The sequence below is a fragment of the Amblyomma mixtum genome, chromosome 2, assembly GCF_055824585.1.
Source record: "Amblyomma mixtum isolate Tamu chromosome 2, ASM5582458v1, whole genome shotgun sequence".
NCBI classification, from domain to species: Eukaryota; Metazoa; Arthropoda; class Arachnida; order Ixodida; family Ixodidae; genus Amblyomma; species Amblyomma mixtum.
Window position 1 is genome coordinate 184636574 of NC_143013.1, and position 62146 is coordinate 184698719.

Here is a 62146-nt window from a genome sequence, read left to right on the forward strand (position 1 = left end):
CATCAGTGATGGGGGAGACTGCGGATAAAAGCCTCCCTACAAAGCAGGCAGCGATAGAACAACAAAAAAAAAACGCAGAAAGCACAATATTCAAAATTAATGCACGCACAAAGGCTCTACTATGCGTGCTTAAAAGAAAGTATCCACCCTGAATAAAATCGTCAACGACGGCTTTTTCTTTATAGTCCTCAGTACATATACTAAAGCGTGAAAACAGTGAAATTTGAAAAAATGACTGCTGCGTTGGAAGTTTCAACCCACGGTACTTTAAATAGATAGTTTCAACCATAGATAGTTTCAACCCACGGTACAATTCTACTCAAATTCGAACACTGGCAAAGAGATTTACGATCCAAATATAACTCCGCATGTGGTACAGTTACCAGGCTGCCCTTGCAATGAGTAGGATTTCAATCATGCACACGACGTAAACGATAGCAATAGCACATGTTCACTTCAGATAGATTATCCCAGCGGCTGGCCAAAAATACCGACCTCCGCATCGTTGCCTCGCCGCAAGCCGGCTCTCGTCCCGACCATGAAAGCGTGGTCACTTTTGACAACGATGATACGTGTGTAGAGAATAAGACAGGCATGCGCGCGAGCCGCATGGTCATCGCCTAGTTCACGCTCCTGGCTGGACTGGCTGATCTCGGACTGCTGTTCGCCCTGCTCTCGTTCCGAAGCTTCTCCAAATAGACCCAACCTTACATTTTTGGAGGTGCTGGTTTAATTATTCTCGCCTTGTAAGGTGGGGTTTAGTTGGAGAAACTTCAAAAAGGGAGCAGGGCCAACACAAGTCCGGGATCAGCCAGTTCAGCCAGGAGCGTGCACTAGGCGATGACCATGCGGCTCGCGCGTATGCCCGTTTCTACAGTGGCCCCCCAAGCAAAAGAGGAACCATCCTGGGGTCTTGAGGGGCAGACGAGACAGCGCGGTCATTGTCAGTATTGAGGCGTTGGGCATGTACAGCCACGCGGCCCCAGCGTCGGAAATCGGGAGACGACGTGAGCGGCTCAACAATATAGCTTACAAGAGGTGTTTGATTCTAGATGTGATAAGGGTCTTGACACTTAGCGAGAAGTTTCCGGGAGATGGCCGGAGTATGGGAAGATATCCACAGCCAGAACAGAGAGCCGGGTGGGAAATGCTTGGCAGTATTTTTCGCGGCGAGTTTTTTGTAGGCATTGGGTGGCTGTCGTGAGCGACCGTGCGATCTGACAGCAATCTTTGGCGTTCCTTTTCGCTTGAGAAAGAGTTGTGCACTGAGATGTGTCAGGGTGTAGGGAAGAACTGCAGCGATGGGAACGGAGGGATGTCGGCCATAAAGAAGGAAGGAAGGAAGGAAGAAAGAAAGAAAGAAAGAAAGAAAGAAAGAAAGGAAGAAAGAAAGAAAGAAAGAAAGAAAGAAAGAAAGAAGGAAGGGAAGAAAGAAAGGAAGAAAAAAAGAGAGAAGGAAAGAAAGAAAGAAGGAAAAAGAAGGAAAGAAAGAAAGAAAGAAAGAAAGGAAGAAAGACAGAAAGAAAGAAAGAAGAAAAGAAAGAAGGAAAGAAAGGAAGGAAGAAAGAAAGGAAGTAAGAAAGAAGGAAAGAAAGAAAGAAAGGAAGGAAGAAGGAAAGGAAGAAAGAAAGAAAGAAAGAAAGAGAGAAGGAAAGAAAGAAAGAAAGAAAGAAAGAAGGAAAGAAAGGGAGAAAGAAAGAAAGAAAGAGAGAAAGAAAGAAAGAAAGGAAGGAAGAAAGAAAGGAAAGAAAGAAAGAAGGAAAGAAAGAAAGAAAGAAAGGAAGAAAGAAAGAAAGGAAGAAAGAAAGAAGAAAGAAAGAAAGGAAGAAAGAAAGAAAGAAAGACAGAAAGAAAGGAAGACAGAAAGACAGAAAGAAAGAAAGGAAGGAAGAAAGAAAGAAAGAAAGAAAGCAAGAAAGAAAGGAAGAAAGACAGAAAGGAAGAAAGAAAGAAAGAAAGAAAGAAAGAAGAAAGAAAGAAAGAAAGAAAGAAAGAAAGAAGAAAGAAAGAAAGAAAGAAAGAAAGAAAGAAAGAAAGAAAGGAAGAAAGAAAGAAAGAAAGAAAGAAAGAAGGAAAAAAGGAAAGAAGGAAAAACGAAAGATGTGTAGCATGTGACAAGGAGTCCCCGCAATATTCCCAAGCATTGTCTTTAGGAGTCTAGCGCGTGATATTATTTATTTAACCTAACGCCTGCAGCGCCCGAATGGGCATAAACTGTAGGGGTGTAAACCGAAAATATATAACAGGCAGCATAGTGCGACACGAAATCGCATCTTTAAGAGTAAAAATATTCAGGCATTCAACAATGTATTCACAAAAATGTGCATATCAACAATATATCGGAAGGAAGGAAGGAAGGAAGGAAGGAAGGAAGGAAGGAAGGAAGGAAGGAAGGAAGGAGGGAAGGAAGGAAGGAAGGAAGGAAGGAAGGAAGGAAGGAAGGAAGGAAGGAAGGGAGGAAGGAAGGAAGGAAGGAAGGAAGGAAGGAAGGAAAAACCTTGTTGCAGACTGCGTAGCGGTATTGTGTGCGAACGTAATATAGAGGAGAATAAACACACGCTCAGTGTGTACGTGTGTTTCTGTCTCTGTCCTTGTTTTCTTCGCGCAGTTTAACCATGAACGAAAAGCACCAACTAGCCCGCCAGAAGACTATTCTTGAATAAGGCCCTAGTCTGTGTGGTTCGAACCAATGTACATAGGCAGCATGTCACCTAGAGTGCGGTTAAAGCGTGCAGCGAGGCTGTTTTTCTGAGAGTGGTAAGCAGTGCATGTCCGATGGAGGATGTTGCACTCGTGGAGCAATGCTCTGATCAGGTCAGATAGGAAGGCGCGTCCTCAGTGACTGAGCAGTTCACGAGGAGCACCGTGTCGAAGGATGAACTGCCGCAGAAGAATGCATGACACATCCTGGGCTGTCGCAGCAGGGGACCCGGCGGCTTCAGCATACCTCAGGAGGTAATCAACGGCAACAATAACCCAACGTTTGCCAGAAGCAGTATACGCGAGGGGCCGTATAAATTAATGCCAACGTGGTCGAAAGGGCGAGGCGGACAAGATAGCGGCTGCAACTCGCCAGCCGTATGGTTAGTGGGTGTCTTGAGGCGTTGGAAGTCAAGGCAGGAGCGTACTTACTTCAAAGCGATGTTGTATATGCCATGGCAGTAGTACCGGAGGCGGAGGCTCGTGTGAGTCTTGAACAGCCCTGCGTGACCGCATTGTAAGTCAGCGTGACAACATGAGCAGATGTAGGACAGCAGGTGTTGATGATTGACGAGGAGCCTTTTTTCCCATCAGAATGATCATTACAACGGTAAAGCAGGTTGTCTCTAACGTTAAAATGTGATGTTCGACGCAGCAGGGCGCGCGATGGTGTAGCCGCCGATGGGTAGGAAAAAATGTCGAGAAAAGCCCCAATCTAGGGATCCTTGATCTTTTCAAACTGCTCTTCACTGATGACGGAGACGGCGCAGAGGCCTCGATTTCGGAGAGGCTGACAACTTAGGCGGGTAGCGGAGAGCAAGCCAACGCACTGGCATCCTTAATCTTGCGGCCCGACCTGTGGACGACGCGGCAATCATACTCTTGGAGACGCAGCGCCCATAGCGCTGGATGACCGGAAGGATATTTTAGCGAAGAAAATCAATAAAAAGCGTGATGATCCCTAACGCCCTGGAAAGCACGGACGTACAAGTAAGGAAGAAATTTGCCTAGGGCCCACAAAATGGTCCGGCACTCCTTTTTAGTCACAGAGCAGATGGACTCAGCCGTGGTAAATGTGCGGCTGCCATATGGAACTACATATTAGTCAAATCCATATTTGCGCTGAGCGAACACCGCACCGAGTCCAACACCCCTAGCTTGCGTGCGAGCTTCAGTCGGAACCGCCGAGTTGAATTTGCGCAAGATGGTTAGTGCTGTGAGGAGAGGACGCAAGGTGTTGTAGGCGTAGTCGCATGCTGGTGACGAAGCCGAAAAATTGACACTGCTGCCGAGCAGATGAGTTAAGGGGCAGCAATTTATGCAAAGTTGCTAATAAGACACCTAAAATAACAGCAGAGCACTAGGGAGCTGCCGGGTTCCTGAGTGGAGGAAGGTTTAAGAAAAGCAGTCACTGCGCGATGTTTGGCGGAGTCATGGCGTACATCGTCTTACGACGTAGCGGGCGCTAAAATTGTCATTATATCGTGTCACAGACACGTCTCCCACTTGAGGACAAGATAAACTGTAACCATCATTCACTCAAAAGTAGCGGGAACGTTACATAGGCCGAAAGGCATGACGGTGAACTCGTAGAGGCCGTTAGGGGTCACAAACGCGGTGGCATAATCTGCAGCTGCCGTTTGGGTCTGCCAAAAACCAGAAAACCAATCAAGCGAAGAGCTGCGCGCCTTGTATACAGTCCAGAGCGTCATCAGTGCGGAGCATGGAATAGACGTCTTTGCGCGTCGTTATAATGCGGCAGTAATTTACACAAAATACGAGGTCTGTTAGAAAAGTAGCCGACCTTTGGCCGAAGAAAAAAAAAGGCATAACTGGAGCGTTGGAAAGCTAATTACCTTCAAAGTAGTCTCCTTGAGACTCAACACATTTCTCCCAGATTTGCTGCCACTGTTGGAAGTATTCTGAAAAGGCCTTTTTCGGAATGGAGTTTAGCTCAGCTGTCGTTGCAGTCATAATCTCCTCTCTTGTCTGAAATCGCGCTCCTTTCAATGGCCTCTTGATTTTGGGAAACAGCTAGAAGTCGCAGGGACCATATCAGGAAAGTAAGGAGTCTGTTGAACTGCTGGAGTCTGGTTTTTCGCCAAAAAATCTGATTCAAATGCGAGGAATGTGCAGGAGCATTTTCATGATGGATGCGCCAATTTCCTGATGACCTCAACTCCGGTCTCTTGAGCCGCACAGCATCGCGTAGGCGACGGAGAACACCCCTGTAGTACACTTTGGTCATTGTTTGACCCTGGGGCGTGCGTACTCGTGGTGTGCCACACAGCGAGAGTCCAAGAAAGCATTCAGCATCACCTTAACGTTGCTGAGCATTTGGCAGGCCTTCTTTGGTCTTGGGGACGTGGAATGCTTCTACTGTGACGACTGGGATTTGGTTTCCGGGTCGTACCCGTACACCCAAGACTCGTCACCAGTGATTATGGTGTTGATGAAGTCGGGGTCACTGTTTGTGGAATCCAGCGTGTCCTGTGAGACTTCAACACGAAGCTGCTTTCGCTCCACCGTGAGCAGCTTCGGCGCGAATTTCGCCGCAACTCTCTTCATGGCCAAATCTTCGGTGATAATGGAATGTGCAGAAAAACTGCTGATGTTCACCTCTTCCGCAATTTCTCGGATAGTCACACGACGGTCCCGCATCACCAGAGCGTTCACTTCGGTAATGACCTGGCCATTTCGGCATGTTGATGGCCGACTGGAGCGTGGCTCGCTCTCCACCGATGTGCGGCCATCTTTAAACCAGTTGTACTATTGCTTAATTTGTGTGCTGCTCTAAGCATCATCACCGAAAACCGTCTGAATATTCCGAATGGTTTCCACTTGGCTGTCGCCCCGTTTCTGGCCAAAATGTGATGCATTATCGCTGCTCCTGTCGCACCGCCATTTTGCTTGCACTAAAAAACCGACGAGAGCACTGCGCACTACCTCACTCAAACGCTGCCTCCCAGCGACTGACGCTATCGGAAGGCAGGAAAATATTCGTGCATGCGCACGACGGCTCAAGGTCTGCTGGTGCAAGCGCGCGTGTTTCATATCCATCAGGTGTTCGCAAAAAAAAATAAGGTCGGATACTTTTCTAACAGACCTCGTATAACGGAGCCATCCTTCTTCACGAGACAACTGGGGAAGCCCTTGGGTTGTTTGTGGCTTGTATAACTCCTTTCTTAAGGAGCATGGTGCCCGCCTGTTTTTCAATAACTTGTCGTTTAGTGGCGAAAACACGGTATTGGCGCTGTCGCAGAAGGGCATGGGCACCATTGTCAATGTGGTGCTCGACAGTAAACGTGCGCCCCAAAACTGGTTGGTGGCAATCGGAGGAGCGAAATTCCTCAAGAAGCGCTAGGAGCTGGATTGGCTAAGTTGGAGAAAGAGTAGCGCCATTAGAATAAAGGAACAGGTCGGTCTACAATGGAGGGGGTGCAGGAGTAGAGAATCTGGGGAAACCGTGTCAACCGGCGGTGATTGTGCGGTGGCGTCGTTCTTGAGAACAGTATCGAAGAGCTGCTGCGCGCCGACGCATTTGCCGCGGCGCAATCTGAAGGGGCTTCAAAACTGTTTAAAGACTCATTGTGCAGTGGAGCCGGCAGTATAGTGAGGAGGGCAAAGGCAGCGACAGATAGTGGCGGCGCGGAAAAGTACAGGATGGCGTGAAGATGGGACATCACGAACAGTCAAGCGAGAGAAGCAAAATCACAGAAGAGCATGCAGCAACATTGGTACTGTCGGCGACAAACGGTTCGGCAGAAACAGAGGGATTCGGCAGCAAGAGAGCGCCGCTTCAGCCTGAGCACAGTCGATGACCGCGACGTGGTCTGACAGGAAGTCCAAGCCGAAGATGATCGAATGCGAGCAAGACGGCAGAACGATGAAATCGACCACATGTAAAATTCCTTTTATGGTTACTCGAGCAGTACACGGTGCTAACGGCTCATTGAGGTGCGCGCTTGTAGTTCGTACCGGCAGGCCACAAAAGGGCGTGTTCACTTTTGTTCAAAGAGTGGCAAAGCGCTGTATCTCGCAGCTGTGACGTCGGCAAATGTCGTAACAGATAAGCCCTCTACAAAAACTTCAAGTAAGTCAGCGCCAGACAAACGAGGCCTTTCAAATTTTGATTACTGCTCAGTTTTCGCCTCAGGAACTACGGCACCTGGTCGTCTTGAGTTTTTCCAGCTACGCCGTAGCATGAGAGTTGGAGCGCCGATTTGGAGAAAGCGAACAGGCATCCGAAGAAGGCACTGCACTCAGGAGACAGAACAACTTAGGGACGCGTCAGCAGCATTTGAGTACTGACGCTGGTGTCAGTAGGTGTAAACGTCAGTTCGTGGCCGCGAGATGTCCATGCGTCCATGGCAAAGCCACGCCACGAGACCTGGAAAGCCGCAGAAGTAGCAGATCGGGCGGCTATCAGGCGTGTGCCAGGAGTTTCCCAGTTGAGCAACAGGGGAATAAAAGTTGCCGGATCTCGAAAGGGACCAGGAGGAGGAGCTTAGCTAAGTGGTGGAGATCCCGCTAGAACATCTGGATATGTCAGCGGGGTCACGAGAGGTGTGGGCTGAAGGGCTTTCGGAAGAGCCTCGGCGATCTGTTCTTGGTTAATGGGGCGGAGATTCGGAACCAGGCGTGTTTATGGCTCTTGGTGGCGTGAAATTACTGAGAGCTGCCGCGTAACTCCATCACGAGTAACATCCTCACGAGCAAGATCACTCTTGATGTGCGGCAGGAGCAATGACTGGACGCCTGCATCAGTCAGGCCTGCAAACGAACTGACTGACGTGGCGTGTTCTTAACTCAGAGCCCTCTGCTTGGGTAGTTCGTCGATGCTCTGACATAGGCCGACGTCTTCTACGACGATGCAACTTCTCGCGTTAACAACATCTCAAATGCGCCGTCACTGATGGCCTTGAGAATGTGCCTGACCTTATCGGCTTCGGAGATGTTTGCGTTCACTCCCTTGCACTGGTCGACAATATCCTCGATGTAAATCATAAGTTCTCGCCGGCCTGCTCCCATTATTTCCCAGAAGGAAGCAGTAACAGTGTGTCAGCAAGTCTTCATTGGCGTTAGTTGATAAAGAGGTATCATTTTTAGATAATTCATGATTTTTTCTCTTCAGTTTTCAAGGAGGAGGGGGGAGAGGTAAGGAGTAAGCCTTTGATCGTACTTCGTCACCTGGCGGATTAGCTGCGATGGTTGTTCATCTTTATTTTACTGGACCAATGCTCTTTGCTCTGTATTTTCACGTGATTATTGTGTACATATGTTTGCTGCTTTCATTAAAAAATTCACTTTCGAGTCAGCGCTCGTCTGTGTATTCTTCTTGCTTCGTCCTTCGTCTTGTTCTCGCTGTACCCCCACGATGAATTATTACAAACTCGCCCAGCTATCCATCCTTCTTTTATGCAATTGTATACAAGGCATTTATGTAGGAGATGCACTGCGCCAAGAAAACATGGCTAGTCGACTGCCTGCGCAGGAGCACGATAGAAAGGTTGTTTTGCAATCCTGTCCATTGAGTTTTCGCCGTCAAAATCATTCAAACGTACCGTTTCTGATATTGTAAAATTTTCAGCGTAACAGGAAAGCACCAAGCTGTCAACCGCTACAACCGGCTCGGAGCCTCAAGCCTGGTCAAGCGCACGAAGTTACAGCTCAAAACCTCATGTCAGGGGCGATTCCATAAAGCAAGCGCAGAGAATCGCAAAGTCCTTTCGGGGCTGCATCATCTGCATAGAAATCCCCCGAACCGCACAGCGGTGACACTTGTCTTGCAATTTTCCTCAATTGCGACAGCTGCCGCAGTGCTCACTACGCTTCACTGAAACGCTGCCCCCGCCTAAACAAGGAATGAGCTGTACTGAAGCAAATGGTGTGCGACCATCCAATGCGCAGAGAGGCCGCTTCTAGGGTGCTTCGACGACGTTTTGCTCAGCGAAGATCCTTAAAAAAGCAGTTAAATTTTTAGGGAGGCCACAAGTGTTCCTATAGTGTTTCTTCCTCCCCACCTACACCACCAAATCAAGGCAACTCAGCGTCTCTTGAAGCCGGACAGGATGCTTTACATGCTACCTGGCCGTCACTAATAAAGACAAGCACGCCCACTTTAAGATCGTGGAAAGTTCATTAGTCCTCAAGGTGCACGGTACGACGTCTCTAGCATCATGTACCCTGGGGGCTCACGAACTAACCGGCGAACAGTGACAAAAACACTCGTCGTTTTCACAGGACGCTGGGCTTATGAGACAGTGATCAACACGCAATCATCATCATCAGCCTTACTGCACCCATTGCAGTACATTCCTTTAAATAAGTGCCTTAGGCGGGACAATTGCACGGCTAATCCTACCTGCGCATGAACATCACCGCCTATACCACCACGCACTGGGTAACAGAAATTGATGCGCTCCCAATGTTCTACGCCTACTACCAACCCCGCCCATGAATTATCTATGGAAGATCCATACCATGGTATGATCTGCAAGTAATTGATATGCTGCGGCCATGATAAATTCGGCTTATGCTCTGCTGTCCAGAATGCGCTCATCTGCAGCATGGAATGAGCTGCAAGTGCTGGACGCGCTAAAGGTACTCTTTGCAGCTGTACTTGGCAGGCACAATGGCTTCCTCAGCATTAATATTCGAAAATGGATGTCAGAAAATACCCTATCTTTTTTTGAAATACACAAGGACTCCATTTATCGATTTCAAGCAATCGCAGTATAGAGTGACCTGGGAGAGGCCTTTGCCCTGCAGTGGGCGTAGGCAGGCTGATAATGATGATGATGATCATGATGTTTCCCATCTTAGTCAAACGTCAGCAGAATTTACAAAAGTTATTAGGAGCGCCAGGTAATGCGGCGTTGGCATCTCCCACGCAGCGAGGAAACCGTAAAGCTATTATTATCAACAATATGCGTTAACTTACATATATGCTCCATCCGCTTCCCCTATCAACAACCAGTACGTTTGCTTAAGAGTAAAGAGAGGCATCCTCATGTTTACAGCTGTGCGTGCATGTGGCTAGCAAGCCACGCCGACCCCAAGATATTGAGTTACTTGCTACTGGTTGCACCTGCCTCTTCGATGACGATAGGCGTCTTTGATGTTCATTACACAAAGTGTCGAGGCGTCAGAATGAAACATAGGGATAGAATGGTCGTGCTCATCGTTTCTTAATAGCACCCCGACATATACTCGAGGGTTGACTGATACCAGCTCTCTACACTTTCTGCTTACGTGTGAGCAGTTTTTTCATGCGTTATGCGCAGGTCTGAAAGAGAAAATTAAGGAGTCCATCAACAACACGACGTGCTCCTGCAGCCTTTTTGTAAAGCACATTAAGCACCGCCGAGATGCAAGTTCAAGCAGAAGGAAATGAAATGCAGACGTCGCTCTATTAAACGCTTAATCCGCGGAATTCATGCAGGTGGATGAGCGTTGGTGCCCTTCGAATGTCCACCGACATTTACACCCTTTAAGTCTGTCTCGCTCGAACAAAGTCGTGGAGAGATCAAGCCAGCTGAAGAATTCACTGCTAGGGTAACAGGCCCACGAGCATCATCCGTAACGCTCCATTGCAGCAATGTTCCTGCTTCTCTATATTCTAAGATAGGCTTCTCTTATGCATGAATTACCTTAACGCTGCACTGGCTTGTTGCCAGCAGTCATATCAGTGTATGTCCCTCAAGGCCTACAAAGAAATGTTTCAATAGCTGAGAGCATCGTGCTTTTGTGACGGATTGTGACTTGAAGCAGCATATCTTTACTTGATGTCCTTGCTCCTCAACCCTCACACATTTCCCTCTGTGTAGGGTAACCAACCGGTGAAAGCCTTCTGGTTAGCCTTTCTTCCCTCTTCCTTCTCTCTCTCTCTCGCAGTTTTAGGAGATAACCTTAGCAACGCCAACGCTACACTGCGGTGGCCCGATAAAAACCGAAAATGCCGTATGGAAGCAGTACCCCTCCATCCTCCTGGATGGTGACTGTTTATTATCAACGGTGTACGATGTGGTCATAGTACGTCCGGCATGCATCTCAATAAATACTCCCTCCTCAGGTGCAAAATAGTGCAAACGCAGCGTAGAGGCATCAGGACCGCCTTGTTCTGGGCGGATTCCTGAGCAGCACGGACTGGCGGCGTAGCTCGGCCGCACCATCCACGTATAACGTTGTCTCAATGCGGCTGTTTGTGCGCAAGGACGACCGGTTGACCTCGAACAGCTCGCGGTCGGCGATGTCACGCAACTGTAGATATCGCCGGCTGAGCGCCACCACCAAGTCCTAGGAGCAAAGAAGGCGCCATGAAGTTTAAAAGCCTGCCAACACAGGCAGTGATAAAATATTGACTTGTTGTAGTACGTGGTCCTCCTTGACTTTTTAATCAACGAAAACATCGGGTCTTGTTGCTGGATAATACCATTTGTGACCGAAGATGACGAAACGCTTACTGCTTTCACACTCTTTTTGTGTGCTACAAAAGTGCGTTAAACTTTTCAGTAGATAATTTAAGAACATAAATGAGATATAAGCGCTGTAGCTGTCAAGCTCAATGTACAGCAAAAATGCATACCTGACCTTTAATACATTACATATGTAGAACAAATGCATGCAAGATATGATAATGACCAACTGAAGACCTACTTGATACGAAAGATGGCGACCTCGGCCGCACGTGTCATCGAAGTCCCAGTCTTGAAGGCAGGACGAACTCTGCAGGGAACCGGTGCTATTATCTACAGTTCTTCAAACAACTTTAATGAAACTTCAAACATGATGGCAAAAATAGTGAGTTGGTGAAACATTTGAAAGTACCAGCGCGACGGACGTACAAGGAGCGGGGGAACACAAGGCAAGCGTTATTTTCATGTTTTTACAAGAAAAGAGTAGACAAGGTAACAGTGACGAACACGAACACAGGGCAAGCGCAATCCCCGCAGTTCCTTCTCCCCTCGCGTGTTCCTTCGCTCCGTGTGCATCTTCTTCACTTGTTATTTAGAGTTCAGCACACTAAAATATGGGTTTCATGGGCCAGCAAACTATTCTTGGCCTGAAGTCGAAGTGACTCAAAGATTTGCCAGCTGTTCAAAAATGTTAACGCAGCCGCACCAACTCGCCTAAAACATCCAGACATCCAGGCAGTGTTATTGACCTGCTCTGCTCTAAAGGGATCTTTTTTTTTTGCACAGTCCGCATCCGCTGCGGTTTAGACTGTCACAAAAAGCAGACATCTGTTTGCAATATTACGTTTGCGCAAAAACCAGTTGTCGTTATTTTACTATATCGAAAACCGTTGCCTATGCTACCCATGATGTCTACGTATAAAAATGGGCGCTGGTTGTTTTCAACGAGAGGTGCTTCAATTTTTTTATTTACGTTTTGGAACTTTATTGGAAGTGCGTTCAACATCCCCCCACTTATTCGGTTTTCGGCATTGCTGCTTTTCCCTTCGCCGTTCGTGGCTTACAGAGACATTAAAAGCTATGCCTTACCCTGCTTCTGGAGGTGGGTATCCCTTTGCGCCCGCTCTTCTTTGCGAAGTACATTCTGTAGCAGAGGCGCAGACACCTGGCGGTCGGGAACAAATTTAGAGGGGGCGGAGCGCCAGCGTTGATGTCCAGGTAAGAAATCCATTGGGATGACCGGGCGAAGATCCACTCTGTGTACGCGTTGCGCTGAAAATATGCGACCATGTGCACTTATGTATTCATGTTTCACTTAAATCAGACCAGCAAACTCTGCCCTAGAATTAAAGTGACTTGTTCACGCGCTGAAATAGTGACATAAGGCAGAGATCTAAAGATACAGCTTTCCTGACATTTTTCTCATCATTTTCAGGCTTTTGAGCATATAACGCCAAGCAGCGCTCTGTATGAATGCGCATTTAAGGGAGAGACATGATATTCTCGATGCTGTAACTTCCGCCAAATGTTCATTTGCTTCTGATGAGTTTTTGCGCAACAATGCCATATTTCACTTATCAGCAGGCCTCTTAGCATTCTGCCTAAGTCAGGTTTCTAAACGATTCTTCGTTCATACCTTATTAAAATTGCGAATGTTTTTTCGTCAACTCTCACAGAGAAAAACATAGAAACAGTGTATTTTTTATTACGCGCAAAAATACACCTACAAAAACCAGCTCCACAATAAAAGAGTGCATTACGTTTTTACAATGCTTGCTGCCCAAACAGATCCTGTATAATTTAATAGGATTATGGTTATTACATCTCCTAATCATCCATCTCTAAATGTCTTGCGCCTACGAGACAGGAACCAGGCAGATGCAGCAAAAATGATGCGTTCAAAGTAGATTTCCATAGGGGACTATTAGCGCATAGTGAGGGAGTAATGATTCCTACTTCATACTATCTTTTTCTTCTTCTCCTTCCGCCGTTCAGTAATGACTGAAGTGGAAGATGCATTTGAGCTTTCCCCGCATAGCGCAACCTCCACAGCGAGCATCACTTAAGGCACACAGGAGTGCACAGCTTCCATTTCAACGCGATAAAAACGAACAGGTAGTTGTCATTTTTGCATTTTAATGACTTAGTTTCCTGAATCCTCGCATTCACGAAACCGCATAGTCCTTAAAAGACAGCTCTTATGCGTGGTTAACTAAAGCGCAAGGGTACTGGCTTTTTTTCAAATTTCCACTACTCTGTGGAATTCTAGTGAGCTTGCATGCGTCTTCCACAACTGGCTGCTGTGTGTGCTATTCGGGAATTTTCCTGCTTTCTCTTTGTGTGTTCCAACTGCAAATGCCATTCTTTGTTTATTACGAGACCCATTCACATTCACTAGGGCGCATTGAGCTGATGCCACAATAACTTCTATAAATAGCAGCCAGTAGCGTTGTACTCGCCTGTCGCGATTGTCATCTTTTCTTCCTAAAGTGAGATGTATGGTTTTCGGCTATTACCCTGGTTTCAAGCGGATTGCTTTGGTACTGTCCTCTGAACAGCAGGTACATCCTCTGAACAGCAAGGAAAATCCTGAAGTTTCTTTAACTGCTTTATATTTTTTGACTATATTATTAGGCTTTTTATCTAGCACGTTTGATATTGCCGTTGATGCGTTGCGTATAGATAAGTTTGAGGAAAGTTTTCTGTGTGCCTTATTTTAACGATATGCAAGAAGTGTTTAAATCAAAACATTGCTTCATCCTCATTTTGACAACACATAAAATCTATCTGAAGCATACATAACACATACGATGAACAAAATGCATGAAGCCGCATTACCGCATACAGGCCTCGTATAACTTACGCAAATCGCGAATTACAACAACGAAACAGCTCTATGTATTCAATCTACACATTTCCTCCTCGTGACATGCACGTGATTTATTATTTGAATAAGTGATGGTATTTGATATCACCTAATGCCAGTAAGTAGGGGACGAATCGCAAAGCATTATTAATGACTCACATGCAAATCAGAGCGGTTCATTTAAAAATTATTACTCAGAAAACTAAAGTACAGCTCAGCTGTCTCGGATGAGAACAGCAGTTTACAAGAGGTAGCGAGTCGCTGGAAGTGGTAAAGTAGTAACTAGGGCAAGTATTGATCGCAGCTCCGGACCCCAAGAGTGAAATAGCTAAATGAAAAGAATTGGGCGGAGCGCATGTCGCAGGTTCTCTCAGGCCTTGAATGGCAGTTTACTAATATCCTTTAAGTTAAAAGTATATAACAGCTGGAAAAGTGGTTTGGTTTATGGTTTATGAGGTTTAACGTCCCAAAGCGACTAAGGCTATGAGAGACGCCGTAGTGGAGGGCTCCGGAAATTTCGACCACCTGGGGTTCTTTAACGTGCACTGACATCGCACAGTACACGGGCCTCGAATTTCTCCTCCAAAGAAATTCAACCGCCGCGGCCGGGATCGAACCCGCGTCTTTCGGGACAGCAGCCGAGCACCATAGCCACTGAGCCACCGCGGCGGCTCAGCTGGAAAAGTATATAACCGGTTCTTAGCTATGGGGGAAAAACATGGAGGCTAACGAAAAGGGTTCAACTGAAATTTAGGCGAACGGAGCAAGCTGCGAAAAGGAAAATGATAGGATTCGTTAAATGACAGGCAGACAGCACGGTGCGTAAGGGAACAAAACAATTCAATAAATACAATAGCCAAAATCTAAAAGAAGAAAAGGTCTTCGGCAGTGCATCTACATTAACGCAAAATAACTGACCGTCTGAAAGGGTAGCGAACTGGATTCTAAGAGATGGCAAGCATAGAAAGGGGATTAGCAGGAAGTTAGGTGCGCGGATAACAATCATAGGTTTGCACGGATGAGGTGGATGCAGCTGGCATAGGAGCGGATTAATTTGAGGGATATGGAACAGGCCATTGTTCTTCAGTGGCATTGTAAGGATGATGATGAACGCCACAACTTTTCAATAAATCACGAAAAAACACGATTGTACAATTGACGACAAATTTTCTTAAATAATCGCCTTTGTTGTGCTGCACTGCTAGTGCTGCTAGAAAAGCAGAGAATATACTTCATTTCTGTGACAGAACTTCAATGAATTCTCTTATGTCCACTCTGAAAGTAAAAACACTTAAGGTCTTGTAAAGGGACAGTCACTTTAGCGTTAATAAAATAGCGATTCTACCATAAGCCGCACATTGATATATTGGCAGAGAAATACGCTAATATGATTTGTTTTCTAATTGGTCATGCATGCCATCGCCCCACTAGAAAGTTTAGAACTTACATCAGGGTTTTGGTTTGGTTTATGGGGATTCAAGATCCCAAAACGACTCGGGCTATGAGGGACGCCGTAGTGAAAGGCTTCGCAAGTTTTCACCACCTGGGGTTCCTTAACGTGCACTGACATCGCAAATTACGTGGGTCTCTAGAATTTAGTCTCCATCGAAATTCGACCGCCGCGGCAAGGATCGAAGTCGTGTCTTTCGGTTCAGCAGCCGAGCGCCATAACCACTACGCCACCGCAAGGCTTTTATATGACGGTTGCTTTATTACGCACTGGCCATCACGCCCACTTTCTTTGCAAACAACGCCAGTGGTAGTATTGTTGCTAAATCTACGAACGTGTATCTTTTATGCGAAGCATACTACTTTAGCTACCACTTCAGCCCTTCACCGCGGTTATGCGCCTCCAAATCACGTGATACATGACGTCACACCACGTGACACGATGACGTCACGACAGTAGAGAAACGGGGGCCCACCTCGCGCCGTCGCTGTGGTTGTGCGCCTCCAAATCACGTGATACATGACGTCACACCACGTGACACGATGACGTCGCGACAGTGGAGAAACGGGGGCCCACCTCGCGCCGTCGCTGTGGTTGTGCGCCTCCAAATCACGTGATACATGACGTCACACCACGTGACACGATGACGTCACGACAGTGGAGAAACGGGGGCCCACCTCGCGCCGTCGCTGTGGTTGTGCGCCTCCAAATTTCGCGACACGATGATGCTCCGCATTCTTCAGGCTTAACCAAGTTAAGCCTCAGCCATTTTTTTTCCCTGCACTCAGTGTCTTTTCACGCGCTCATTAGACACCACATCCCGGACTGGTGTCTAGCAATAAACGTTTATTCTCTCAAAAAAAGAAACTTCTACTGCCAGTGTATTTTGTGCTAAGCGCAACACGCAAGCATTGCCAACAAGCATCAGCAGTAAAAAAAGCATTTCTTCCACAACATAAATTATCTGTTATGTGCGTTCCGGAATCATGCAGAGTATACGGAGACTGTTTTCGGAATCGTGTAGACTATATCGTTGCGAAAGCAACGCTACGCTAGTCGCCGGGCCATTTCGCGGAGCTCTGCAAAAGCCAAGCTGCGAATGCGCGAGGAACGGATGACGTCAAACGGCGCACAGCTGGAGCGCCAGGACCGCGTGAGCTCGCAACATATTAAACGCACTATGCTAAATGTACCATTATGTGAGCCCCCCGAAGCTACACTGCGGGCAGCTGGCGCAGATTCAAACTCACTTGGACTCTCTGGAAGCTGTCAGTCATCATGGCAATGAGCACATTCAGCAGCACGATCACGGACACGATGTGGTAGATTCCCCACAGAGCGTATCCGACGAACTCGGTGAAGTTGTGCGTCACGATCTTGCCTCCCGGTCGAGTAGCGTCTCCGGACACAACTATATCGGCGATCTCTGCCGTGCCCAGCTCGTACAGCGCCCAGAAGAGATACTTGAGCGCTCTGCCAAGGCTGCGAGGTGTTTGGTATGGCGAGATGAGTCCTTTTGGGGCAACAGCAAGCAGCTTAAGTCTAGTCTAGCTCTGTAAACTGTTCTACGACTATACGACCAGACACGCTTTGCAGTTTATCCTTCCTTCACATTGATTCCATGTGTTTTCACGAGCTAGCTTTCCATAACCTGGACCTCACGCTTTCGCGCATTCGTCCGCTTGTCTCTCTCACGCACAGACACGGCACTGGTTCACTTCTCGTCAAGTGACCACTCGAGCACTCAATCCGCGCTTTGTGCTAGCGCCGGTGTCACTGGGAAGAGTGCGCAGTGCCAACTAGATGCCGCTAAACTCTGCAAATTACCTCTAGGCGTTTTCCCTTCCGAAAAAGGGCAGTTCGGTTTCGTATAGGCGTCTATCGGTTGCTTATCTGAACAATTTTCGTTTAACCAAAATGATCGAGTGCCATATCAAGTGCATGAAGTAGATGAGCTTAAGCATAAGAACACACGGTGGTTATAGATTATCTAGAGTGACAGGCTACATCTCTCACCACTTCTCAGGCTTTTCAAGAACGACGTTTAATCAATTGGATTCTCACGCCGTGCCCAACAATGCCGTACACTGCTCTCGGCCACTGCACACAACAAAGGAACCTTCGCGCTCATAACTTTACCGCAGTGACATAATACCTCCTAAAACTTCGTTCCTGTTGCAGCACCAGAGTTCGGCACCCCCATTTCTTCACTCAGCAACCATAGAAACTGCTCCATACCTGGTGAAATTTGGCGGCTGGTACTCCGTGGTTCCATTAGCGAGAGTGGCCTGATTCCCGGCATAATTCTTGTAGATGGAGCTGATTCCCACAGCAAAGCCAAAGTACACGATTCCGAGCAGCAGCATGAATCGAACCACATCTCGAAGCATGTAGAGTATCGACACCGTCAGTGGCCCGAACGTCTGCAGGACCTGGCACCACAGCAGCAGTCGGCAGAAGGCGAGCACGGTGGCTATCGCGTACAGAGACTCGCCTGCATAGGGTGGTAATTTGGTTGGACTGTCTTCACAATTATTTTGCTGCTAACTAAATTTACTAGGACACCGCACATATTGATCATATGTAGAGCAAGCGCAGGGTGGGGCGGTTTTAGTGCTGGAAAGAGCCCTTTCCGTTTTCTAAACACTCTGCATGACCCGCTCATATCTTGTTCCCACTTGGGCGTTTGGTGGCGAGTGCGAGTGGCATCGGCTGCCATGGAAGAGGTTCCGCCTAAATACACACTGCATGGCCCGATCGGTCAAGAAGCGATTTCAGCCATCGTAAAAAATTTCACCGATTTCCACAGGTCAGTAGGACCGCGAGGAGGTAGTCAGAAGCGAGGTGTCCGAAGGAGAACGTCTCACTTCGGACTGAATTCGTCGTTGTTACTGCCTTTTTCAGTACATGAACTCACCATAAATGGGGCACGTGTATTTCGTTTCATCTCATCTTGCTTATACGCAAACGTAGCAGCAATAAGTGTGGTTTATTCTTCTTTACAGTGACGATTCTGCAACTTCTAAGCATACAAAGAAGCTCGGTTTGTTGACAAAAATGGCTCCCGTTCAAACAACCAGATGTCGCTGCTAGGCTGGGCTTGCCGCTTCGTCTTTATTTGCAGGCGCTTTACTAAATGTGCGAATGTGACAAATGCTGCAACGTCCCATGAAATTACTACGTTTAGCGTACGTAAGCGCACATACACTTATGGTACGTAGACAGCGTGTATTTCTCTTAATCTTATCTGTGTACGTCGGGGGCAGATATACGCAGACGAGAGGGGAAGAATACGTTTAACCCGAGACCTCGCAGTCAAAGTGGCGTCGTGGTGACTGGGAAGTGGGAACGGGGGACCATTTCGGAGATTGCGAATTTCACTCGCTCTTGCCGCCAGATGCCCAAGTTTGAACAAGCGATTAGTCACTGTCTGCAGGACGGCGTTTATAGCACATACGTTTTACCTTTTCTGTGCTCCACTCTATTAATCCCTCGAAAAATTAAATTCACCATGGCAAAATAAAGGACATCCGACAAATAACACGCGCGCAAACAGGCGCCCATAAGCGAAAGGGAAGAGTGAAGAATGGCATTGTCTTTGCACTTTGCACTGAACAAATTACACCTGGTTTTATTTTGCAACGTTAATTTGGGACGTTATGCCGAATCCGGCTGTGGAGGTCTCACGAACGATGTCCTTTCCGTGGAGTTATTAAACGCACGCCGATATCCCCTAAACGAATGCATTTGCTCTTCTCCTTTAAAGAAATGAGGCAGCGAATGAGGTAGTAGAGGGTTCGATGTTTGACTCGCCGCCTAAATTCTGAGCACAAAAACAACACCATCTGATTGCTTCTGATGGTGATGATGACAATGAATATTTATGGCGCAAGGGAAGCTCTGGCTGAAGAGCGCCATGGCACAGCGTAATTATAATTGCAGAAGGTAGAGTCAAACACCCATCTCCCAAGCATTTCCCCCTAAACAAAGGGAACACCAGGCAGGAGAAAGCTTGTATCCATAATATCACCGATGGGTACCCAGTGGCCCTGGGGATCGATCCCGCAACCTCCCGCATGCGAGGCGAATGCTGAAACAACTAGGCCATCGCTGCGGTCATCATATCGCTTCTGATTTTTGGCATCTTGTGGCTTTTTTTTTGTTGTTGGAGCTTGAATGTATTCTTGACGCGGGCAGTCAGTTTTGAGACAAAACAACAGATTCGAGCACATACCATAGTTATTGCTCCAATTTTCTTCTCAACTTGCATATTTTTCAGAGTCGAACAAAAGTCACCCAACACCGGGACTAAGTGACGTTCGGCGGTTACGCTCAATGTCGCGAGATCGATTCCCGACCAAGGGAAGCGCATATGGAAGCAGGCAGAAAAAAACGCATATGTGCTCTGCGATGTTATTGCACATAAAGGAACCCACAGGTGGTCGAATCTCACCCGGAGTCCTTCTCTACGTACTTTCGCAGGTCACGTGAATGCTAAGCCCCACCCTTCGAAACAGTAACTCCAGCCACAATATGATGCCGAACTGCTTAAAGCCTCAGGAAATGTTTCCTCTAAACCGTTCTAATGAGGTGTGTGTTGAGTTTTTATAATTTCATACCATAATTGCAAGCACATACACGACAGAAGTATGGGACGATCTCCCACTTCAGAGACACCCTTAGATAAAGGGCAATTATAATAAGTTAGCAATATTCCGGCTTTGTTAATTTTGCTCAAAGTGACTGATGCACTAAAGCTTTAGTGGCACTGCACAGCAATTGGCTATGGTCTTTTCAGTATGGTGTCATTAGGGAGCCAATATTCGCTCCTGCGTGGCATGTTGCATACTCTCGCGATTTTTTTTTGTTAAGAAATCGAGCGTTACTAAAGCTGTACACGTTCATTATATGAGTATATGCCGCACTCTACTAGACAATACTGAATGCAGCGAAGTATGTAGCATTTCAATTACATCCACGAATTTGACACGAAGCCGGCTGAGACGGCAATCCTCAGAACATATTGCTATATGAAATAAAAATGCACTAATATGTAACTAGGCATCGCTTGCATCAAAAGTAACAACCAAAACACATCGAAGAGCATGTAATAAGAACTCTTGCCACATTAAATAAAAACAAATAAAGACATTTAAAACTCAGCCATCCGGAATTATCGGTAAATTTGAAGCTCATTTAATTTGATGAGCAGAATTTTGGCCCTGAGAGGTCGCCGTCCTTCCACTCCTACAAAATTTCTTATGAAGGCATAATCGAAGACCGAAAGTGCCAAAAGCGGCAAGATGGAAATATGGGACGCTAAAGCAGTTCAATTACTTTGGCAAGAATAATTCATGAGGGCATTTCTGCGTTTGCTTTCCGCTGTAATTAACCGCCCATTTGTATCCGTTTTCGTTCTTCTTGTGATCAGAATGAAATATAATTTTTTTCTTATTTTCTTAAGGGCACACTGTTTTCAACCGACGTAATTACACGCACACGTAGTCGTTCTAACGCACTGTCATAAGGGATCAGTCTGTCGCAAAGGTGAAAATAATATTTAGAGCACATAGTCGATAAGACTTGTCTATATCGCTCGAGCGGTGCGCTGGGCAGCAAATGAAGTTAAATCTCATCGCAGCTGCTTTGCTGGGGGTAAGGCGCTGGTGCATCTGTGTGGTGCACATGGCCATTAGGCTTCTCCCCAGCGCAAGTATTATCAGTGACAGTCAATGACTACTTTAGAATTTAACTTTATTTCTACCGGTCGGTACCGCTCGAGCGCTCTAAACAAGTGTGATCGACTCAGTACAGAACAAATATCTCAACACACACATGTGCGCTACTCCGACTGTTCTTTATGGTGCCATTCCTATATATTTTCTCTTTCATGCCTATGCCAATCGTCCGCACTAGATGACTTAACGATTAGTTTATTGCCGAAGGTAGGCTTCTTTGTAGCATGTTTGACCTGTTTCGATTGTCAATAGCGCTTCATAAACTCATTCCACTTACTGTTAGCAGCGCTGAAGTTGGTTGCCAAATATCGTGTACGAAATCATAATGCCAAAGGCTGTAATAACTGTGGTTCATGAAAAACAGCACTATCCGCTCTTTCCTTCCTGTTCGTAGGACAGAGGTTTCAGAGAATGGCAAGCCGATGTCCCCCCTGGAGCAAACTAACATGGGCTAATGTAACCAGCCGTATGACGTGCAAAACCGATCGTCAAGTGCAGTCTTCGGGGTACTAGACTTTCATTTTCCACACGAGTACGCTTAAATCTACATTTGCCTTTCTTCACAAATTCGCTTAAATTGTTGTGACGTAAAACTCCTTTGCGTTTTTTTTATGGCGTTCTTGAACAAAGAAAGAGCAGCGTGGTTATTTTAAGCGGCTGCCAGGGCTTCTTTGCAAGGCTGTAGCTCTTCACTGTCTGACACGTCCAAAATTGCCGCGCTAAGTGATCACCTGTGCCCGTGTACACTTACCTATTAGGTATGGATGGTACCACGGCCACTGGGAGCGGTCGATACTTTCCTGCAGCGTCCTGGCCGTGACGAACACAATAAACCATAGTATCTCGGCCACCAGGAACAGGCCGAACATGCATACATCATACACGGCCCACCAGGAGCTCAGGAACACTCGTGGCCCGATCGCCCAAGCGCTGACAGCGAGCTCCCACACGTATCCGACGATCCAAACGCCAACGAGAATTTCGGACCAGAGCACGCGCAACTTGAGGCTGTCCCGCCGACCGTAGAAGAGTGAGATGGTGAGCAGGACGAGGAAGATCGCGTAAGATGTGCAACTGTGGACGAAGCGATTCAACGGCACACGCAGAGGCTTGAGTAGTCGCATGGGCTCCGGAGTGAATATGTAGGTGACGCCAAGGATGGGAGTTGCCAGGGCTTGGCAGGCGACGTGGGCGGCCTTGCGGGTGGGGGACCAGGCTGGCCAACCGGGCAGGCCCTTGTACCACAGGGAACGGATAACCTGCTGGCAGTTTGGGTGAGCTACAAACTGCGCAGAAAAGGAGTGAACAGGGAAAGCGCTAGAGCGTTGCGCAATCATGCACATCACCATGTAGTCCGGATGCGGACGTGTACTGGTAAGCGTAATTTGTCCACAAAAGTTATGAGATGTTTAAAAATGTTTCAGAAACACATTAAGTTCTAAAGCTGTTTACAATGGCAAGCGGACTTCGATTTAAGCTTCAACGGCTATAGGCGAACAAACCAACAGGAAAAAGGTTCTTCAAAAAGATGGTCGATGCTCGTGGCTTACATTGATGAATTGGCGCGCTGCAGTACCGTCTATCACAACGTTTATATAAATCACGCCTGTAGCACCGTTAACAAAACGTTGCCTGGAAACAAATATCTGACCGTGATTAGCTAATTATGCAGTAACTTCGTGCATAGTAGAGGGCGCAGTGATGATCCCCGACTGTGAAAGTAACATGTCAGCAATAGTACTAACTATAAAATCGCTCAGTCCACCTCCCGTACACGCAGCGAGCGCGCCGCAAGTGCATGGATTTCTCTGCAAACGCATGTTGAAGCGAAAAAAGCTTCGCTACGGGACCTCGGGATTTCTTCGCGGCGCTTGCGGTCTTCACCTTCAAATGACCTTGAGCTTCGCAAGCAAACTAAAGGCGCATAACTGGCCCCTTGGGACCGTGGACACCTCAGTCGCGCTTAAAGCTACGAAACGAATGGAGCGAGAGCTTGGAAAGCAAAGCAGAGGCGCTTAGAACAGTGGACACCTCAGTCGTGTTTGAAGCTACGTGTCGGTAGTGACAGCTGTGGCTGCGTGCGTTGGCATTCACAACGTTCTGCCAGAAACGCGGGACTGAAGCCATAGGCCGTCGGCTCTCATTGTGTTCATTGGCGTTGGCGTTGACAACGTTTCACATTTCGATGATTTCACGTAGAGGAAGTACGCATAACTCGCTTCCTGGATCAGTGGACGCCTGAACCGAGTTTATAGGTACATGGGGTGATGAGAGAGCGATGTGGGCTGCATGCGTTAGCGCTGACAGCGTTGTGGCAGACACGCGGCACTGGAACAATAGGCCGCAGAGTTCATTGGGTGAGAAAACTCTCGTGAGCAACCATCAACTGCCACCTGCCAGGGTGGCAGGGTGGATGCGCAGCCTATCAAGTGTACACAACGCACTCAACGTTAAAGACGCTAAGCAGGTTGTAGTTGTCCGATACTCCGTAGCTTTCACTCTCTAACCAGGTTGAGCAGTAGTTCAACCGCAACTAATTTTTTTCTCTTCCATATGCTCAACTCTGATAGCTTGAGGTCATCTGTTTTAGCAAAACGCACACTCAAGGCTCACCGCCACCATCAAGGAGTGCCAAGCTCTCATCATATTTGCAGTGCCTCTACAATTCGGCTATTCGTAATAACAGTAATTTCCTTCGTCTATCCTCGATGAACACATAGTGACGTTGGCTTATTTCAGTGTTTGGCTGCCCAATGTATATGGAAACTTCCACTTTCAATGGTAAGAAAGAAAAAGAAGGGCGGCGCCTTAAAGAAAGAGCCCAGATTTTTGTCAGCTTTCGTAAAAAAGAAAGGAGATGGGGGGGGGGGGGTAGGGAGTGAAGGTATTGGCAAGGAACGTTGACTGCAGAAGAGATGCAAGAAATTCTAATTACAGGAGATGTGTAGGGAATGCCGGGCAGCCATGATATTAAATTAATACATTTATGGATTCTGTTGAAGATAAAGTCCAGTGGCTTGCATATGTGGAAGCAATAAGTTGAATAAGTGACAGAGAAAGCTTCATAATATGGTCAAAGCGACAACGGCACAAAATAGGGTATAAAAGGAACACCCACGGACTTGAATAAGACGAACTAGTAATAAAGATAACTGCCTCGTCCGACTACGTTTAGGTAGCGCAACTCAGTGCAATTTGCAGATTTGAGGTATCACAGGCTGTGGATCGGGGTCTATTGTGCTGATGCCAGATAGCCCTACAACTTATTCCAAAAAGATAACCCCTAGGGACAAAAATAAGGAAGAAAATGCGACCTTTACTGAAGAATGCGAACCAAGTGTGAAATATGGTGTGTGGGCATTTTTGTCTGTGTACGGATTATCTTAGGGTATATATACATGTATATATAAAACATATCATGGTTCCTTCATTACGGAGTATGAAGTGGGAGCGTGTGCCTTGAGTCATCGCCACAACTTACGCCCTTCTGATCCAGCAGTATTGCCAGAGAGAGACGAGGGAACCGGAAAGGCTTGTTCGTCGGGAACCCCTCAGTCTGCGAGAGCACTGTCTCCACTTCTTCCGTGTTCTTGCAGGCCCCCAGCACAGCGGCCGCGAATTGAGAGCACTGCTCTGCCATCTCCTCGTACTCATTCTGCGATTCAAAGAGCAATAAAAACCGCTGACATGGGACACTATAGAACAACGCGCTACGCTCTTTGCCTTCTACTCTGCGGGTCTAGCACGTGTTAGTGCAGCTTCAGAGCCTGAGAAATAAAAGCATCCTTCTCTTCATGCCGGAAAAAAAAACTAGGCACGCTATTCCCTTAGCGCTCCCTCAAGCTATGGCCCAGACATCTAACGTAGCATGCTTCAGGCGTACCTTCGATTTCCGAGCGGTACGCCACGTGATTGTCATTTCTCGAATCAACATGGATTGAGACGTTTCTTGTAGTCTAAGATATAATGCACTCTTTGAAATATGAAAGCTCTGCTTTCAGAGGCGAGCTTTTCCCTTTACAGACCACAAGGGAGTATGAGCCATACATTCCAAATGACCGCATTGTGGAACCTTGGGTTAGATAGTTACCTTGTTAAAAGCCATGACTATCAGTGCATATGGCTGCATTAGTTCTCATTAGCATTAGAACAATCCATTGGAAACCAAGGCTTGAACTGTTGTTGAATTAATAGATAAAGCTAATATGGTACACCCATTTTCTAGCGTGAGCGACAAGGCAAGAAGAACTAAAAATTTAAATAAAGCAACGTGTGCTCATTTGCATCTTAGGCACATTTTTTCCCAAATGTGCACACACTTTGGTGGGCCTGCTATGGAAAATTATGTGGCTGCCCATTTTCGCGATATGGAAATGTTAATACTCGCGCCTCGTTATGGAGTCTAGCTGGCAGGTTAAAAATCTCTGTGTTTTTAAACTCACGTGGAACCACGAGAAAAAAAAAATCGATGATAAAAAGTCGCTGTCTGATGTCACTTGTTTATTTTTGTCTTAGCTGTTTTCTCCAATTTTCTGTATTGTGAAAGCAATGCTCTCAAAGTGTGAACCCTCTGAGTTGTTTTGCCCTATCCTAACTTATTCGCAGCCGTTGATTTCCACATTTGTGAATTTACTCTATTCGCTCCGCAATTCGACCAACGGCGCACCCTTTCCTTGTTTCCTTGAGCTAATCGTGCCACATGTACTTAACGAGAAACAGAGTCACTCAGATGTGGAATCTGGCAGTTGTGAAGAACCGGTAGTTAACTGCAATATCACTTCCCACGCCACTACATCACGAGAAAGCGGAGAAACACAGTGGTTGAACCGTAATCTACCGTCATGCTATTTGAGACTGAATTCAAGAGGATATTTTAATAAAAATTCCTGACCATGTTAAGCAAGGTTACGGTGCGCTGAAAAAAGTTAATGGTAAAAAATGGAGGGCGTGACCTACTGATTGAAACATGCACTTCGCATACCGCATGTGCTGGGTGCTATCCCCAGATCCACCTAGTACATAACGGTTTTCTAATAGGTACAAGTATTTCCCCGGCCTAGTGAACGGCTTTATATGGAGAGTGGGTGGATGTACCCCCCGCCAGCAACCAGAGAGTGCTCAAGACCTTAAGCACAATGAGCATCTTCCTGCTTCCGGCAGTGAATGCATTTACCGGAGCCCTTCTACCCTACTTTCCTCTACCTTCGACAGATTTTCATTTTGTTCGCCCGCGTTTTTTCTTTAATGTAGAAATAATTTCGTAAAGAATATCTGAGCCAACCCACAAACAAAAAACACAAATATTACACACACCGGCGATTGAAGACAACACATCCCGTGTGACCCACAATTAGCGTATCAGGTGAGGACTGGCTTCTAGGTCTCTGTACAGCATGAAATGCAAGAATTGTACAATTTTTAAAAATAGGTTTTTTTAGTTAGAAGAGTGCTTTTTTATGCACAGCATTCTCAGTGGTGTTGTGCAAAAGAATAAAGCCAAGACGCGCTAACTCTAAGGCTGGTTCAGTAGTATTGAGTAGTCAACTCTTTAATTATTACTGTTAGGCTTGTTAATTATTACGAGACGTGTAACCCATTGACCCTTTGTAAGTAATATACATACCTGTTCTTAGAATTTTGAAAGCGCGGTTACCCTGGCCACTGTGGCCAAACCATTAATTATGACTATTTCGACGAGTTATTTGCACTAGAGAGTTTACTTTTCCTGCAAGCTTCTAGACAGCGCACGTATTTTGGCGCGATGTAGCCAAAATTTGTTGGGCCAGAGGGCCGAGGGTAACCACGCTTTCGGAACTTTAAAACTAATTTCGATATTACTTAAGGCGGGCTACACACTTCTCAATAACTAAGGAGCCTAAGAGTAGTAAACTTAACTATTCGGTTTAGCTAACCTGCCTGCTAGTAGCACGTGATAGCTGCATTCTGATGTACTACATCCCTGAAAATTCTATGCTGAAACAAACGTTTTTCTAACTCAAAAACCCTATTTCTCAAAATAGAGTGAGGTGTTAGGTGAAACACCCCGTATGTATGACGCAGATCAAAGCTCTACCATAGCCAAAAGCAGCAACTGTTGGGCCTGGTAGGTCGGATGTAGTCAGTCACTGTCCGCGACAACCCACCTGGAACTCTGGCACGCTCTGGGCCAGTGCGCGCAGCTCGCGGCTCAGTGTGAACGCGGTGAGCACGGGGTCGTCGGAGGTGAGCAGGATGTGCACGGGGCTGCTCAGGGCGCGGAAGGCGTTGCGACGCAGCTGCGACTGCGACAGACGCTCGCCATGGCGCGCCGCCTGCTCCCGGCACGACTCGGCGCACCGGCCTGCGGAGGGACGAGGAATCCCTTGGGAACACGCATGCGCAGCAGTGTGGCGACACGCAGTTGTGGGCCATGTAATACGAAGAATATTTTAAGAAAGGAATGTTTTATAAGGGTGATCCGGGGGTGGCCACCTCGCTGAGATGTAACAACTTCGTAAGGGCACAAAAAACACGAACTTCAAAAAAAAAAACATAGAACATTTCTTGAGCCTCATGCTTTAACAGTCATCATTTATGCTTCAGACAATGAAAGTGAACTGTATAGATGTTTTTTCATGTGATATCGCGATCAAAAGTCTACAGGACGTGAGCGTGCTTCAAAAAAAATGGTTGGTTGGTTTCGTTTATTGGGGTTTAACGTCCCAAAGCAACTCAAAATGAGGGACGTCTTAGTGAAGGGCTCCGGAAAGTTCGACCACCTGGGGTTCTTTAACGTGCACTGACATCGGACAGCACACGGTCCTCTAGAATTTCGTCTTCATCGAAATTCAGCTGCCGCGGCGGGATCGAACCCGCGTCTTTCGGTACAGCAGCCGAGCGCCGTAACCACTGAGCAACCGCGGCGGGGCTAAAAAAAAGTTTTCATGCAGTCACGTTCATTTAGTCGCCTGAAATGTGTCTAGGTATTAGGAGACGCGCATGCTCTAAATTCCGGTAATAATGCCACTTCTCTGGGTCGCGGCTCAGAGCTACAATAAAGGTTTACCGGAGAACACGCGCCAAGAAAAATTTTGCTAGCGATAGTACGTAGGACCTTATTTTGAGGGCCTCGTCGGTGACTGATTGCTAGACAAAGACTGCTCTAAACTGAGACGCTCACGTAGACTCCAAGCCGGACAAAAGCGCCAGTCGTACCTGATTTATTTGAACGCCAGTCGATCACGTATGTGAGCTTATAGAAATGCAGGTGCGCACTAAAATGAAGCAATAAGTAATCTCATTTTTATATTGTACCCTGCAAGCTGCATGTGCAGCACGAACCAATCAGAGTGGGCCGAAAGATGAAATAAACAATTCTCATATCATAGCCGGGCATCGAACCCAATACGGATGTTGGTTCCTGGCCGTCCTTAGTAAAAAAACTCTCGTTGCCGCTTAGGGTCCAGATGTGTGTCCTCCAATATTGCACCAGCTGTGATGCAAGTCGGTGCACCAAAGTAGGAAATGCTTTGGGGCTACAGATATTAGATTTAGGTCCGATGAAGTCAGACTTACGCTCCTCGCTACATATTTTTACAAGCTTAGCGTCGTCCTCACATCCGACTATACATTCAGACAAGTCCTGTTTCCTTTTCTCTTTTCTCTTTCCTCGGACGCATAGTTTGAGGTTACCCTTCGTACCTTCCGTCAATGCTGATACGCTGTTTTATTAATGCGCTAACACTAGGGCTTACACTCCACAGAAAAGCCTTTGTCCGTTCCTTCGGCTGGTCCATCTACGACCTGGAAGAGCTGGATGCCAAATGACTGGGTAGCAGACATGACACACATGTACTTACTGAATCGTTTAACGACCAAATGGCGCCTGGCGGAGCTGCACGCCTACGTTTGCACAGCTGCTAACGCGGAGCTGACTTCATCGCGCAGCTACGCCCCAACATTTTTATATGCTACAGTTCCTGCCGTGCACTTAGACGAAGTCAGACATGAAAAGAAGTGTGCAAAGCTGGTTTTTTCATGATATCGAACGCCACAAACCGCTATATTTCGAACGAAGGGAAATTGGTGTATTGTTGTACTAATTACCTCCATGTTGAACGGGGAGATATTTTTTTTACGATGCTGGCCATTTGGCACAGCTACCCTAGCTTTCGAGCAATAAAGGCTGTTACATGCGCTTTGACTTTGATAGCACAAATGATCTACCGGGTACTCTAGAAATTCTTGCTGTGGTGAAGCTAAGAATTGATTCTACCGAGCGTCAACTCAAGCGTTGGGAGGGTTGTCGGTGAATGGTAAACAAATAACGGGTTGTTTAACCTAGCGCTATGCATGAATTATCGTGCGCTAGCACGGTTAGCCCTGTTTTTGCATGATTTATCTTCAATTTCTACGGTTTTACTTGATATCAACTAGCTTACCCAAGCTGATGTGCATTTGCGTGCTATTGCATTATTTTGAATTTGTACTGAAGTAAAATTGGTGATTCGGTACGTTCATAGATCAGTGAGAGTCCTCCTACCACTCCGAACGCAGTGGTGTAGCGGTTAAGTTACACGCCACTGTCCTGACATGACAGGCACTGTCATCTTTGGAGCTTGTGATACCCAGATTGCTCTTACCGACGAACCTCTCGATGTTAATAATCAATTGAACTGCCACGTAAAAGCAAAAAGTCCCATATGCGTGTTTTATTAAGGCGGAAGCCTTTAATGCCTCATCGTTGTAAGCAGGAGCTGTCGACAAGAAATGTCACGCTTTTCAGTTGGTCGAAACGGTCGTAACGTCACAGTGCGCGAATTTCAAACGGGGCCAATTGTACTTTGGCTACTAACCATGCAACCAATTAAAGGGATCGTATAGTGATGCTCCAAGTAAGTTTGAGTTTAGTTAATTGCTTACTTAACCAATTAGTCCAATTAACCTTTCTAGTCAGACCAGATAAATAAATAAAACCGAGTAAGAAATTGGCCGAGCTTGGGAATCGAACCCCGGTCTCCGGAGTGCGAGTCGAGCACGCTACCACTCCGCCATGCCAGCTAGATGGTTTGGAATGAACAAAGGCGCGTCTAGTGAATACGGTGTCTTCGTTCACTCCCATCTTTCTCCCTTCCCGTTACGGCGAGGTTCAGGTGTGCACCGAGATATGCGAGACAGATACATTTCCTTTCCTCAAAAAGCAATCTACTGACGAGCAAGGCGTATTTGTCCGCGTTTCAGATTGGTCCAAATTGTCGTGATGTCACCACGCGCGAATTTTGACGGGTGTCCACCGAAATATGTGAGACAGTTACTGCGCAACTTTCTTTCGTCAAAGGAAGGAAGGAAGGGAAAACTTTATTTACACTAATGGTTTTTCCTGCGGTTCGGGGGCATCTTCAGAGACGTCTTGGTTCTACCCCCAGGAGCCTTCTCTGTCGAAGTCGTCCGCCTCTAATCAGTGGTCGGTTGCCCTCAGTCCAGGGCTCCGCTGGCCACTGCCGCCCGTTGAGCTCGCTGTACAAGACCTTGTTGGTCTTCGCAGCGGTCGCTGGACAGCAGAGTCTCCCACTGCTCCGCACTCGGGTTTTGTGTCAAATACAATTTTCTACTAGTGCCTACTGAGATATGCGAGACAGTTCATGCGTAATTTCCTTTCCTCAAATACAATTTTCATTTTCTTCATTACGGCCTCTCTTTCTTCTTTCACTCCACTTCCTCCCTTCCTGTACAGTGCGGCTCAGGTGTCCACCGAGACGACAGAGAATTACTGCTCCATTTACTTTCCTTAAAAAGCGTTGCGTTCAAAGGGCAAGGCATCGCGCCGAACGGGTGGTGGCGTTCAATGGACTCCGTGGCAGCGCTACAACACGCTGTCGCGTTCCACTCCTAAAGGCGAAGCTTAAGCGTCATTAATGGGCAGTTAATGCACCAACAAAATGTGAAGTGAACAATCGCGTAGCAGAATGCAGCACTCAGGCTTTCGCCTTTCAGCACTTTAGCCGCTAAAGTTCCTCGTAATTTTTTTGGTAACGCTTCATAACATTACTTATTGACACCTTTTACGCCATGTGGCAAATTTAGAGTTAGAAATAACAATAAATGCCGCCTGTCAGGATGGGCAGTTTATGAAGAGATCACGAGGTAACGTGGCCTAGGTGGCCCACCTGCCTCCGAGGTGTCTTCTGGGGTGATATTTCATGGATTTTCTGCTCACAGTCAACGACACCAACGACGACGTCTGTTTTTCTTCCACACGAGCTCTTTTACGCTGTCGGATTAAGAAAACCAGCAGAAATTACGCGTTAACGAAAAAAAGGAGTGGACAGGATGGCGCTTCTGTGAGCGCATCCTTTTCTGTTGTCTTTTTTTTCTTAACCATGCACCAACTGGCCCAACAAGCTACGCTTCTTCAGTGCGGTTATGAGTTCTCCGGTTCACAAAAGCGCAAAGTGATAGCTTGGACTGCGTACCATAAATGCAGAGTCAGAAAGTGTTCGACTGGTTACACTCACAGCCGGGTTCGTGTGGTTTCTGTATGGTGTGGCCTCGATCCAGGAGCATTTTGGTGATCTCAAGGTCGCCTGCGATCGCTGCCGCCATGAGTGGTGTCATGTTCCCCACGGGAACAGTGCACGGGCCGTGAGCGCTGAAAAGCGGTTTTCAGTCATTGCGTGATCAAGCTTCTATGGCTACTTTTAACTTGGGCCAAACAGTAACCTCACTTACTTATTTGGTGTACATGCCCTCGATCTGTGCCACCAGAAATATTGTGATCCTCATTTCTGGTTTCTATATCGTCGCAAAGACTTCAAAATCTTATAACCTCATTCGGCACACCTTTGCAAAGCAAGGGGCGTATTCTATAAGCTCTACAATTTTTATTGTCCTTTTCGCGTCCATTTGTTACCTTCTCATCGGTAACTAAGCTATACCTGCTGCTTTCCTGCGTCTGTGGGAAAGAGCCCGGCCAATGGGTGGGTGCCGAACGAACCCCTTCACTGCTTACATATCGCAGCCAATGCCAGTCAATCATGAAGTCCGGTCGCCAAATACCCAGGCGCTGGGTCGCTTCCCACAGACGCTTGACAGGTGCAGGTATAGCTGAGTGACCAATGAGAAGATACCAAATGAACGCGAAAAGGACAGTGCAATATGAACAGCTCATGAAACGCAGCCCCTGGATAACATGGCAGGACTCTTTTTTAATTCTACCGTTTTGCACTGATACGCTGACGCAACTGTGTTTTCGCATATAATAATTACTTCTTCAGGAAGGCTGCGAATTCCAAAAATAGTCACTGATAACTAACTGGAAAGCAAGGGTTCACTTCGGATTTGCTTTCTTTTTCAGCAAAACATCACCTGGTACAGAACATTATTAAGGCACCTCATTTTCACTGTTGATGCACACGGCGTTTAATATGCACACAAACTGCTAATATTAATTCGCTCACAGTAAATATAGGAGCACAAAAAACATTATAGAGGTGTAACCAGATGTCACCTTCCTTTAATGTGTTCTACAACAAAACGAAGTTGTAGCGGCTGCCTACGTGGCTTCCGCAGAAACTCCATATGTTTTAAATGCTTTTCTTTGAGACCGTAATAAAAATTGGCAGCCACTCTGTTTACCTTTCGTTAGGTTTTAGATCATTTCTTAGAATGTCGGCTGTGGTAGCGGCCCCATTCTGTCTGAACTTATGTTTTAGTGCTGTTTGAAGTACGGGTTTACATTGCAGCATGGACCAGCCATAGTTTAATCTCCTTATTCAAGCACTCAAATACTAGTACGATTTCGTGCAAAATACGAAAGAGGAATAAGCACGGACACGCTTGATAACCTTCACAGAAAACTTTCGTACCTAAGCCAGTTTTGTGGTATATATACGAGGGGGTACCCAAAAGAAACCGGACTAATTTTTTTAATCGGCACAGCTTCTGTGGTACCGCGTTTTGTCGCTAGGAGCGCATAGAACGAACATTTCTGAGTCAGTAAGCCGAGTGCCGTCGCTGAAGGAGGTCAGACTAGTTTAGGCAGAGTTTTAGAGTGACGACTGTTTTGTGTGAGTGTCGTTTTTGCAATGGCTGATGTTCGTGAACAGCATGCGCCGGTGAAATTTTGATTTTTTCTCGGAAACAGTGGAACGGAAACTCATTAAATATTCAGAAAGACGTTCAAGGACGATGCTATGGGGACAACTCAAGTGTTCCTGAATTAAATCCTGAATCAAAGCAACAGTCATGCCAATGGAAAACTTCAAATTCATCTCGCCTCAAGAAAGCTCGTCAGGTGAAACCAAACCTCGAAACAATGCTGATTTGTTTTTTCGAAGTGAGTGGAGTCGTCCATTCAGAATTTTTTCCGCAGGGTCAGACAGTTAACCAGGCTTTCTGCTTGGATGTTTTGAAAAGATTGGGCAACAGTGTTCGGTGGAAGCGGCCTGATTTGTGGCAGACGGGTGACTGGTTTTTCCACCATGGCAATGCCCCTGCTCACACAGCCCTGTCTCTACGACAAATTCGGACCAAAAATGGCATGTCCTCTGTTCCTCAACCCATACTCACCCGACCTTGCCACGTGCTACTTTCTTTGTTTGGTAAAATGAAAAGACAGGTAAATGGAAAGCGTTTCGCTGATGTTGCTGAGGTGAAGAAAAAACGACGGAGGGACTGTCAAGCATCACAAAAGATAAATTTAAAAAATGTTTTGAAAAATGGAATGAAAGATTCGACAAACGTATTATTGTAAGTGGAGAGTACTTTGAAGGATAATAAAGGTCTGTGCTGAAGATGTGAACAAATAAGTTCAAACAAAAATAAGTCCGGTTTCTTTTGGGTACCCCCTCGTATGGCCGCCATATGGCCACACTTACTCTTCTCGTTAGAGGCAAAGGAAAAGTTCAGCTTACTTTCCTGAATCCAATTCGAGACCGTTCCCTACTTTTGCGCTCCTCGTAATTCATTTCCCTTCCCGCTATCTCATTTAGAAGATTCACGGCGGCATGTACTGCAGATGTTCCACATTTTTAGTGGCCATTCTCTTCTCGTTCCTGATGGCTAACGTCAGTCTGTGGGGTCGTGCATTATCTTTTATTAGCGCACATTAATTTTAAGCTGTCATGGATCGTGACCAAAGTTTCTCTAATATTTTCGAGCAGCTGCGTTTCTGAAAGGCTATAAACAATCCCTTCCCGGCGTTCCCGAGAAGCGAAGCGAAGAGCTGTCCGCCTGCTGAACGGAAATTGCCCCTCTCCTTTCTGGCTAATTCAACGATTCTATAAATGGGGTCATTGCTTGCCGTGCAATTGTCGTCATTCACTTCAGGTGCCAGGCTCTGGCTGACACCGTTCACTGCGTAGAGCTACAACGCACATATCTCCGCTTTCAGCCACGACTTCCAGTCTGTTCAGTGTTTAAAAATTATTTTCATTTATTTGTTATCAATACCTCAAATGCCCCAGGAATGGGGTATTCAATAAGGGATGGGCTGAATGTTCCACTAATGAGAGATTGGATGGCAGCCTTGAAGTGCAGTGGATCGGAGTGGTGCACGGAGTCCATTGGCAGGCTGTTCCAGTCTCGAGCAGTTTGCACGAAGATTGAGCGAAGATAAGCTGTAGTCTGTGCTGGGGGAGGGTAGACTGCTTTGGGATGGTTGGTACGGATTGATAAGCGATGAGCTGGCAACATAGCTGAAACATCAAGTTGGCTGTGATAAAATTTATGAAAGAGGCAGAGCCTAAATATGCAACGTCTGGACTCGGGATTAGTAAGATTAGCCTCATATATAAGTGCAGTGACGCTGGTGTGATGCGCACCATTGTGTTACGTTCAGCATTAGAGGAGAAGGCTTACATGAGGAAAGAAAGGAAATTCTTTCAATGTTAACAGACGTTTCAGACGACGAAAGCCCGTCACATTCGCCAGTACCCCCTAGACTCACCCGTCGAGCAGGATGCGCGTGAGGCGTATGTCTCCACGCTGTATGGCCACCAGCAGGGCGCTCTGCACGTGGTCGGCGTCCAGGGCGCGCAGGCGCAGCAGCTCCACGCTCACGTCGACGTCCCCGTTCTGCGCGGCCACTTCGAGCGCCCGCAGGCCACGCATGTCGCAACAGTTCACGTCGAGCGACGGGTGGGCCTGCGCGTCCCGCAGTTTATGAAGCTTGTGCGCTGTCGAGAAACCATAACTAAAGATTACTGTACCCAGCCCTAGAGCCACAGTGCGTAATATCATGTAGGATAGTGATTCTTGTGGCTTCAAAGACAGCAGTGGGTGCCTAGATTGTGAGTACTTCATTATTAGTGCAAAAGCACTGATACGCTCGCCAACACCCATCAATAATTTTTTCACCATACGTACGATGAGGTGAGTAGATTGTGAGTACTTCATTATTAGTGCAAAAGCATTGATACGCTCACCAACACCCATCAAGAATCTTGCCACCATACGTACGATCTTGTGACTAGATTGTTAGTAGAGAGAGAGAGAGAGAAATGGATGGAAAGGCAGGGAGGTTAACCAGCCGATGCCCAGTTGGCTACCCTACACTTGTGGAGGGGGACAAGGGTAAATTAAAGGAAAAAAGCGGCAATGAAATGTGTTTTCCAAGTGTCCAGCGACCACCATGTCATGGGGACAGAGGGCGCGCACTGAAAACTTAAAGATTATAGACGGGAATACAACCATGAGTCCATTAAGAATCTAAAGATTGAGAGTACTTCATTACTAGTGCAAAAGCAGTGATACGCTCACCAACACCCATCAAGAATCTTGCCACCGTACGTACCATATTCTGCCGTTGCTAGTAACGTGAGTTAATACCTGAGCTTACGCGCATAACTCGGGTAAAATCTGGCAAGTTCTGGGCATCGCGCGCCAGCTCTACGAGAGGTTGCTCAGGAAGAGAAACATGCGTCGTACAGAGAAAGGGAGAAAAAATTTTTATTTTGAAGAGATTAAATCTTAGGAGCAGGATGCTCGGGACCCCTAGTCCAGGGCTCCACTGGCGGCAGCTGACAAGCGGACTCGCTCAATCCCTACCGATGGCTGTGATGAAAACAGCCACCTCTGAGTTCAGTGGCTCCATTTTCTAACCGCTGAGCCATTGCGCAGATAGTGGTAAAAGGACTCGCCGCCATCTATGAATTTTAAGTGGAGAATAATCAATTCTGAATAGGGGGGCATTAATCCACTCCCGCAGTGGTTGAGTGGTCAGGGCACTCAGCTACTGAGCCGTAGTACCCGGCCGCGGCGGCCGCAGTCCGATGGAGGTGAAACGAAAAATGCGCCCGTGTGCTGTGCGATATCAGTGAACGTTAAAGATCCCCACGCGGTCGAAACTAATCCGGAGACCTCCACTATGGCACCTCTTCCTTCCTTTTCTCTCTCCTTCTATCCTTTGTCCCTTCCCTTACGGCGCGGTTCAGGTGTCCCCCGAGATGCGAGACTGATACTGCGTCATTTCTTGGCCTCAAAAACCAATTTTTTTCAATTCTCTTGCATTAATCCAGCATTAATCCACTAAAGATATCACGTCATTGCCTCAAGGCGGGGCTTAAGTTCAACCTCCAGTTACAGGATGAACACCTATTTTTGCACATCTACTCGGTTTAACTACGTTAACCCTGCCTATTTCTTTTTTTTGTTTTTTTGTGTAACTTAACCCGCTTAACCGCTCTATCTCTATGGAGGATGGTACATTAAAGGACTGAAGTAATAAGATGAAGGTATGCCTTTTACCTTTTAAAAGGAACACTGGAACAATTCTAAGTTGGCCTGCATCGGTAAACTATGGTATCCCACGACAAAGAGTCCACTGTGAACGTAAAGAAAGCTTTTAAAAGCTGGAACAGACCAAAAAACCAAATACAAGTGTCACGACCAGCGGCCGATGTACAAAATAAACTGCGCACGTCGATAGCGGATCTTGCGGCGAGCAATTCTTCTGCGGCGATCAGTGCTGCTCGGCCTAGACGTCACAAGTTTAAACCAAATGGCGGGAAAATTTTTAACTTTAATTGTCTCAGTCATAAATACGTCTTTTGCTGCCGGACAACTATCAAAAAATACCCAGAAGAGCCACAGAATCAATATTTACTGCGCACAGTAATTCGGTGGAGATGTCCTCAATATCACTTTAAGGACCCTACCCAACAATTCTGGACGAAAGCATTTCAGAGCGGGAAAGCTTTCATGAACACGATTTTTATTGTAATGTAAGATTTCATTATAAAAATCAATATATCCATGGATCAACCGACGGCAGTCTTGAATTTTTTCGGTTAAAGTTTTTCCTATTGTCAAAAGCGTTCCCCCTAGCTTTTTCTATGGCAGTGAACTCTTCGGTACGATCGATGAAAACATTTTAAAACAAAGATTTCTCTCCATATCAGAGGAATGTACCATTATATTAAATATTTCTATAAGAGTATCTTACAACTTTCCAATTTTCAAAATCTCTGCCCGAGAATGTCAGACATGAGCTAATCATTTCCTCTTTAAAAGAAAATTTCACCTGCACATGAGCACTGGTTTTTTCCCCAGTGCCGCCGGGTACCCACCGATGATACAATGGGTACAAGCTTTCCTCTGGTGTTATGCTGGGCTTATTTAACGTTAAATGCTTGGGAAATGGGTCTTTGACTCAACCTAGAGTAGAAGAAACAATGGGTTTTTGACCCAACCTAGAGTAGAAGAAACAATGGGTTTTTGACCCAACCTAGAGTAAAAGAAACAATGGGTCTTTGACCCAACCTAGAGTAGAAGAAACAATCTTGTGACGTGGCGCTCTTTGGCCGCTGATGCCCTTGCGCCATAAAAAGCCATCATCGTCAACAATGGTTTCTTGCAATTGCCTAACATTGGTACTAAATCGTCTATAGTGCTGGAAATTTCTAAACAACTTGAGGAAGCCTTAAGCTTGAATCGTTTAATGTTATTTCATTACCTTTAAGGGCTCTCTAGGTGCGCTGATATCTAATACAAAATTAAGAACAACCCTGTTATTTTATGGTAGATTAGTACCAGCACTTTCGCGTAATACAGCCTGACAAGTAAAAGCTGTAATTTAGTCATGCGCGTTGGTCTGCTAGCCATTTTTCTTACTTTGTAACAAAATTGTCCCATATTTTTTATTTGTGTGTTCATCCCGCAGGGCTACTTGCAGGCAGCCTTACTTCTGACACTGTAGCCGATGTCTAGTTGCCTTGGTAGCAGACGCCGTGACGTTGCAGGCGATCGCTACGAATGCCAGAGCGGCTAAGAATTTGTTTGTGTAAAGATTCGTTCCCAAATGCGGCCCATATATCTTGTGAGAACCTGATGAGACATGTGTAACTGAAACATCCCAACTTGTGAAAACGCGATTTGTGACGAGACACGACTGCGCAAGCAGTCCATACATCTGAGGCACTCCTTAATTGCTTACACTGTTTTTTTATATATTTTCTTACCCTTGAAGCCAGCCGCATTATCAATATCCGGTCATATGAATACATTTCTTGAAATGGTTAGCAAGGAAATATAACTTCCTGGTCGTCTTATTTTTATTGCGAGTTCCATTCGCGTCGTCAGATTTCAACACTTCAACCTCACCTTCTGAACACACATCATCAGCGAAAAGCTTTCTTGCTGTTACTTGTATAAGGACGGATTTTTATATATTTATTTTTGAACAAATTTTGCATGAATCCAGGCCCAGTCTATCTGCCTCGTTTCAGCTGTCTGGGCTCGCCTGATTGCTCCGATGCTGAATTTAATGACAGACTATTCTATCATGTGTGTTTGTGTAGAATGTTGTACGCCACAAAAAAAACATAGTCTGGTTAACTTGCCGGCCACTGCAAATGATGCAGAGCTATTAATATGGCCAGCTGCTTTCATGCCACCCCCCTTCCCCCTCAGCCCCTTTTCACTTAAAGAGATCCTTCTGTTCTTAGCGCACCACGATAAGCAGTTGAAATATTTATTTTCTACTGGAAGTTTGTTCCTCTGTAGGCGGAGGAAAAATTTTCTTGAAATTATGTTTCAACCACAGTGTATTGAACTTATGTTTGTATGTGCGAGCCGCTATTTCCTCTGATGTAAAATGAATATATGAAGATTGTTTAGCTTGCAAGGAAAGCCGTCAGTGGCAAGGTGTTGTAAATAGTGGCACTGAACTGCTAGGAAGGCTAGTAACAAAGTGAAAGTTAGAGCTTTACACCATGGCATTTACTAAACGGGCACCGGGGTGAGATTCACACCCGTAATATTACTTGCTATCATCAAAGCCTTAGCACATCCTACAGCAGCGCGCTCACAATAGTTTCTTCGCCAAATAACTGCCTCATTTTAAACCACTTCATCAATTCTGCTATTATTATTATTGTGTTATCATTCCATACTCACTCCAATATAGCTGCTCTTCAAAAAATACGCAATTTAAATGATGCTTTCCTGACCATGTTCATTTTTTTTTCAACATTGTACAAGCTGAATGCCGGGATTCATCGAGGAATAAAAACAAAAACTATTTGCTAGTTTCTCTGCCCTATGGAAGATACCTCGCTCAAGTAATGTATCAATGGCAGATAGACATCCTGAAACCGCACATTGCAGCTTTTGCTCAAAAGTGTTGCTAAGTCAGTCCTTTAGCGGTGAGAACAGCTAGTTTAACAGAGAGAAATCTGCAGTGCTTTAGCATTCCAAAGGGAGCAGTGAATTCGTATAATCTTTATGCACTACAGACTGCAGAGTACAGCGAAAGAAGTTGCAAAGGAACGAGAACGAATTCTTTAGTCCAAAACACAAAGAAAGACTGTGACATTACCAGCTAATCCAGAACCTATGCAAGCTATGGTGTAGAAATAAACACGCAAATTCAGGAAATCTTCCAGCAGCAAGCTCTGTAAATGTCGTTGACAAACTTCCTGCAGGGTGTTATAGAAAGCTTAAGAAGAAAGCAGCCCGTGCTGAGATCAGCTCCTCAATCCTTTGCTTCCGCGCAGAGTGGCTGCCAGAAAACAGCAGGTTTCGCACTGTACACAGGCGTTGCATGTGCGATCCACCGTACCAATACCATCTGTTACCATCTGCTCCAGAAATGACCGCCCCCGCAGCTCCGTTGCAGTGTAGTTTCGTATCAGCATACGAAACGACACCTTACCTGAAGCACGGCCCTGAGTCCGAGGATGTCGCCATCTCGCACGGCGTCCAGAAAGCGTTGCTCCTCCGGATGGAGCCGTAAACTCCTCTGAATCAGCGCCCGACGCCTCACCACGGGTTCGTGCAAAGGCGAGCCGCCTCCTTCGAACGCAGCGTTGTCCATGTCTGGTCGCTTGACCTACCGCCCGCCGCCTTCTGGGACACGGCAGCTCGGCCGTCGGTGACTTCAGCCCTTGCTCCTCGGAGGACGTCTTGAGCAAGAAACCTTGCTGGGACAGAAGGAGGTTATACATAAAATTGAAACCCTTGCTGCGAAAAAAAAAAAGTGCATGACAGACAGTCACTCGTGTGCTGTGATTTGCTCCGCATTATTAATGTTTTCCCGTGCTCTCTTCTGGGCGTTGGTTTGTTACCGATAGCACTCAAACTGAAACAGCAGAGAAATGTTCTGAAACGTTTTTTCTCACCTCAGTGGCCAAGAGCTCGCGCCGGTGAGTTGCATCGTTTCACCGTCTCCCGCAAAACCCCTCTCAACGCCATCCTGCTTAGAACGCTCGCTCCCTGGACCGCATAGTTGACGCTTACCTGAGCAACTTTCTTTTTTTTCAGGCTAATATGTCGAGTTTCTAGTTACAACATCCTCATGTCTCATTACCCACCACCGCTGGTCTTGTTCAGCAGCAACCTAAAAGCACTGTGTGAAATACCTTACTTTTGCTGAGAGAGAAAGAGAGTTGACTCAAAGAAATCTCCTCTTGCCGTCACATGCGGAGAATTCAGCTGAGCCAACCACGCCAGGAGCGATTTTGGGAGAGCTGTACGCGAACACTTGGCGGAAGAGAGCATATGGCAGGGGTGCTTGCCACATGTGCGCGGCGCACGCGTCATCGCGGATCTCCCCTGCCTAGGCGACTCGACTCCAGGTCTCGCAGCGGTTTTCCCCGGTTAGGTTTGCTTGTTCTGGTTCAATTTATGTCAAGCGCGGAGGCCCAACAGCTGACGACCGATGCATCTTTGCCCACATGTCGTTGTTTTAGCATTGTCCGCGGGAGTCTAATAGGACTGAAGTGAGATCGCACATACCCTAAAGCTGAAGAGACAGCGTCTACGCATTACGGCATAGTTATCCAAAAAAATTACTTTCCAACTGACAGTTATTCTGCAAAACTGCAGTGCCATCCGTAATGTAATGGCAATTGACGACTATTGTGAATGTCGCATGCGCGGTCACAGACATCTGTCAGGTTACGAAACAGAGCCACAAATTGTCTTGTTTAACTATTTGAAGTTTTGCAACGGTAGAGCAATTGCCGGCGGAATAATCGTAAAGCCAATCCCACCTGTAGCTCAATACCTCAACCACAACCTTACAAAAGATATATCGCATTCCTCTCCTTCTTTCGTTCTAACTGAACATCAGCTCAGTCATTTTTAGGGAATACCAAAAAATTTATATTTCGCGCGGACTAGCAAGCTATTGCATAAAACTCCCTAACAGCTTCAATATTATAGTAACGTGGACTTGCTGCCTGCAGCTTCTGCCCCCGATCTTTGTCAAATGATTCCAGAGTGAATGAAAACGCTCATCAGTGGAGTAGAGTAAAAGGAAATTAGTGATCGGAGCCACGTCGGTGTCAGTCATAACCTTTTTGCATTTTATACGTAGCAGACTTAATATCCTCATCGATGTCTGCCGATCTTCTCATTTTATTCATTCAACCGCCGTTAATATCATTTGCTCTTATAGACAAGACACATAATGTGCAAGTAAGGTAACTGCAAGCATTTAACAGCGACAGGATGCCTTCCAGTAAAAATAAAGCATAATCTCAAGCTGTGTAGAAAAACCTATGGCAGGTAATGCACCTGAATAGGGCTTGCGGACTGCCGGTACAAGGCAGGTAACGGAGGATGACTTCCCGAGGCCTTTGTCGTTGTGTGAACAGGATTCGGCCGACATATGTAATAACGGTGAGGGTAAGTAGCGGTCTCTGAAATGGGAGCAGTGATCTGCTGCTGCTCTTGAAGCAGCTGGTGTCGCTTACGCAGCTCATGGTGGAGTTCGTTCGCAGTTAGACATATATTTATGCATTTTTTAATACGGCAGAGTTGGAGTTTTCACCGTGCACAACTAAAGGTACACACGAGCTTTCTCGGGATTAACAGCGTCATAAGCATAGTATATTGATTGGCGAAGCCTTTTTCATCCGCCTTTCAGCCAAAATAAAAAGTAAATTGGGGCAGGCCGGCATCTGAGCGCCCATTTACAGCCATGTCATTCAAGAACCGAAAAAGAAGTTTTCTTAACAAAGTAGTCAGGATTGTGTGTTACGCTGCCTGTTTTTATTTATTGTCCTAGGAGGATGCAGGAAACTTCTGGCAGATTTCTTTCTGGTCGAATATTGTTGGCGCTGCTTAGGTACTTGGCCAAACGCTCGCTACGATTTATGCAATGCAAGTCACGTATGCAGTGATCGCATGCTGCGGCAGCTTTGGCCCCGCGCCCTAGCGCTAAGCCGACGGTGTGTTTGTTGCTAATGTTCCCTGTATGGCTGGCCTGCATGTAACCGGCCATTGAGAACAAACTTCAGTTGGCCAGCGTCGCTGGCTTACTGCGTTCAAACAACAAAGATACTACATGAACTCTAAACTACGCTTTCATACGCTAAAAAAAATGCCATAAATGTAAATCCAGGTATTTCCACTGATTCCTGTCCTTGCTAAAGCATCTCTGTGGTCGCTGACGCTTTTTTCAAGTACCACAGGTCTTTGAAGAGTTTTGATGCCATTCTTCAGCATCTGCGTGTGTCTTTTTTCGGGTTGATTCCCGACTTCCACCGGCACTCGTCGTTCATTTTGTACCCGCTCGTATCCATGCCGCGGAGCGCTTTCAGCGCTCGAGAAGACTTTGTTTTATTGCGCTGCTACGCTATTTCTCGACCTATAGCAGTCTAACCCACTGGTTTCGCGCTCGGCAGGCGATACACGAAAACCGCGGCTGGACAGACTCGCCCCGATGATACACAATGGCAGCGATTCCGTTCAAGACCGGAAGCTGGACAGCTGGAAGCGCCGTGGGGAAGCGGATGCTGGCGCTACTTAACGTGGTGGGCACAAAAAGCTATGGAGAGGCTTTAGCCTCTGCAGTCAGACAGTGAATATGTGAATTCTAATTTAAGACACTGATCTAATTTAAGACTGCATCTAATTTAAAACAATGATCATTAAGACTACATTAATCGCAAGTAATTATCAGCGTCAGAAGTTTGCACCAAATGGCAGAAAAAGAAATACAACCTTCAAATGCCAATTTCTATCATGAATAAAATCGAGCCAAGTTATAACGAATGGCGGATGGCATTCGTTGTGTCCAAAGCTGCTAGTAAATGAAATGCCTCTATTGAGGAAAAAAATGCCAGCTTCGACAAAAGCTGCCTTTATTTCTTTAAAGAAGTGAGTTACGTGCGTCTAGTTCTTCCAAGCAAATTCTATCATGGTGCTTTCAAAGCTCACCAGCGCGATCATATTCTCGCGCCGAGGCATTTATGCCAACTAATCACAGCTGACTCGTTAACGCCAGCTGGTAGCAAGTCGGCCTTCTTAACAGATATCTAGTAGTTGGATTAACAGAACTTCTTGCTGGAGTAGTTGGTAATTGATTGCAAAGTAAAGGCGCCAAAAACCCCACACACACACAAGACAAGAGACGAACAAGAGAGGAGAACGGGAGGCGCTCTGTCCAGTTCTCTTGTCTTGCGTGTCTAGTGGTTGGAGATTGCTCCTACTTCGCGTAGACTACCTCTGCAGCTTCGACGTCTGTACCAACCAAGTCACCCCGGGAGGCATGCCACCAGCTGTGCATCAACAACGCTCTGCCGGAAATGCACATGCGCCTGACCCCATGTGCTTTCGACAGCATCCGTATCTCATTCGTGAGCCCACGCAGCGACTGAGGTAGCCCAAAGCACGTGAGCACAGAACTCATCAGCGACACTTTGTGCGGCCCGCGCGTTGTCTGCACAAAGCAGCAGGATAAAATTTGGAGAGCCGCGGCTGGCAGGTGACGCATACTACTCGTCTAGCGGGGCCAGAAGGGCATTCAAACGTCTCCCTGTGACGCTTTGCATACAGCGACAGGATTTGAAGGCGCAGGCTCCTTTCCCAAGCAATGCAGCCCTAGGAAGCCGAGCACCAGGCCGGGGCATAGCTTGTACCCATTTTGAGAAAACCGGTGGGTACCCGGCTGGCGGCGGGAATCGTACCCACCACCTACCGAAGCCGAAGCGGGCGCCTTTGCTTGCTCTCAGATCGAGTACAGTATCCTCGCTTTCGACGCTATCCCTTTCTTGCCGCTTTGCTGACGCTTTTCCCACTCGGCGCACATGCACTGATTGAGCGCCACTGTAGGCCGTCGCCGCGCACTTGGCCGGCGGTAACCTACGGTTCCACGTTTTCCATTCCCATTGCTTTTTCGGTTCACCATGTTTTCTCCGTTATAAGCGAGAAAAAGTATAAGGCGCTTCTTCCTTCACTATAACCCAGTGGGGCAAAATTATTCGTTGTAACTGATACGTATTGCCATTGCCATTATAAAAATCTTGATGGTATCTATAGCGCAAGCCTCATTTGTTATGAGCGAGCGGTCGTTATATCTGCTGCCGTTACAAGTGCGCCGGCTGTAAACCTTTTGCTGCCAAACGATGGCAAAAACACGCCATCAAGCTTTATTACAAGCCAACTGCAAGAAAGATTTTTGTCCCTTTAAGACACATTTTGTTCCGCTGCAAGAGAAAGTGCTAAAAGCAAGAGACACCATTCGTTATAGGAGTGGGTGTGTCAGGAATCGCTAGCAAAAGCCGTTTTTCAAACACAAACTATAAAAAAGGCCTGACATTACCGAGTATCGAAAATGACGTAAAAAATGAACACCCAGAACCAGTCGTCCACCTATCTGTGCCGTTTTGGATGCTCTCCTTCCCGCAGAAAAAATGCGACCGAGCACGCGTTACAACCGTGTACAATGAGTGATGCGATCGCCGATCGCAAGAATTTACAGCACTTCGAACGAACGCGCGCGAGCGGAGGACCCTTTTGTTTCGCTTCGTCTGTTTTCGTCCTTCTGTCATCGATGATACGAACTGCCTTTTTTTTCCCTCTGTTTTCGACGGAATTGTCACAGACGATGCGCAGTGTCGCATTATCTTGTCCAAACCAGGCAAGGCCCCCACAGAATGCAACGTGGAATAAAACACATCGTCGTATGCCCCACAAAGTTGCCTCTTAGTCGCACTTCGGAAACGAATATTGCGAACGCGTTTGTGCGCGCCGTGCGTGTTCTTACCATCTGCGTCTACAGAGCATATCGGTACGGCAATCACAGCAAATAGTTCAAAACGCTGTACAGGAGCAGGTTTAGGTTTTATGGGGTTTAACGTCCCAAAGCGACTAAGGCTATGAGAGACGCCGTAGTGGAGGGCTCCGGAAATTTCGACCACCTGGGGTTCTTTAACGTGCACTGACATCGCACAGTACACGGGCCTCTAGAATTTCTCCTCCAAAGAAATTCTAGCCGCCGCGGCCGGGATCGAACCCGCGTCTTTCGGGTCAGCAGCCGAGCACCATAACCGCTGAGCCACCGCGGCGGCTGTACAAGAGCAGTACACTGGAACTCCCAGGCTGCATTTTAGGCTCCAGTCTTTTAACTCTCGCTGTTCCTATTCCTTTCATACCGAGTGTGCCCGGCTTGAGGAAAGCTCTCGGTGACCTGTACCAACGTTATGGCCGCTGAGTTGCCTAACTTGGTGGCACGCCGCCAGGTAGATGCATCGTCTGCTAAAAAGTTTCTTAAGCACTTGTAACAACACCACTGGTTCTCTAATAGGCGTTCGACATTGCCACCATCATTTGATGACCTGGGAACAAATTACGAAGCATTCTAACCAAATATGTAGGGAAAGGCCGCAAAGTGAAGTAGATCTCTAATAAAAGAGTAATTACTCACTGCAACGTTTTCGTTTGTAACTGTCTAGGTGGACGTCAATGAGTAATTATTTACTTCCCATTCAATCCAAACAATTTTTTTCACATTCGCCCTTTAAGAACATTATTTAGGTGGAGCCTCCCTCAATGGCCCTTTAAACATTATACTAGCCTTCCTTGGCTATTGATGCAAATGTTTCTCGCCAAGCTTTTTTTCTTCCTGGTAGCAGGTAAAAACTGTTCGATTCCCAAGTGCATGCGTGCCTCCCCTTCAGTCGTTGCATGGCTCGCTTTGTACCGGTACTGACTCAGCGTTCGTCTTTACTTGTACAACCAAGCGGTAGGTTTAAAACGTCACTGCTGCGCTTGTGCGTAGGTTGCGAGCGCGATCCGTGCCTCTCGTGTTTCGCAATGTGGGCGGGGATTCACGCAAGCTGAATGCATGAAACACCTGCAGTGCACAGTTGCCGCAGTGGATGGCGCAGTTCCCACCCAACCTGTGCGCATAGATAGCGCTCAAAAGTATGAAATACGGATCGACTACGGAGAACATTTATCACGCTCAACTTTCTCGTAGGCATGTTGTCTAGCAGTGTACCGGATCCTAGGCTGTTTAATGATATTACGCCTAAGGGAGATGGGAGGGGCGTAGACTAATACGTGAACACGAAACCTACCAAGTGCTCCAACACTCTCTGTTCGTTTTGACGCAGCTGGGTGACGAATGTGAAGCCAAGCAGTTGTTCCGCGTAGCGAAATATTCCCTGCATCAGCTGCAACCAAGGATGTTAGGCTTCGGATTTGTAGCCCATAAAGTATGTGTAAATTTTTCCGCGTCATTTTGAAGCCATTTTCTGCATGAATCATATTTCGCAAAGCAGGCACCTCCTTGATAAACGCTCGTCTTTCAGCAACTTCTCAGAAATAATCTTGGCAAACACTCGGACTGTGTTTGTCAGGAAAACTCTGCGAGATGAAAACGGCGATCTGGTGAAAACAGCTTCTTTTTCCCCAAACTAAAATGAAATCCACCTCATGTCGCCAGGAATGCCTTACGGCGGCTGTCTGGAATTCTTTTCTGTTGCCATTGCTTTGGCGACAACTTTGGCATGTGTGTACCGCGTCCTGACCACCTTTTGCCACATGCCGGCAAAAACATGAGCTTATCCCAGACAATGTTATATTTCACTCGAACTATCTTAAGACCCATGCCAGCCTTTATTTAAGTGGTAATTTCGGTGAAACGAAAAACGACAATTATAGGATTTTAGAGTATAGTATCGCCACTGACTAGGAAGACGAAGAAGCAGGCAATGGCACGGCCGGAACGCTTACGCCTGCGGCCATTAAAGCATCCCGCCGCAACCTTCATGTCGTTCCGTATTCAATGTTTTCCCGTTCCATAACAAGACATCTCTATGTTTGTTATATTTTCTTCGAAAGAAAATAAACGCGCGTTTATTTTGCTAATTTTTGGTTGTTTCTTGTTTTCTTCAGAGGTCATTTGATAAAAACGAAATTTATTCCATTTCCGACCTTTTTGTGTTTATTCATAAGATCACGACTTTCAGCAAGAAATTCATGAGCAATTTTCGTTTAACCCTTTGCGTATCATGTAGTACGAACGGCGGCAAGTTCTACATCGCCGCGCTTTGCTGCTTTCATTTCGAGCTTAAGCCCAAGCTGAGTGCATGATGACAAGAGAGAAGATGACAGACGTTAAGAAAACTGAACTGCGCAGACTAGATACCAGTTTTACATGTTCACGGGCATCCATCAGAGTGAATGGCGGAAGGGGATTTTAGAATAGTGAAATGGCCTTGTGAGGCGCTTATCGAGGACAAAGAATTCTAAAAAAAAAATCATGTTTTGCGCGTGATAGTCATGGTTGCTTAAGTGCTATAAAACCGAGCGCAATTTAAAGTCGACAAAGGTAATCCAGCTACGAAATCTGCAACGACATTTTGCAATCTCTCTTAATTCTGTTTACAAAATCATGGTTTCGTTAAGGGCTGAAGATTAAAACGCCCATCCCATATTTCCATGCGCGCGGTTAATTCGCAATGCTAATTTTTTCTTTATTATCGAAAGCGTTGCTAACCTCCACAGTTCGCCACTGACAGAATGTCTGTAAACGCCGCACGACATTCGTATCTACCGCCTTCAGGATCGAACAATGGCGACTTCATGTGAATTACACTATATACTTAGCCTCAACAGAAGCCTACGTAAACATGCTCTAAAATAAACATTTCTCCGAATGGCTTCTAGATTTCATGGCGTAAGCGCGCCCATCACGATCTAACAAATTTTTTAACTTCTTACCTCTATGGTACTTTTTCCGCGTTCATTAAAGCTTGGTCCCTTGTCCCTTGTACTGTTTGCGCTATTGCTCCGAAGTATGAACCAACAAACCGTAATTTCAACGTTGTTGAAGCATATTCCTGGGTCAACGGGCCCTTTTCAATGTTCATCCCTGGATCCATCTATGACCATCACGCTCATTACCGTGGCCAGATGCTGTGCCAGGACTCTTTCGTTCTGCATTCGGAACCACATCTTACCGGAAGACGTCGAGAAGCTCTTTGGTGGCTTCCTTCCTTCAGCTGGTCACATGGCAAGAGTGTGCAAGATCATGAAAGCTGAGTTCAACAGACAAGCCAGACTCTACAGACAACTCTTGGCTGCTCAGCTGTCCGACTTGTTTGCCCCTTCGGAAGCTTCTCGCCAACTCCAGCAATTCCTCCGCATTGCGGCTCGCACCACCGAGTTCTTATGGAGCACGCAGTTGAACCAACTTCAGAATAGAGTCAAGCTGCAGCAGCAGTCATAGAAGGACCAAATGCATGTTCTAGAACCGCTGGAACTTCCTACCGCTGTCTCTCGTGTTCTCGCCCTAGGGCCCAAGTTCGCAGTTCAGCCGAAGCGTTCGTCACCGGAACTCCTCTCGTTAGTGCACAGCATATCCCGGCATGCACCCCCCAGTGAGCAAGATCGCTGCATCTCAGAAGGCTTTGACGTTCTTTCCCGCTCCAATACAGCCCCATCTATGCAACCGGTCAAGCAGGTCCGAACCTACCTCGAGAAGAAGGATCTAACTGTGATTCCCGCCGGCAAAGAACGTGGATTTGCGATTTTATCCTCTGAACTTTTTAAGTCAAAATCCGATAGTGCTGTGTCTTCCGTGTTTGCTTGCCATGAGGGCATAAAGCTAGCTAAAGTTAAGAGGCAAGCGATACAACTATGTAACAATTTCAACCTGTGTAGCCTCTCTAAGAACAATTCAGACGCAAAGCATGACTTTCTTCGTGTATTTTTCAGCACAAAAACACATAAGCCGGAGGTGCCTTTCAGGCCTATCGTGTCTGAGCAAGGGACGTGGCAAATACAGGTGTCTCGTTTCTTGCAATGTAAGCTCAGCCTGCTTAAAATAGAGGGCCCGTTTTTAGTAAAAAACTCTGGCGAAGTTCTTGATTTTATGCAGTCGGGTCAATGTGATAACCTTCGCGCTTTTTCTGCAGATATTAAAGACCTGTACTATTCACTGCCGCATGATATGTTAGTGAAATGTGTGTAAGAGTGTATTGACCAGTTTGGGATCGTTGCTTTTCAAAATTCAGCAGGTATTAGCGCTAGCAGTTTTTTAGAACTTTTATCTTTTTATCTGAGGTCCACGTTTATCTTGTAGAATGATGAACCTCACCTTCAAAAAGAAGGGATTTGTATTGGCTCCTGCATTGCCCCGATCTTAAGTTACCTCGTTTTAGCAAAACCTGACAAAGCCGTTATGGACAGATTAGACAATATGCAGTTGCCAAAGTTTTTAGATACGTTGACGATTTCCTCATTTTTATTGACAGTGACCATGATTCCTTTGAATCCAAGGCTTTTAACATACTAAGTATGCTCAGACAAAGTTTTAAGCCGCTTCTTCTAACTTTCGAACTGCCTTCTATTGACAAGCTTAGATTTCTTGACATTAGCATCATCGTTCACCCAGGTCATACCTGCTGAGCTTATGAACCTCGCAATAGCAAGCCTCTCCTGCCCTTCAAACCGGCCCACTCTAAACTGGTCAAAAGAGCAATAGCGAATCTGTGTTTTGAAAATGCCCTCCGAAAATCTTGTCCGCATATGATGTATGCAAGTTTGCAACAACACTGCAGAGGCTATCGCACGCTAGCTATCCTGGTCACCTTCAGATTTCTGTAGCAGAAAGTTTACTCAGGAAGCTGAACACTGAGCTGCATCCTTGTGCGCATGTGCCCTTAGAAAGACAGAAGAAAAAAATGGCAGTTATCCCATACTTGCATACCGTCTCTCACAATCTTAAGCGCATCGCAAATCCGATAGATGTGTCAGTTATTTTTTGTGACCCTGAAAAGTTAAATAGCCTATGCAAGGTAAACAAAGTTGTTCGTCTTTTGGCCAAAGGATGCACAAAGAAACATCAAATTCCGTTCATAGAATGCAAGGATGGCGTGGTGTACAAGATACCGCTCTCATGTGGACGACAGTATGTCCGTCAAACAGGTCGCTGCCTGAATGACCGCCTCCGTGAGCATAATCGCAATGTAAGTAATAAAAACTAAATTGATGGAGAACTCGTGAAACATTGCAACGCATGTGTTAGGTGCAAGCCGTTACCAGACAAGCGTTTTTTAGTTGGAAAAGGTAAGGACAAACGCACTCGGGAGATTATTGAAGCAGAAAAGATAGCCAGATTAGGAAGTGCCTGTTTAAGCAATCCTTCTGTCAAACTTTCAAAAAAAGAAATTGCTTGCCTACACTCGCAGTGAATTTGCGCATGCTTTGAGATGACACCGCAAAAATGCATGTATAAATTCTTCTGCTTTTCCTTCTAATAAAGTTGTTGGAAGTTAGCACTGTGTGTGTCTACTCATTCTTGGTCCCTTGTTCTGTTTGTGCTATTGTTCCGAATTAAAGCTTCTTTTCTACGGTAGATACTGCGTCCATCGGGAAAAGCTTTCGTTATTTTGAGGACGCACATTCCTTCCTCACATCCATTTTTCCTTTTTATTGCATCTGTATTGTTAAGCATTAAATTCTTTTTGATTCCTTTCTTAACAAATTTAGGTAAACATTGTCCCAAAATACCAAAGAACCTCAAATCGAACATGGAGGCGGACTTATACGAGAATGTCCCAGCATTTCAGTCCGAATAGCAACCACCAGAGGCCGCCCATTTACCTGCTTATCAGGTAAATCACCTTGCAGAGAACATGTCTGGGTATCAGGTACAACTGCTGGTAAAAGGACACCGCTTGGGGTAGTTTAATTAGGGACCGGGGACAAATGCAGGCAAGACAACAAGGATCTAGTTAAGTGCCTAAATGACGGTATAAAGCAGTTTGGAGGCGGTGCCAACATTATTCTGCTTGGAGAAATGAATGGCCACATCGAGGATCTGGATGGATACACAGATTGTAACGGGAAGTTAGTGCTAGACTTTTCTGAACGGCACATCCTAGTTATGGTCAATAGAGAAACTAAATGTGAGGGACAGATCACATGGGAATCCCGTAACAGGCAGACAACCATTGACTACTGTCTAATGTCGCAGGGAATCTATAGCAAGCTCGCACGCAATAATGGAAATAGACGAAGAGGGGAAGTAAAGCCTAGGAAGTGATCATGAACGTATTAGTCTACAGTTGGGAGCCCTAGTCAAAAGAGAACTGCAGCGAAGTCAAAAAGACACAACGCAAAATTAAACGACGATCAAATAGCGCTAATAGCAGCTCACATAGACGAAGCAATCGAGAAACACCGATGGAAAAGTGGGATTATAATAAGTTGAAACTACTCATCACTACAAAAATGAAACAAGTGAGAGGAGTAAACCACTGGAGGGGAAAGAGGAAGCCACGAAGCTGGTGGAATATGGAAATTAAGGAGGCCATCGAACAACGACAGTGGCTTCAAGGGAACACGGAGAAGCAAAGAGGGTGCAGTTATCTGAAGAGGAAATAAGCGAAAAATTGGAACCTTACCGACAAAAGAAGCAGCAAGTTCAGGTCCTAGTCCAGGCTAAACTGAAGCAGTCCTCTGATAAATGGCTGGCTGAAGTTCGCGAGGCAAATAAAGGGGGCCAAGGAAATTCTGGAACTATATAAGCTGGTTGGGAAAAACAAATCAAAGAACGCAGGAACAGATTATAGATGCTGAGGGAAAATGTTTAGAGGGAGACGATGCTGTGAACTACATTACATCATTTATAGCTGCGTGTTTTAGCAACGACAATGGGGTAATCTCCCCAGGTGAGGCGGCAACACAGGACAGCACAATCCAGAACAGCTTAGAACTAACTAGACTTAACTAAAAAAAGGCGGAAGAAAATATTCCTAAAACCACATCAGCAGGGATAGACGCAATTCCAATTAAGCTGATTAATGAACTTGGTCCAAGAAGCAATGAAACGCCGATAAAAGCATTGGAGGCAGTCATGACAAATAAGCAAATTCCGCACAGCTGGAGACAGAGTAAAATGAATTTCATTTATAAATGGAAAGGAGATAAGATGAACTCCCACTACGATAGCATCTCTTATATACAGGCTGGCAATGCAGGTGGTGAAATTAAAAATGCAGTCACGGTTAGAAAGTAATAGAATACTCGGAGAACTTCAGAATGGGTTCAGAAGGGGTAGGCGATTAGGTGATGGCCTGTTCGTGCTTACCCAACGCATAGAAATAGCTAAGGCAGAAAACAGACCTCTGTATTTAGCCTTTCTGGACATAAAGATATTTGGAAAGGAACAATGGTGCCGAGGCTGACTTCCGGGAATGCGGTTTTTTGCTTAAGGGCAGCAGTTCAGTCGAGATTAGACGTAAATCAGAGAGCTGCTGGAAGATTAGCACTAGGGGCCCACGGCAAAACCATAAACGAGGCCGTACAAGGAGATATGGGCTGGGCATTGTTTGAAGCACGAGAAGCTAAGAGTAAAATACTATATTAAGAACGAAGGAGGAAATTGGACGATAACAGGTGGGCAGATAAGGTATTTAAATACTTGTACAGAAAGAGCGTTGACTCGCAGTGGCGGAAAAGAGCTAGAAAACTAGCCAGTAAGTATGCCGGTCATGAGGACAGAGAAAGAAAGAGCATTAACCGACAGGTGAAAACCGCGGAAGTTAAAGACTGAATTAATTCAATGGAAAAGAAACATAGTGCAGAACTATAGTGATACTGCAAAAGGCAGATCAGGAAAGAATTTTTCTATGATAACTCAAGAGGCAGTGCCCTACTTTTTGAAGCTAGGTCAGGGTGTCTTAGAACGCGCAGCTACACGAAAAAAATCAACGAAGATGATGACAGATCTGCAGTGTGTGGTAGATCTGTGGAAACAATTGAACACTTTATACTGGAATGTGATGGTATCCTTTCGGTTGTCGACGCAGGCACAGTCACTCTTCCTGAGGTCCTAGGATTTAAAGACAACAATGGTCATGTACATAAATCTGCAGTGAAAGATAGCAAAAAGTGATTGGAGGATTGGTGGCTGAAAAGCAGAGATGTGGCATCAGGTTAGAAGTGTAGGAAACCGTAGTGAAAGAAGGTGGCGAGTCTTAACGAGAATTAAAAACACAGTTGAACAAAAATAATTAAAGAAAAGCTGAGCATGGTGGCAGTAGACGATATGTGAAATACTTTGGCGATATGTGAAATACTTTGGTAATCCCAGCGCATACACTGTGTAGGATGCAATCATAGGAGGATTGGCCCTTTGGCAGTGATGTCTGAATCATGTTTGTTTCTCGTTCTCTGTTTTATGGTTCGTGACAATGATCTGTTGCTTAAGGACTCTTTCTCTCATTCACGCTTTCAGTCAGCACGAAAACTATGAATGGACTGAGGGTCAGGCTTACGCTCGCAGTTGAAGCATACGGACCGAGTGTCTTCGTCGAGAAGAGGTTTTCATCGCGGAGGGAAGTTCGCGGAAACGCGACCTCTATCGCAGCCAAGAGTTAGAAATGATTGCGGAACGAAAAAATACAGACGGTGCTCCACTTCTTTTCTAAACACGCAATATAAAGGCAGCGGGCCCCATGAACGTGGGGTGTTATCGCTGTCAACTGGCCCCGCGCCGAGTACGAGATGCGCATGGCTCGAGCAACGCGAACTCTGAGAAGCAACCCCCTGCGCCCAATCGCGCAATAAGCAGCGCTTCACGCATAATGAGCGACCGGGGAGGCACGGGCCCACGTATAGAACGCGCATGCGCCTATTCATTGTCCAGCGCAGACTCGACGCGCTAACCGCACCGCCTAGTGTCCCATAGGCAGCTTTGGAACAGCGCTCCGGCGTCTGGCAAAATTTTGGCCATGACTGTACGCCACTCTGATGTGAAGTCTTGCGTTTTCTTGAATTTCCCCCCTTTCACTTGCTTGCGTATGGATTTAATAGAATTGCTAGCACTGCTCTAACTTAAAATCACAAAGCACGGAGTGTCATGCAACATAAATATGTGAAAGATACGCGCAACTACGCAACCACGTTGAGCAACATTTACTATTGGTGCCATTCGTTGTATCAGGTAGCAGATATTAGGTTGGTTTATGGGGTTTAACGTCCCAAAGCGACTAAGGCTATGAGAGACGCAGCAGATATTATTGGACACCGTAGGGCTTGCTCAGCGGCTGTTGCGCTCGGCTGCTGATCGCAAGTTAGCTGGTTCCATCCCGAACGAAATCCAGAAAAACGCGTGTCCTGCGCTATGTGAGTGCATGTTGAAGAACCCCAGCTAGTGTACGTTAACCTGGAGCCCTCCGCTACAGCGTCCGGATTAGCCCCCGTGTCTCTTACACAAGTTAAACCCTCTATATTGCTGCTAATACTACAAAATAAGGATGGATAAATTGATAAAGTTCTTCTTTTTCAGAATAAGCATATTCTTTGTTGCAAGCGACGGGAACAAGCAAGGAAAGGCGGGGTTGGGGGAGCGTAGAGATAAAAGGAAAAAAATAGTGATCGCACAAAGGGGCAATGCAAAAATGTATGCGCTCACTGGCATGCGACAATGATTTTTTCCCTGAAAGATGGTACTGCAATCAAATATAACTGCGATGAAATAATTCCATGCTATGAATATGCGCTGAAATTGTTCTTATACAAAGAAACAAAAATGCTAATCGCCACTAGGCGGCGTCGTCACGCTGTTCCCGGACTGTTGGATCTTAAATTCCGTGAGGCGGCTTATACCTGCATCTTCCTGCCCAATTAGCAATTTTGTTTCAGCAGGTACGTTCAGGTTGGTTCAAATTGCGCAAGAACGTACTTTTCAAATTTTTCTGTCGCATTTCAATTATTGGCGTCTAAGACGACAGGATTACGCTTGTGAACGTTCTTTCATAGAACGCTTTGGCAATGGCATACGTGGAGCATTCACAGCAGTCCGCCTCGGGTACATCGGCTGCAGATTAAGGCTGGTGAAAATCCATTTTCATCAATGAGTGCCCGGCTGTGCGCCCACCAAAGTGGGCATCAGGTGTTGAGACTACACACGCGGACGCACATACACACATCATGGTTATTATGGGGAAAAGAAGCTATACTGCTAATGCCGTAAGAAAAAAAAATGGCTGAGGCTTAACTTGGTTAAGCCTGGAGAATGCGAAGCATCATCGTGTCGCTTAATTTGGAGGCGCACAACCACAGCGACGGCGCGAGGTGGGCCCCCGTTTCTCCACTGTTGTGACGTCATCGTGTCACGTGGCGTGACGTCATGTATCACGTGATTTGGAGGCGCACAACCACAGCGACGGCGCGAGGTGGGCCCCCGTTTTTCCACTGTCGTGACGTCATCGTGTTACGTGCGTGACGTCATGTATCACGTGATTTGGAGGCGCACAACCACCGCGACGGCGCGAGGTGGGCCCCCGTTTCTCCACTGTCGTGACGTCATCGTGTCACGTGGTGTGACGTCATGTATCACGTGATTTGGAGGCGCACAACCACAGCGACGGCGCGAGGTGGGCCCCCGTTTCTCTACTGTCGTGACGTCATCGTGTCACGTGGTGCGACGTCATGTATCACGTTATTTGGAGGCGCATAACCACGGTGAAGGGCTGAAGTGGTAGCTAAAGTAGTATGCTTCACATAAAAAGAAACAACTACCATTTTCTAAGCCCAAGTGGGATTCGAACAAAAGACGGCGCAAAAGAGAAGCTTCGTTTAACGATGCCCTAGGCTACTACTCTGTATGCAGTTGTTGCATAGAATTTCGTGAACCTCCCTGACCCTCCTCGTGCCTTGCTTGACCGCGTCGAATTCAGATTTCTCGGCATACGGCCTCCCGCCAACATCGAACCACCCACCTTTCTTAGCGCGCACATCAAATTTCCGGAAGGCGCGCACGTCAAGAAAGAGCAACCAGTCATGTGCTTGAACTTGCGTAGCATATACCTCCTGCCCTGAAATGCAGTGTTTCTCAACAGTAACCTCTCTGAACGCAGCGGTTTTGCGTGTTTATCCATCATTCGGCTTTTACGCATGCTGAACAGTCCCATGAACACGAAAAGTTCGCATTGAATTCCAAAGTCTTTTATCACAGGCAGCAATCTGATAGCGTAAGGCGTGATCTCAGTGTCTTCTTTAAGAGTCTGCTGCAGTGTGTCCCAAAAAAAACGCTGCATCAGGACAAAGCACAAGTAATTTCATTGTTCAATAGTTCATCGTTGCCACACAGGTAGCAATTCACTGAACACGGCCCAAGCGTCCCACTGATGCAAATACACGTTTTAACGGGTAAGGTCAACGTTTGAATTCTAAAAAAAAGGTTTTTGTGGCCGATTGAATCCGCTGAAGTCGCTTTATGGACTGGTGTCAAGAAAGGATAGGTAAAGCTGCAAGTGCATAGGTAGAGGAAGTAATCAGCGGTCAGAACTTTGTCATCTACCTCCTGGAAAGGCCGCACAGTATTTCAAGGAAACGCGAAGAATGACGAAACCGACTGTATCGCAACAGAATTCTCTTTAGACTATGTTCAGAAAATACACATGAGCGCTTCGCTTATTAAGCACAGCTGCCAGGAAAGGGTGGATTGTGGCTTTGAAAAATAAAAACCTTAAAAAGTTGATGGACAAAAAGTGCCCGACAAATTCAGCATACCCCATCAAGCGAGCGAAAATTGTGCCTACTCTAAGCCTTGTTTAGATAACGGTGCAGCAAAGTCACGAAAATTCTGTGCTGCTCCCGTACCTACTTCCTGCAGCAATGCTGCAGCAGTTTCAACAATGTCGCAGCGAAACATCGCAACGAAGGTGTTTAATATTTGTGTCCGAGTAGGATTCAAGTGCTGCCATCCAGACCAGGCCTGATTTTGTTTATCACGCTCCCTTTATCAAAGCAAAACGATGCGACGTCATCAGCATAGGCCGAAGTCTTAATTTTACCTTGTACTAGCAAGAAGCCATGATTAGCTGTGTTTTTGAAGGTATTGATGTATATCGGCCCGAAAGAAGGAAGCCAACAGCCACGAAAAGAAAGGTGCATAGGGGATGTTTTTATATTCTTGATTTAATTTGTGCTGTTCATCAATGGGAGATTAATAAGTAGGTGTTTAAAGACAAGTGATTAGAGAGCATACGAGAAGACAACCCCATGCTGCCGGTGGGTTCCGAAGCCACGGCTTCCGAATTTCGCGTCCGGTGCTCTACCAACTGAGCTACTGCGACGGTGTCGAATCCTCTGCTTTCAGGGGTATTTGTATGTGTTGTGACCAAGTCTTCAGAGTATTCTCCAGCGTTATCTATGGCATCCGGTTATTTTTCATTCTGCTTTTTAATGCGTTATCTTTAAATATTAGCCTGTCATTCTCCTCTTGATGAGTACGACAAAATGTTTTTCAAAAACGCTGGCGGTTTAGCATTGCTGGGCATGAAAACTGTGCGAAAGCGCCGTTTTTCGTACGTATACACCGCCGCCACGTACAGTGTACCTCCACGTACCGCCACGATTGAGGTTTCCAATGACCAAGGGAGCCAGTTACGTTCGTTTTCAATGTTAATTTCCCTAACGTAGGCCCATGGCCTATGCTCCCGTTAATCGTTTCTGCAGCAGTGTTGCCCATGCCAACGCAGGCGGCGCATATCTCTCTTTCAGTAGGGTCATATAGACCAAAGCACGAATATTTCTTTCATAGCAGTATTAGCGGACAAAGAAGACGATGTGCAGTGCACAGTGCTAGAATTTGTTGCAGTTTAACATGAGGCGTGTTCGGCTGCGCAAGAAATTCAGCAGTGTGAAACCGAAAGATATAAGCGGGCCTTGACAGGGTCTAAGTCCCGTAGGTTTCTGGATGGCCAACCGTCTCCTCAGGCACTGAGTGATGAAAATCAGACTACTCAATGAGACTGGCAAAGCAGGTCATATACAGATGTGCCTCGTAAAGGCATTTGATAAGGTTCGCCACGATTTCTTATTTGCGGTCTTAGAGCATGTAAATACTGGAGGCGTTTTGCTTTGAGCAATAAGACTTTGCTATAAGTAATTTGATACTATTGTTAACCGAGAGCTAACCAAATAAGACTGTGCTATAAGGAGTCCTATACTAGGCTAATTGTTAACCAAGAACAAACCAGACCTATACAACTGAAATTATCTGTTTGCCAAGGCTCTCTATTATCGCCTTTGTTGTTTCCCGGAATCTTGAACCCTTTTTGCCTCCGTGCTATTAACAGCACAACTATCTGTGGTTTCTTCCCGGCACAATGTGAGATTAAGATTTTAGCCTATGCTGATGATGTCGCCCTCTTTTGTTCTCACAAAAAGAGTGCACTTCAAGCATTACATTTAACTGAACAGTTTTGTGAGTTATCAAGTGCGGCTCTTAATTTAGATAAATATAAGAGATTTCGTTGGGTCATTGGGGTGCGAGGTAGAGTCAGTTAGGTGCCATAAGATGGGAGTGAGGCGCCCTTCAGTAAAATGTGGTTCCTCTGCACCAAATTCGCAACAGTGGAGCCTACTAGGATTCACAGATAATGTCCATGAGGCAACAAACCAGGCTTAGATGGATGTGGAACTGTCGGTGTTTGCTTGGGCTGAAGTCTTGAACATTTGTTTTGTTTGTAAAAACTGACTGGTCCTTAATAGATTTTGTGAAAGCCTTCGACAAAGTCCCGCATCGTCACCTACTACTCAAACTGTCGTCTTAACATGGAGCCTTGTGTGCTCACCTGGACCAGCAATATCGTAACCAATCGTCACCATTTTGTTGTCACCAACTGCCACTCATCAACTCTCTCTCATGCCCGGTCAGGTGTTCCCCAAGATACTATACCAAGCCTCCTACTTTTCCTCATTTATATTAACGACCTAACAAGCAACATAACATCTAACATACGCCTGTTTGCCGACGATTGTGTGATGTACCGTTCCATAAATAACTTGTCAGATGTTACCGCCTCCGAGAACGATCCCCTCAAAGTGCAAGAGTGGTGCGCTACCTGGCTCACGAAACTAAATGCCAATAAAACATTTTAGTCTCTTTCCACCGCCGACGTAACTACTCATCTACTAAATGCCTTCTTCACGGTTGTCCTATAACCGAAACCGACAGTCTCAAGTACTTAGTCATTCATGTCTCCAGTGACCTATCCTTATCCAGTCATATTAGTCGCACAAATAACTCGTCTATCGCTTCCTTGGCCATTTACTGCTTAAAATTGCCATAGCACCCCCTTCAATAAAGCAAGCTAATCACGTATATATAGTTTTTTACTCCTAAACTAGAGTGCCCACATTCTATACTCGATCCCCACTAAAGTAACTTGTCTAATTTACTGGAATCTATTCATAATCATGCTTAGCGACTCATTCTTTCGAAACACTCCCATCGCTCTACCGTAACCAAACTAAAATCTGAACTTGAACTTTGTACTCTAGTATACCGCCGCAAAATAGCTCACCTTCCTTTTCATCACAAGATTTTTTTCCCTGCCGCCACGCGACAATGTCTTCATCCATCAAACAAATCGTATATCCCGTCATGACCCCTCCAAAGCCATCTACCCCGGCGCGTACATACCACAACATTCCAAAAATCACTTTATCCGTACTGCCAAGGACTGGAACGAAGTTCCCCGCCATATTGCTTTCCTTAAAAGATCTTCAACAATTCAAGACTGCTTGGAAATCTTTCTTTTTTATCTTTTTATCATATCGCCGTACTCCCCGCCTACCCCTCATGCAATAACACTTAAATGGGGCCTTTGATGACCTAATTAATAAATAAATAAACTGCAGGTGATGCACATATTATTGGCTACCTTCAAATAGCGCTCCCAATGGGAACCCATGCACCACGACACCCTGTTTATTTCTCTAGAGTGTGGTAGATTAGGCCTTGTCCATTTAATTGTGCGCCAGCTTGTTTCGCAATTTTTATTTTTCAAATCGACAAACCACCCTTTTTTACTAGCTGTGCTTATTACGCTTCTTAGTACCCATTTGCCTTCCCTATTCGCACCGACTGGACACACTCGTGAGGGGCATTTATGGGGATTCCTTAAGCAAGTTGCTGACACTTTCGATTTCCTCACTGTGCGCATTTCTTTACATTACCTGTAGAGCCTCTGCACAACGCAGACGACTCAGGTACCAACAGAGTATTTGTTACCTATACGGTTGCATCAGTAACCTGTTCTGGAGTTTCTTGACAGCACTAGTTTTAAAACTCGCTTAGTGAATGTGCATTGCATCTGCTGCACAAATGTTCTTTAAATTGCACATATACATGCTACCTGCCAACACATAACCTCATGCTAAAGAGATGTTTGGGCCATGGACGGTGAACTGCCGTCTGTACAATGCGCTAAAGACCATGGATCATCCTTTTATTCTGTGCAATGAATATATTGTTCTTCTGAGACATATTTCAGCGAACTCTTAAGAACGACATTGAAATCGCACCTTGCGGTATAAGTTTTTTGCCTCTGGAGAAAAACTGCATTGTGCAGTGGGATCTATTATGTTGCTGGGACTATTTATTCTATGGTAGACCCGTATGATAGACCGCCATGCCAGATCACCGTGGTCATCGATATATTTGTTCTGTGAGCAGTGCGCTTTGGTGCGGGAAGTATATGCTGCCCTGGAAGAACCACCCAGCTGGTTCCTCTATCTAGATGCATGTGTGTGCCTCCCAGACTTCTGATGTATGGGAAGGTGGGGACGTGCGGGGGTATGGTGGGCTTGTATTAGGCATCTTGGTGTTTCGAAGCATAAACGTACCCAGATTTTCATTTTTGGCATAATTTCCATGCGACAAAAAAAAAACCTAGTGCTCTTGCGCAGCCGCCTGCGAAGCTGATCTGTTCCCGCCGCTGCGTACTCGACTCCCAGTAGTCGATATTTATTCGATTCCTTTTCATTTATTTCTTTCACTTGGCACAAACACACAAACACTATAGTGGGCACAAGCTTTCCCTTACCCTGGTACGCGGCATCTCTGGGATGGTAATGCTCAGAAAATGGATCTCTGACCTCACCCTGAGCAGAGGGAAACACCTTGCGCCATGCGCTCTTGTACGAAGCTGGCCTTCCGCTATGTAAAAAATCATCATCATCATCATCATCGTCACCACCATATTTGGATGGAGCTTTCTTCACTTCACTCCAGACGTACAAATAAGGCTAACCGAAGGAGAAAAGTGAGCGTTCCTCTATTATTTTTTCCTTTCTGAATCTTACCAACAATCATGTCCACCCTGTCTCTGTGGTGTAACGTAAATGTTCATCTGTAGCAGTTATTAAGTTTTTACTGGAACCAAACCATACTTCTCTAATCGCATCGAAACCAAGCTTGTACTTTCGCAGGCATTTCGTTCGCATCAATTTACGCACG

The 62146-nt window shown here is 46.1% G+C and overlaps 1 protein-coding gene across 1 annotated transcript; it reads right to left on the minus strand.

Annotated features, from left to right (window-relative positions):
* Positions 1-10792: 10792 nt before the first annotated feature.
* On the minus strand, positions 10793-40514 carry LOC149361803 (short transient receptor potential channel 3-like). The gene is made up of 11 exons (XM_089569590.1): positions 40301-40514; positions 35096-35292; positions 31665-31798; positions 27315-27511; positions 24653-24826; positions 21923-22457; positions 17672-17927; positions 16684-16915; positions 12207-12389; positions 11359-11427; positions 10793-10998 (listed from the first exon to the last, which is right to left on the minus strand). The coding sequence occupies exons 1-11, from the start codon at positions 40460-40462 to the stop codon at positions 10807-10809; spliced, it is 2331 nt and encodes a 776-aa protein (XP_089425716.1). The 5' UTR covers positions 40463-40514; the 3' UTR covers positions 10793-10806.
* Between the last annotated feature and the right edge of the window lie 21632 nt (positions 40515-62146).

What these genes read in the sequence shown, in the direction of transcription:
- LOC149361803 (XM_089569590.1), bottom strand. Translation starts at nt 40,462, where the DNA reads ATGGACAACGCTGCGTTCGAAGGAGGCGGCTCGCCTTTGCACGAACCC. An exon ending in ACGCGCATCCTGCTCGACGG is followed by an intron (nt 31,799 to 35,095) that starts GTGAGTCTAGGG and finishes ACCGCTTTTCAG; the next exon opens with CGCTCACGGCCCGTGCACTG. An exon ending in AGAGCGTGCCAGAGTTCCAG is followed by an intron (nt 24,827 to 27,314) that starts GTGGGTTGTCGC and finishes TTTGAATCGCAG; the next exon opens with AATGAGTACGAGGAGATGGC.